At 37.2% G+C, this 60,948-nt stretch overlaps 4 protein-coding genes across 6 annotated transcripts; 1 reads left to right on the top strand and 3 right to left on the bottom strand.

Moving 5' to 3' along the window:
• The first annotated feature begins 6,223 nt into the window (after positions 1-6,223).
• Positions 6,224-7,849, top strand: PNSL1 (PsbP-like protein 2). Of its 2 annotated transcripts, none has more exons than XM_079026785.1 (7): positions 6,224-6,400; positions 6,474-6,561; positions 6,734-6,811; positions 6,997-7,070; positions 7,149-7,343; positions 7,426-7,522; positions 7,629-7,849. In XM_079026785.1, exons 1-7 carry the CDS (start codon positions 6,353-6,355, stop codon positions 7,730-7,732), a joined length of 684 nt encoding a protein of 227 aa, XP_078882911.1. In that variant the 5' UTR covers positions 6,224-6,352; the 3' UTR covers positions 7,733-7,849. The 2 variants fall into 2 exon arrangements, with proteins under 2 accessions (XP_078882911.1, XP_078882910.1); XM_079026784.1 differs by having other exon boundaries at positions 6,225-6,400; positions 6,728-6,811.
• On the bottom strand, positions 7,845-14,596 carry ABCB6 (P-glycoprotein 6). The gene is made up of 11 exons (XM_079026783.1): positions 13,939-14,596; positions 12,852-12,906; positions 12,575-12,750; positions 12,299-12,499; positions 11,951-12,210; positions 11,567-11,877; positions 11,249-11,469; positions 10,829-11,169; positions 9,949-10,730; positions 9,628-9,869; positions 7,845-9,545 (listed from the first exon to the last, which is right to left on the bottom strand). Exons 1-11 carry the CDS (start codon positions 14,308-14,310, stop codon positions 8,316-8,318), a joined length of 4,191 nt encoding a protein of 1,396 aa, XP_078882909.1. The 5' UTR covers positions 14,311-14,596; the 3' UTR covers positions 7,845-8,315.
• Positions 14,597-19,750: 5,154 nt separating this feature from the next.
• On the bottom strand, positions 19,751-21,214 carry RPL23AA (ribosomal protein L23AA). Its single transcript, XM_079026782.1, has 4 exons — positions 21,106-21,214; positions 20,898-20,942; positions 20,077-20,440; positions 19,751-19,998 (listed from the first exon to the last, which is right to left on the bottom strand). Exons 2-4 carry the CDS (start codon positions 20,908-20,910, stop codon positions 19,914-19,916), a joined length of 462 nt encoding a protein of 153 aa, XP_078882908.1. The 5' UTR covers positions 20,911-20,942; positions 21,106-21,214; the 3' UTR covers positions 19,751-19,913.
• Positions 21,215-21,836: 622 nt separating this feature from the next.
• LOC145088425 (uncharacterized) lies at positions 21,837-23,502 on the bottom strand. 2 transcript variants are annotated; one of them, XM_079026780.1, is made up of 5 exons: positions 23,354-23,502; positions 22,963-23,185; positions 22,654-22,742; positions 22,372-22,479; positions 21,837-22,254 (listed from the first exon to the last, which is right to left on the bottom strand). In XM_079026780.1, exons 2-5 carry the CDS (start codon positions 23,144-23,146, stop codon positions 22,057-22,059), a joined length of 579 nt encoding a protein of 192 aa, XP_078882906.1. In that variant the 5' UTR covers positions 23,147-23,185; positions 23,354-23,502; the 3' UTR covers positions 21,837-22,056. The 2 variants fall into 2 exon arrangements, with proteins under 2 accessions (XP_078882906.1, XP_078882905.1); XM_079026779.1 differs by having other exon boundaries at positions 22,963-23,157.
• Between the last annotated feature and the right edge of the window lie 37,446 nt (positions 23,503-60,948).

Genomic DNA, 60,948 nt, shown 5'->3' with positions numbered 1-60,948 from the left:
ACCAATCAACAATTACACACTCAATTAATTAGGATTGAGCTATCTTTTTTACAAGCAAATAGCCCAATTGCTAATTTATCTAATTAAGTTTTATTTTGGGCTTTAGGCAATTGGACTATTAGACAATAATTGATTAAAACATTGGGCTCGTTATTATTTTTTTTCGTTTGGTAATTCCCGATAGAGTGACAATTTTTTTTATGTAGTTGCACAATTTTTTTAGTAGTTGCACGATTTTTTTTACGTAGTGGCACAATAGGTAAAAATTAAAAAAAAAAAAAACGAATTTTTTTCTACTACGTGCGTGGAAGCTAGGTGTTGTCGGTGCCACAGGGCACCTAGCTAGGACTGCCACTGTGTACAAGGTACTGCACACTCTGGTTGTGTGAACCGCATCCAGGAACACCACACCCTAGGTGTTGTTTGTGGTGCGGTTTAACAAGGGGCGCTTCCCCTTTCCCGTTGCTTCTCTCTTCTCTTTGATTGGTCGTGTATTATATATATTTTTAAGAATCAGGGACCGACAATTTTATTAAATCTCTTATTCAGAATACACAAACTCAACAACCTCAACTTTGGAAATCCTATGCATGATATCAGTCTTGAGCATTCTCAAGTAATTGGACATCTAAACCTACTCTGAGGCAAGATACTCGGGGCAAAAAATAGCTCTCTCAGTAAGCATCTTGGTGATCTCTGTCACGGACTTTGTCGTCTGCTTCAGTCACAGATACTCTTTGGCTAACATCTCCCTCTCAACCAAAGGAACATCCTCAAGACGCAACATATCAAGGAATTGATCCCAAGGCAATGCGGCACTCTCCGTAGGAGTATAAGCACTGGTCACCAGCTTCCACCAGTCCTTCGCCCCCAAGCAAAGAAGGTTCAAGGCAAACTTAACTTACTGGTCCTTCGGGCACGAACATGTGAAGAAACAACCCTCCACATCAGATATCCACCTCATGGAGGCGATCGGGTCCTTGACCCCGTCGACTCTAGGGGCTTCATGTTGCCGAATTCCTAGTACTTAATCATTCCTCTCCCATGGAGTCATGCAGCAACAACAGCTGCAGTGGTTGCGGCAGTTGTAGCCTTGGTGACGGAAACATAGCGCTCGTCAAATAACTCAATCATAGCAGTCTTAATAAACCCAAATACCTTCGGGATCGCCTCCCTAACTATCATGGTCACCTGGGTGGTGATCATCTCATGAATGTCATCATCAGTAAATCTTGGTCTCTTCGGGCCGCCAGCTCCTGATCCCGAACCTCTAGTGATTGTCATATTGAAAACAAACTGAAATACATCAAAAAAAAGCCAAAATTTATATTATTACATCATTACGGGATCAATAAGCCCTCGGGGTTTGTGACTTCCTTGATACCCGTACGTGTCATGTGCTTCTAATAGTACGGGCCCACACTACCTTCCACACCTACCCGTATTTGTCTTAGAGGATTTCCACGGACCTCCCGGCCACAAAGCCCAACAACTAGGATACACATACATCCTATACGAACGCTCTTGAGAGTAGCTAATCATTCCTTATGTTGGCCTTCTACAAACTACACTAACTCATGAAACTTCCACTAACCCTGTAGTCGCCTTGTGTATGCTAATCATACATAACATTGGATTCGACAGACAATCGAATAATTGATTTTACCCTAAATCCACAATCAAACATGGAATAGGAAATAAGGCTAAATTAAGCACTCTAAGGCTATAAAATCTTAGTTATGTACAACTATGATGCACACACTAAGAAACCAATAATGATATCAGTTCCATATAACATGTCAAGAAATTATCCTAGGCTATTAGGCATCATAAACCATTCAATTCATGAATATCCCTAGCCTACAAACTAGCATGCATTTCTATCATATCATCAGTACACAAAACAAAGTGTGGGTATCTTGAGGAATACTTTCCTTGGCTCCATATGATTGTTCACATCGCATCTTATCTATCGATCATTTTAGAGTTAATTTTGAAAAATATTTTGCAGATCCATAGTTTGAGTCTGGAATCATACAAGCGTTTATCCAATTCTCTCAAACCAGGGCTCTGATACCAACTTATAACATCCCAAAAATCATGATAAAATTGTTTCACTTTTGAAAAACATTTCCACAAACCATAATATAATAAACCATCGCTTTCAAGAGAAATCCATAAAATTATAGTATCAAAATCTGTCAAAACATATATCAGCAGGAGGATGTGTACGATCATGCATTCGCCTTGTCCCGATCATTTGTAACTAAAACCATGAAACCAACAACTGTAAGCCAAAGCTTAGTGAGTTCCCCCAAAATTCCCAACACAACAAAACATATGCAAACATGCACATTGGGTCCTAAGTGGTTTTGCGATTTTCTTCTTTCTTCAAAAGTGAACACAAAACATTCTCAAGGCTCAAAACTCTCAAAAGGGGATTAAGGTTTCAAAGGGGGCCACTTGGGATGATGGAGGTTAAGGATGGAAGGGCCTCAAAGGAGTTAGAGCAACTGATATGTGCATAGTTAGATATATATTTCGATTAGAATTTTATTACTTTTTGGCTAATTTATTGCAATTTATGGACAAAAGGTACTTAATTATGTTTAAATTGTATTTTTAGTCTAAAAAATGAGCTCGGAAGCAAAAGGAAGCGGGAAATGCGATCGGGAACTCGGGAATTGAAGAAAGAAGAAAAAAAGAAGAAAAAAAGAAGAAAATAGTCAAAATCCTGAAGGACTCGGCGAGTTGCATCGACGACTCAACGAGTCCCCATGAATGTTCGTGAAGCAAAATACAAAGTCTTTGCCGTATACAAATTCTTAAAGGGGACTCAGCGAGTAGCCCCTGTTTTCTGAATACTATAAATAGAAGCCAATTGCCGAATTAAAACCTCTCTCTGGAACACCAAGTTTAGTGGTCCTAATGGCAAACACCATTTCAAAATACTATGTAAAAATCCAAATGTTTAGAAATAGGTACACTAAAGTGTTTTACATGAAACATCTATGCTTGGTTCATACATCAAAGTTCTTACTACATAGTTACAATCTTAACAAATACATCACTAACATGATACACCTTATTAATATATTAACATACCTTATTATACATTCAAGGACATACAAAGTAGGATGTTAAAAATCACCATCATTAAGCCTCATCGTTGGAGTTGCATCTAGCTTGACAAGATATTGATAACGCCTTTTCATTCCCTATATTTTTCCTAAGAGTGGTTGGAGTTCGTGACTATCTTTTCACCAAACCAAAACTAGCGTAAGATTTGATTCTCAATTTTTTATTTTGTGTTTCTTATATGGCCTTAGGTTCTTCTATCATGCAATTTAGGGCATCAACTTTTATATCATTCAATGATATCATTTCTTCCTTATAAATCTAGTAATTTGTTAAGGGATCATATGTGGAAATTGCTATGAATACTTTCCATTCCTTCATGGAACTCTATCGGCCTATGTTTTATGTATGCATACCTCTTTTCTCTACCTTGAGCTAGGGGTGTTCATAACCGGGATATCCGAAATTTCGGATAGTTGATTTTTGGTATCCGATTCCGTATCCGAAATTTCGGATAGTTGATTTTTGGTATCCGATTCCGTATCCGAAATTTCGGATACAGAATCGGATACCAAATCGGATATCCGAAAATTTGAAATTTTGTTAAAATTTGAAAAACATATGAAGTTTTTAAGTTAAAAATACATAATTTGAAATTAGAAAGGAATATGAAGTAATATACGTATTTAATTAAGGGTATTATCAACATGTTTTAGTTACTAAAGTTCATATCATAAGGCATATGTGACTAAAATAACAAATAATGTATAAAATAAAATCAAAATTTTCGGAGATCGGATATCCGAATTATCCGAAAAATCTGAAAAGCACTATCCAATTCCGATTCCGAAACATCGGATATTCGAAATTTCAGATATCCGATTTTTCGGATAATTCGGATTCGGAATTTCGGAATTTCGGATACGGATATTTTTGAACACACCTACCTTGAGCATCATTGTAAACTTCTTCAAATCATTTTTACTTTTTTCATGGTTCTTGTATGGTTTGTGGGCCATAAAAATGTTTCACACCGGCTTGAAGCTAGGGTTGACAATTCTCGACACGACACGCGACACGACCCGCGACACGACACGAAATAAATGGGTTTGGGTTGAGTTTTTCAACCCGCCAACCCGCCAACCTGTTTATTAAACGGGTCATATATGGGTTTCTCAAAAAATAAACGGGTTGACCCGCCAACCCGTTTATATTCTTAATAAAAAAATTATTTTATTTTTAAATGTATTTATGTATCAAATATGAATATTTAATAAGTATTATATAATATATATATATATATATATATATATATATATATATATATCATTGATTCATAGACCATTTGACTGTTTTGACATTTTGAGTCGTGGTGAATGGTCTAAGGTCGTAAGTCGTAACCTATAAGGCTAAGTCTGTAACATGTTTCTATGAATATTTATAATTTTCATTTGGATGTTTAAGACTTAAATGTCTAAAATTCGGACCCACGAACCCAAATCTGACCCACAAACCAACCAACCTATGAACTCGTATAAATAAATGGGTTGGCGGGTCATATATGGGTTTATGTTCCAACCCCGTCAACACGTGACCCGTCAACCCGTGACCTGTATATTTAAATGGGTCGTGTTTGGGTTGGCATATTTTGACCCGCCAACCCGCGACACGCCAACCCGAACACGACACGATTGTCAGGCCTACTTGAAGCCAACAAGAAGGAGCCTTACACTTTCTTACACTTTCTTCCATACATGAATTCGCATGGTGGTAAATAAATGCATGAGTGATAGCTAGGGCACAACGTGGTAAATTTCGTATATGTAAATTTATAAGCATGTGGTTCCTAAGTAATTCCATATAAGGGGGCAGTGTCTATTAAGATCAATAACCACAAACAAATTAAAAAATCTAAATTTATAGATTATTGGACTATTAATCACAACAAGTAATTAAACTAAAACTATAAACTAATGTTGTATTAAAAATGAATATTGCCACACAACCAATAGTGAAAGGACTCAAATTGATCAAAGCCATCTTTTTTATATGGAAATTGTTTTGCTACATATAAACTACATCAAAAGTGCTTAAAATAAGATTGTCAAAATCTCAAGTCCACAACCCACATAAAAGGTGCACAAATTTGTGCACTCTAAAGTTTGAGACCAAATTATGTGTTCGAAATGAATCATTTCAGATAAAGCACGCCCATGTTTTTGGAAAAGTATATAGTCCAAAGAGTTAAGAGTTTGGAACACTTTATGCCCCATTGCAATATGTTTCTTTATAGCATTTTTATAGCATCTTGAGTTCAATAAAAGAGTTGAATGAAATTACAAGTTTATTTATCATTTAATAAATTAAACTTTAACATAGTGAGATGTCATATTGGTATTCAATGGATTTGGAGTTAATGGTCATTGAACTATTCAATGGAATAAATGAAAGTTTTTAATTCTTAAATATATATTATAAATTAGTTTTTTTTTCTATTGAACTTTGTAGAGTTTAATGCATTATAGAAAAAAAAATTGATAGCGTTGTATGGAATGTAAAAAAAAAAATAATACCCAAATCTATTAAACTCTATGAAGTTCAATGTATTGTGGATATCTTTAATCGTGAAGATGCTATTTCAACCGTGATGGTCAGCAAATGCCCAAAACTTGGATATTTTCCAATATTTCACAAAATCATACAAAATGTTTACAATTTTGCAACCGTTGTAAATAATTCTTTTATGGTCATAATTTTCCATGCCAAATGGACGAATAATATAATTTACTATAAATTAAGGTTTGATGGTTTTCTTATGTATATTTGAACAACGGAAGAAGAAAAAAAAATAAACAAACAAACAAACGGAAGCTTAATGATTCTTTTATTGTTTTTTAGTGATTAATAGGAGAAAAAAATATAAGCTTAATGATTCTTTTATTGTTTTTTAGTGATTAATAGGAGAAAAAAATATATATGAGAATTTAGGAAAAAACAAGAAAATGAAAAAATGAAAACTTGGACCACATATCACATTTGTTACTCGGTGTCGCAATTTACCCTACAAATTACCAACCATTACACACATACAAATAATAATAAAAAATTAAAAAAAAATAATAAATACAAGTCTAATCCAAAAGACCCCCAACCAGACACAAACTGGACTCAGTATCCACACATGTAATATCCATTCATCAACTCGAATAAATTAAGTAACTGCTGCCTGCTGCCATGGAGATGTAACAAACGCCTTCTTCCAAACAGCACAACAATGGCGGTTTCATCACTTCCATTCTCATCGCCTACCTTATCCACAAGGGTCCGTTTCCATTTATTATTTTTCTTTTTAGTGTTTTGAATATAATTTCAATCAGTTTATTTTTGTTTTGCAGTTGAATCTACCATTGAAGCCTTCTTGTTCTTCATGTTCTTGGCCAACCATCATTGCATCCTCAAAAAATTCATCTCTTGATCAACAAAGTAAGCTTTTTATGGTTCTTTGAAATGTTTATTCTCTGTGAAACAACACTTATCGTATTATCTCTCTTTTTATAATGTATTCATCTGCCATTTTTTTTTAAACAAGTTGAGCTTTTGTGAACTGAAAATTTTAGAGTCGTTTAAGCATGAAAATTTTGTGAAACAGCATCAGGAAATTGCAAGAGAAGATCACTACTAATAGGAGTTGGAGCTTCAAGTTTATTGCCTACAAAACTTCTATTGGCTCAAGGTTTATCATTTTTCATATATACCCCAATCAATTTCATATAACTTTGTATGAAAATAAAAATGCTAAACAATGCAACTTTGGAAATGGAAATGAAAAGTTTATATAATGTATCATTCATTCTATTGTGATTCCATTCTTTTATTAGTCTTACACAGACAAAACTATTGCATTGTTGATGTTCACAGAGAAACCAGCAAACTATGATGAATTTGTTGACTTACAAGATGGTTACTCCTATTATTATCCCTCAGATTGGAGGGTGAGTTATACTATAAGCCTTGCGACCTTGATGTTTATCTTTTTCAGAAGTCGAGATATTTATGATCCAATTTTTCAGGAATTTGATTTTAGAGGACATGATTCAGCATTCAAAGATCGATATTTGCAACTACAAAATGTGAGGCTTAGTTTCATACCAACCGATAAAACAGACATCCAGGATATGGGCCCCATCGAGAAGGTTGTAGCCAATTTGGTGAAGCATGTTTACTCCACACCAACTCAAGTCCCGGATGTATTTGATATGCAAGAGGTCTGAATCTTTTTTCTCAAATCATGACACATGTACATTATTAGTACATATGCTTATTCTAATCTATCGCCTATAAGTGCAGAGGACCACAGATGGTAAAAGATATTACACGTTTGAGTACACGCTAACATCTCCAAACTTCTCCCGTGCAGCCTTTGCAACCATAGCAGTCGGCAATGGTAAGACAACACCCAACATGACATGATATAACGGAAGAGATTGTAAATTATTGTATTTGACATGCATTGAACTTAAACTCACACAAACAATGATTCGTGCAAACAGGGAGATACTACACGCTAATTGTTGGAGCAAATGAGCGAAGATGGAGAAGAGTGAGAAACCAGCTTAAAGTGGTGGCGGACTCATTCAAGGTGCTCGATATCTGATATTGAGTGATATCGTCTGTATATTTAGTTTTCCAAAGTACAATCCACAAAGCCTAATGTACTCTTAAAGCAGCATACAAGCAGTAACAGAAAAAAAAAATTAAAATTAAAATTCAATCAATCTAAACCTCTTTATATACAGAAGGATTACAATAAATACGTTTACTTAATCCTTTGTAAGCCTCATCAAATTCGAAAAAATATACAAATGTACAAAAAAAGTCCGACCATAGAAACAGAATCACACTGACAAAAATAGAAAAGAAAAACAAAAGCAAACAAACACCTCGACACTAAATTCTATCATCAACACAAATCAATATATCATGGAGAGACAGCAAGATTCTAACCTGCCTCCGAACGAATATGCAATCTGACCTGTCCTAACAAACTACCCCAACTGTAAATGCTATATCCACCACCACCGCCGCCAACTCCCGCCACCTGCCACCACTCTTCACGTTCCATCTGTAAGCTCTTTCAGAACCGAAGACGGATGACATTACAAATAATAAATTTAACAATGTGCATGTATATATCCATATCCATTTTGTTGAATTCATCAATCACGAAGCCCACACATCTACACAAGTCTATGCTGACGAATCCCCTTTCCAAAATGCGGTTGCATTAACCGAACATACAAACCATTTTTCCCCATTAAAGAGTCATGGGACCCTTCCTCAACAATCCTACCACCATTAAGAACCACAATGTTGTCCACATGTTTCATCATAACAGCTCTATGAGCTATCAAAATAGTGGTTTTGTTCCCCATGACTAAAGTATCAAGAGCCTCCTGAACCACACGACTCGATTCCGATTCAATTGACGAGCTCGCCTCGTCCAGTAACAAAATCGGTGCATTCTTTAAAATAACCCGGGCGATCGCGATTCTCTGCTTCTGGCCCGGGGTTAGATCCACGCCCCTCATCCCAACATGTGTGTCGTACCCGTGTGGCTGGTTGCTGATGAAATGGTGCGCGTTTGCTATTCTTGCAGCTTCTTTGATTTCGGCTTCACTCGCGTTGTGTCTCGCGTATATTATATTTTCACGAATTGTTGTTGAGAAAATGATCGGTTCTTGTTGGACTACACCAAGGTGGTTTCTCAACCATCTTACATTAAACTGTTTCAAATCGCGTCCATCCAGCATAATCTGTCCGGCAACCGGGTCGTAAAATCTCTCGATCAGTGAAATTATCGTGCTTTTTCCGGATCCCGAAACGCCAACCACCGCCACTGTCTGCCCGCCGGTCACCTTCAGACTGAAGTTACTCAGTACGAGAATCTCCGGGCGGGTCGGGTAGGAAAAGTCAACGCTTTTCAACTCGATGGATCCGTATACATTTGGTGGTTTCAAAGCGGAAGTATCGTCGGGATCAATTTTGGGTACTCTATCGATGATTTCAAATACGGATATCAAAGACTTTCTTCTTTTGAGAATGTAAGGAGCCAAGCCGAAAGGCTCCACAAGGGCAAAAGTGGCAAAAGAGAAAACCATGTACTCTTTGAGAGCGGTTGGGAGATCCATGTAATTGTTCTTCACACAGATTGCAGTGTACCAGAGAAGAAGGGCATTGCATGCGAAAAGAAGAAACTGAGAAAACCCAAAAGCAAAACCGATGGCCATGCCATGAAAGAAGCTCTGATAGAATATCTTGCGTAGTTGTAATCTGTAAAGCTCCATAACTTTGTTGCCAGCACAGAATGCTACCACAGTGTATATATTTCTGACAGCATCTTCAAGAACCAATGACGCTTTCCTGTGCATCTCCTGTATCCCCTTTGAAAATCCCGCTAACCATAGTTTCTGTAATTCAATTAACATATAAAGTATAAATATACGCGTGTTATTTTTTGATAATTTGACAAGGAAAAGATTAAGCAAAAACCTGAGCAATGGCGGATAGGGTAAGAACAGGCAATGTGGCTAATGCTACAAGTGCTAATCGCCAATGGAGAAGCATTCCGATTAATATTGCAACCATAACAGCTGCACTATCTTGTATGAGTATAGAAAGTCGGTTGCTAAAAGCTGCTCTCACAAATGTTGCATCGTTTGCTAATCGCATGGACAACGTGTCTGCACTGTTCTCTTCTTCATCAAACCATCCAACTTCATTTCGAAGCATTGCTGAAAATTATAAAAGAAACAAATTATTTATAATTCGCACTCATTAGTCAAAAACTACTTGCTAAAAAAAGTTACTAACCAGAAAACATCATTCTCCTAACTCGTTCAGTCATTTTCTCCCCCATGATACCGAAGTAAAAGTGTTGTAAGAAGTTTGCGATTACAGTGACAACACCCATGCAGGCAATGATTAAGCACCACTTGTCAACTTCATCGTGTATTTTGTGTCTTCTGTCGTTTTCGTTACGATAATAAGCTGTAACAATTAGTGCAATGACATAAGCGAGAAGAGGGTTGAAAGAACCGAATATAGCAGCACCCGTGCTTCCTAAAACAGCATAAAGCCATTCAGCCAAACTTAATTCCACAAGTCTCCAAATTGATGGTTCTTTCTTTTTTTGTTTTTCTTTTACTGCTTGTTGTACTCTAATTGGCTTTTCAAGAGCATTATTAGGTCGACTGAAGGTTTGTGAATGTGAGCGTTCGCTTTGCGGGTCGGAGGTCAACAATGGTGAAATGGGGGATTCCGGGTTTGACCCGTTTGATGGTTGTCTACGGATAGCATGAACATCGATTTTTGGTAATTCGGGTAATCTTTTTTCGAAACTGTCTTGTCTTTTGATTGATGGTTCTTTGTTTGTTCCATCCATGGATAATCCGTTTTCTTTTTCTGCAGGGCTCGGGTTTCTTGGTGATTCGTGTGACCCGTAAGCTGAATCGGGTCTTGTTCCGTGTAAGTTTGAAGCTCGTTGAAGTGATGGCGATTTTGCAAATTTTGGAGATGATGATTCTTGATAGTTATCTGTAGAATCTTTTTCGATTTGGAATGCTTGAGTCTCATTGTATGTTCTCACTGGCATCCTATAAACAAATATTCAAAGCATTGAAAATCAATCACAAAATAACAGAAGAATATTGTTAATTTGTTATTGGAGACTTGGGGTGGGAGTGGGGTCTACCTTCTTGGGAGTTTAGCTGCTTCTTCACATCTTAGAAGCTCTGCATATAACCCATCTGAGGCGATTAGTTCATCGTGGGTCCCGACCTCCATTAACTGACCATCTTCCATTACAGCTATGAAGTCAGAGTTTCTTATTAGACAAAGTCTACGAGCAATGATGATGGTTGATCGGCCTAACATAAGAAGATCAAGAGCCTCTTGAACAGATCTTTCAGCTTCAAAGTCAAGTCCACCAGTGACTTCATCAAGAAGAAGAATAGAAGGATTTGAAAGAACTGCCCTTGCAACAGAAAGTCTTATTTTCTGTTCTTCTGTTAATGATAAACCAGCCCTACCTACCTGAAAGTATACAAATGTTCTTTTAAGGAATTTTAAGTGATAGAATTACGTTTTTAATCCTTAGACTTTAGAATTCTACCTGTGTGTCATATCCTTTCTCTAGTGAGGTGATAAACGTATGTGCATGCGCGATTTTAGCAGCATCTTCTATTTGAAGTGTTGTGGCATCTCTACCATAAGCAATATTGTCTCTTATACTCAAGCTTAACAAAGCAGGTTCTTGAGTGACTAAGCCAATTTGACTTCTTAGCCATTCCAATTTCAGATTCTTGATATTCTCACCATCCAAAAGAACTTCACCTGAACAACAGTAGATAAAAGAAATCAAGGGTGGGGTTTTGTTATATATGCAAAAAAGATTAATATCATAATTTAGAAATTATGCAAAGTTTGATACCTAAAGTAGGATCATAGAACCGTTCCATGAGGGGTATAATACTACTTTTACCAGACCCATTTCTTCCCACAAGTGCCACTGTTTTTTTGGCAGGGACAGTTAGGTAAAATCCACTTAAGATAGGAATTTCGGGACGCGACAAGTAACTGAAATACACATTCCGGAATTCGATATTCCCTTGAACAGAAGAAAGAGTGTTTCCATCATGATCAACAGAAGAAGATGATCGGCTAATCATTTCAAAAAGCCGATATGCAGCGATTCTTCCTTGCTCAAATGAATAGAAATTGGTTGCAGCTTGATTCAGCCCACTGTGGAAACCAAATGTCAGAATGAAAGTAAGAAAAAAAGGGGGAAACAAAAAAAGATTTTCAAGAAACTTACAGGCCACTTAAAATGATAGCAAAGAGAGCAGTTACAATTTCTCCACCATGAGCATGTCTATGTGTAACCAAAAACCTTCCAACATAAAGTTGCAAAGCACAAGAGCAAATTGCAAGCCCATATGTGAAGCCAAGTCCAAGTCCTTGTACAAGACTAATCAATATACCATATCTTAAAGTAGCTTGTAGTGAAGCTGCATAGGAATATTTTGCTAAGGTTTCGTTTGTAAAAGCATACAATGTCCTAACATATGAAACAGCCTGCAAATTTCAACAAAAAAAATGTTATAATATTACAACTAACAATTTTTAAGTTAATTTTAGTTGACCAAAGGGGAAATGAAGAAACCTGTTCAGCAACACTTGCTGCTTCAGCATATGCATCTTGAATATTCTCAGCAAGTCTATGGAGAAATATATTTGATATTCCTCCTGCAGCCACAATAAAGGGTCCAGTTAATAAAGTGAGGCCTGCAATTTGCCAACAGTTGAGGAATCCAATTGCAAGGCCACTGAAGAATGTAGCCATGTTATGAATGTAATTTCCAACCTGCAACAATAAAATTAATCAGATAAATCAAGGGACTATGTACTAATCGCAATAAGAAAATAATTGTGGACCTACTTTTTCACTAAGGGCAGATTGGATAAGTAATACATCACTTAACACTTGGCTCACAATGTCTCCATTGTTTCCATAAGTATCAAAGAAACTCATATCTTGATTAAGTAGTACTTGCACGTATCTTGACCTGATAACAGCTGTCTGCCTTTCTCCCGTAAGAATCCAACATGAAACCTCTGAATGCAAAAGTAATTAGAAACAACAGCTGATAATGAGAATCATTTAAGTAAAAGTGAAAGAGAAATGGAACTATCTGATTAGAATTTAGAGTATTTACCTATCCAACCAGCAGCAAAAACACCACCAGCAATATAAACAAGGGTGAGGGCAAGCTGCAAATATTGTGAAAGAATGTCATTTGTGGCAAAAAAAAAAAAGAATCCAATTGTGTCATAAATATATGAATTAACTAATTCTTTAACTATGCTTTTCTTCTTCTCTTCTATCTAAAATCTAAATTGTATCCATTTACTATCAACCCCTCCTCATCATTCACAAAATAACTAATATGAAAGCTTAAATTCTCTTCTACCACTAAGCAAAGGTTGCCATATGCTAGCCTCTAGGATGCACTGCTAAACACCATTCCCTAGCTTTCAATATACCTAGATCTTGAACTTCAAATGCACCATTAACTACCTAATTCTACAGAATGTAAAGATACTATTAGCAAATAACATCTAATCTACTTTTTGTTATAGTCCACATTGTCTTTAATCCCCAATATAAAGCTTTCCATGACTAAAATAACCAGTGGTACTATCAATCTCCTAAGAGAACCATCATAGACAAATCATGACAGTATTACCTTCTAATACTACATTCCTACAATGAATATAAAACTAAAGTTTATGGTAATTCCGTATGGATTTCTTATCTATAACGATATCAGTTTGTAAGGAGGTAGTAGCTTGATGATCCCTTCACCATGCATATTTGATCACTAAACCTCATAAAAGCCACATTAAACTTCTCTCATTCTAAAAAAAATAACATTATTGGCATCACTAGTTACTCAATTTTCCCTGGAGAAGTCAATTACTTACTGCTTCAGAATATATTTCTTAATGCTGAACCAAAATGAGCACTAAAAATGACATGGTGCTACTTTTTCCATTATCATTTGCCGTTTTTAATGACAGCTTACCATCATGACAACCACTATTAGAGGTCACAAGATTTTTAGGAAGTTTAGAAGAAGAACTTCTTCTATGTTATTTTACTTCTTTACTATTGTGAGAATAAAACGGATTACAAATTAAAAAACAGCAGCAACAGCAGAATCAGTACTTCTAAGTTATAACTCAGGTATAAAAACTAGCCAAGTAAAATGGTTAATAACTTTCAAATTAAAATCAACTTGCCTCTTTGAACCTATCAAAAAGCAAATCCGGGTTCTCCTCGCCGTGACCTAACAACTGAACAATTTTGGCAAAGTAATGCAAGTAAACAACCAGTGCTGTCCCATGCGCCGCCGCAGCAATCGATCCAACCACCATAAGCACCCAATCTAACCTATCAGCACACACAAACAGCTTGGAGAACGGTACAGCAGCTGGAGGCGGCTCGATCTCCTCTGACTCCTCCATTTCCTCTTCAGCTTCAACAGGTAAAGCATCGTTACTTATGTCCATGTAAGGCGACGGTGACTCTGGCGGCTCTGAGACCTCCGATACCGGCGTTAAAGGCTGTATGTGTGGTGGGGACCACCCAAACAACCCTCTCGATATCATCATCTTGTTGAATTTTCACAAACCCTCGAACCAAAACCCAAAATTAAAACTCTCTCAAAACCCTAAAAATAACCATCAAAATGAAAATTGAGATGAAATCGATGAGCCGAATTGTGAAGAGATTATTCGGCTACTGAAATTGTGATGAAGATTTACACTTTCCTTCTCTCCAACTTTCTCTCGCACACACGATTTGGGGTGTGTGAAAGAAAGCATAAAAGAGAGAATCGGCGTCGTCCGATTTTGTGACTCGGTCAAATAAGGCGTGAAAGGAGAGAGAGTTGACTCGGGAACCGAAGTTTCTTTTGGGTTTTTTCTGTTAGTTGTACACCTTCGTACGTCGTCGTTTGTTTTAGTATGAAAATTGGATGTGTCCAAAAATGACCTCTAAGTTTGGGATCTCTTACATATTGGTCAATGTCACTTTATTACACCAAGAAATGACAATTTATTGATTGTAAGTTTGGGGCCTCTAAGCTTTGAGTTTTTTAACATCTATAAAACCACATAAGGTATGATAATTTTTTTGTCTTCTTACTCCATGACATAGTTAAGCTGGCTCGATGTGACAAGATAACATATCTATATTTGAGTATATCATTGGCTACATCAAGTTTTATCTAAGAGAAATCAAATATATTTTTATTTTTTCTTTCTATTGTGTGCATATATATTTAAGATTTTGATACTTATCGTACTTAATAAAATTAATAAATTTTTTATTACTTTTATCATCATCTAAAAATGGTATGACGATGGGTATGAATAAAAAAATAGGAAGATATTTAATTTTTCTTTATTTAATTGTAGTTTTACTCATCTATGGTGTCTTTTTTGCTAAGTAATTAATTTCTGAATCTACAAACTATTCAATACATATTTACCAGCCACGTGATATTTTTTTTTGCGGTCAATATGATATGATTTGGTTTGTATTACTGGAAATAAATCTTTGAGGTTTGAATAAATTTATATCTTATGTCAATTTGCACATTCATATAATATATCTAAATTTAAAACATTTAAGTTACATGAAAATGTTTATATAAGTTACTTTACTTGGTCCTTTGATGATGTCAAAAGGTGGTGGCGTGGTGTATGTGTTTCCTTTATAAAATTGCTTATGCAATACAAGTAAATTATTTTGAATCCAACCTCATCTATTGTGACAAACAAAATGTGAGAAATGATTAAATCAGAAGGGTTCTTTTAGGCAAAATAAAAAAAATAAAACAAGTGCCAATTAATTAAAAAATATTCATTTTATCAAATGTCTACTTCTTCATCATAATAACATTAGGTATCTAATAAATCACTCGGTTGAGTTGGTTGACCTACATTAGGTTTCTTGTAGAAACAGAGATTATTTCGTTGCAAGTTGTTTTCAGATATGTATATTTTTGTTAGGAATAACAACTCATAAAAACAAAAAACACATTTGCACCAATAAATACAAGGTTTGAATGGTGAATGATTGAAAGTGGAGGGCGTATAATGCAACTTTTTATTTTGTAGTGAAAAGAGGTTCGTGAAGGCAGTTTTGGTGATCCCAGTCCTCGAGGACAGCTGTCCGGTGAACAGTGGATGACGGAATTAGCAAAAAGCGGTGTAGGTAACAGGGAAGTTTTCCCGTATTTTTGGTTTTAAATTTAATTATGTTCAAAAATAATAATTAAAAAAGGTGGGGGCATGATGATTGAAGGCTGCCAGTCCATTTTATCTGTTGCATTTGCTCTTTTATGGAACTTTTATTTGATGACATATCATTCATCCCCTATTAAAAAAAAAAAAACCCCATAATTTCTATTTTTCTTTTATTTTCATCCACATCTTTGCAAAAGTTTTAATACTAGCTTTTTTAATTTAGTATTCTGATTTTAATACACTAATATATTAAGAATTACCCGTTCAAAAACAAATTTGATTGATTTACCATCAAATAAAATATTGATTAACAAAATTCAGAATGTGTTTTTTTAGTAACCGGATTTTTCAATTGATTAAAAACGTAGAACATAATGTAGCTAAACATTTTATTATGAAATTATAATTTCTTAGATGATAAAAGGGAGGTACCTTCACATATAATTTATTTATTATTTTATAAGCAAAAGGGATAATGATTTTTGAAAAGAAATGATTTTTTAATATGGAATGTATAATTTTTATATTGAAGCCATTCATACCACGCATATCTCTATATATCTCTATTCTCTCACGTTCTCAATTTTCTAAACAACTTCTTAATTTATTTACAATATTTTTGTAATTTATTTTTATAATCCCACACAAAATTGCAACCACTTGGACCCAATTAATTATTCAACTTTAATGATATTTTACTTATTAATGTTATATATGTATCTATATATTTATAAACACTGGATATGCTTTTTAACTAAAAAGCTAACATTTTGATGTACATGCATTTAATAATCATTGACATTAGAATAAACAATTTAGCCAAAATTATTGATTTGTTTTCATCATTAAGATTCATCTATCATGTTTACCAAGTTGTTCTGTAATTTTATTAACCTAAAAAGTAGTCAAAATCAATAATACTATAACTAAGTAAACAATTAAATAAAAATCGTATTAGATTAAATACACGCAACCATTAAATATTAATCTTTTTAGTTGTACAAGTGGCAATTGTAATCCCTAATATTTAACTTAAGTGTGAGTTGTAGTTTTGTAAGCATTCGATTCTATATGCCGGGAGCGACAACTTTTGTTGGGAATGCACAAAAGGATCCTTGTGGTATGGTTGCTTTGAGACGAGATCAATAATTTGCTTTCTTGGGATATAGACAGATTAGGTGCTAGCTGGTGGTTTCAGACAATCAGGAAAAGAAAGCGAGAGCAACAACTTTTGTTGTCTCTGATGTATCCCAACTAGGAAAATGATGGATTTTGTATTTATGAACGATTTTTGCGATGAATTGACTGTTGGGGTTTACAGACGAGAAGTGTAGTAATCCATTTGTTTCTAGATAGGAAGTTGGTGTTTTTGCTTATGCATCTGCATGAAATTCTTATTAATGATGGATTAGTTTCGAGTTTTTGTTATGTTTTGTATGTGTTACTTTATCCTACATATTGTAGGATATTAGAACCATACATAAATTGCATAAACTTTCCCAATCTATTACATCAAAACATAATGTAAAACTTGTTGGTCACATGTTGCATATGGGCTAAAATCGGGACAAAGCTAAAATACAATATCACCCATAAATAGAAGGGTTATTGTCACTGTAGCCCAACAATGTTTAGTATATTTGTTTAAAAGGTCCCTCGTGACTTTTTTTTGCCTTTTAGGGGTACGAACTTATGTTTTACCGTTTTAAAAGGTACCTTTACCCGTTTTAGAAGGTAACCCTACCTTGTCATCTGCCAACTAAGTTGGTGAGTCAACACAGACTCGCTACTGATTTGACTCGATGCCACATGTGCAATGATTAATGATCATGTATTAATGACCGTCATTTATTTCCACCAACACCCCTAAACAACCTGTTTCATCACCATCACCATGATACCACTGCTTTTTAAGATCAGATCAAGAATAAATTGCAGTTGGACTTCAATAAGAATCAATTAGTTGAGAAGCTCCAAAGATTGAAAAAGAAGTGCCAAAATGTTCTCAGTAACATCAGTTCTGACAAAGAATATGTCTTCAAGAGCGCCCATATCACTTTTGAGATATCATCTAAGATATGGAGCTCTGAAGTTGCTCTCGTATCCACTCCTGCAACTACAGATGTTGCCAGATTCGAAGACTTGGAACCCAAATACATACCCGTTTATCAATACCTCACATAGCTTGACTAGCAATTTACAAAAATACCTTTCATTTCTATCATCTACTACAGGAAACGGGTGTTACGGGGACCAGTTTCTTCACAGGTCCTCATCTGGGTCAAAAGAAGTATTTGATTATCGAAACTGCAAAAAGATTGATGATGGGTCCCAAAAGAAAATTAAAGGTTCAAACTTTATGGATTTAACAAATACTACTACTAAGGGTATGGGCTTGAATACTATTCAGATTTTGTCTGATAATGAAGACGATTCAAGAAAATGCGATCAAACTGTGTTTCCATGGCTTAAATCTGAACAGGGTATCTTTAAAAATGGTGATGTAGCAAAGGAGAAAGATAATAAAAAGTCATTAGGGTTTTCAGTTTTTGGGAACTTTTGTAAAAATGATGCTTCTTCTTATGTTTCGACCTCTGCATCAATTAAAAAAGAGGGATCAACATCAATGTAGATTGGGGTGATGTGATTGATGAGAAACATATTGACGGGGAAAAACAGATGCAGGAATCAAGAATTTCAAGAATCATTTTGATTTGAATTCGTCTGTGACAGAAGATGATGATATGTTAGTTATAGTTACAACAGATTGAAGGAGTTTGCTCGATGGATTGCAAGAAGAAATGAACTCCCAAATGGAGATATGATGAATGATGATGTAGATGGTGTTCTTCAATCTGTCAAGCCAATTTACCAGGTGGATATCCATATATTTAACATGTTTCAAGTTAACCAATTATTCAGGTCAATCAATTACACCTATGTGGCAACCGACTTGGACTATTTTTAATATACGTGGCATTTTACAACTAATGATTAAGAAGGGGTTAACCTGGTGACCCCTTCACATTTTTTATAATAACCTTTTAAAACGGTAAAGTACAAGTTCGTACCCCTAAAAGGTAAAAAAAAAAAAGTCACGGGAGACCTTTTAAACCAATATACTAAACATTGTTGTGCTATAATGACAATAACCCTAAATAGAATGGCAAGGTAACTAATTAATGTTTGAGAAATTTGCTACGTACTCCAATAGAAGATCCTAAAGCCACCCCTGCAATAGAGCCTACATCATTAAGCGCCCCAATACAAATTCATCTCTCATTCATCACCTCACACATAAATATGGAGCATACAAGTTGGTGATGTCGAAGATGTTTGAGGTCAAAGGAGAACTATAGACCAAGCTTATTATTGTTTGCGCATTTGAAAAACTACATTAAGCTTGTTGTATCTGAAGGTTTTTTGTCATGCAACAGATTGACTAAAAAGGAAACACACGCATTAGAAACGGGTTATTGTCACTCGAGAAAATGACTAGATGTATGGTATCTTATTCTCTTTATTCCATTTAATTAAATTTTCATCTATAGAAAGGTGGTTTTAAAGTAGCTCAATGGACCCAAATTCATTGGAAATCTAACCATATGGGTGATGCAGCTCACCTCCCTCAACTTGTATCATCAATTGTATCTTTCACATCCACATCACCTAAATTTTATTTTAACCCAAAAACAGATTTCCAATAACATACATTTCTTCAACCACAAAACTAGTCTCAACTAAAAGCTCAAGATTGAATGAAACTAATAAGATCAAAGGAAAGAAAGTAACAAGGAAATCAACATAACAAAATAACTCCAACCATAAAAGTATGATCCATTAACAAAATTGAATCCAGAATTAAAAGCAAACAAAAATAAATTTAGTTCACCTATTCAAGACAATAAAACTAACAATAGAGTTGATACGACAATCCCCTTTTTGACTTTAAAACAACTTACTTAGATGATTCCAATCTTGTTTGCAACATCCAAGGCATCATAATCTGGAGTTAACCGAACATATGCCTTCTTTGTTCCATCAGGTCTGTGTTTCAACAAACAAACATTAAAAATATGCAAAACCAAGCGTTTAAAAATTTGTTTCATTTAAAAAAAAACATACCTGATCAAGGTGTTGACTTTCTTGGTCTGGATGTCATACATCTTCTTGACTGCATCTTTGATTTTCTTCTTGTCAGCACGGATGTCAACAATGAAGACAAGGGTATTATTGTCTTCAATTTTCTTCATTGCAGATTCTGTGGTCAAAGGGTATTTCAAGATCTGGTAGTGGTCTAATTTGTTTCTTGGTGGAGCACTGATGCGTGGGTACTTGGGATTTCTGTCTGTCTTTAGTGTCCTTGGGCGGTGAAAGGTAACCTTGGTTCTGATCTTCTTGGCTTTCTTTTTGAATGTTGAGCCAGTCTTTACAGCCTTGGCTGTCTTCAAAGCTTGTGACTTTGCATCACCTTTCTTTGTTGCATCACCTGTGAATAAGATATCCACACATCAGCTAATTTGCAAACTTATTGCTGTATAACTAAAATTTATTGTGTAGAAAACGTAACATTCGGTGTATACAATATGGAATTTACAGTTTCATGTAATGAGAAGTTCCAATTCAGACAAAAACAGTAGCTGATTTTTAAATATGAAGTAACCAGCTTTGACCTATATCTAAAACAAGGGGAAATTATCATTACCACTATTGCTATAAATCTAAGTTTGTTTCCAAAAATCTACAGGTCTTGTAGCTTAACAATGCCGTATTAACAGCAAAGAAAGCTTTAACGGAAAATGTGTTTGCTAGAGGTGAATCTATGGATGTTGATATACCAGATAAGCGTTAACTACAGTAAACCTTTGTTCCGATTTCTATTACTCAAAAACTAAACTTATCGACAAAAACATAAAATGGAATAAAAAAAAAAAGCTAACACGAACCTTTAGGCGCCATTGCTAACAGAAGCTACTCCAATAAGCTATCAACTGAAAATCAGAGAAACGGATAGGTTAGGCCTAGAAAAATATGATGATGAAAAGCAAACAAAATAGAAGACAGATCTGGATGTCATTAACATTGAGACTCCGGATGTAATTTAGAACCCTAGAAACCAAATCGAAACGAGAAACAGAAGGAGCAAACGCATACCCTGCAAAACGGTGACGAACAGAGTTACGCGCGGCAGCAACTAGGGTTTTGGTTTATGATGAGATGAGATTTATAGTAAACGAAAAGAATGTCATATAAATGGGCCAAACATTTTCCATATGTCTTCTTTCATAATTCATATAGCGCTAAGCCCAACTATCTAGCCCAATAAACCCTTGCTATTTTTTCTCCTTTTTATGGTTTTTTAGCTTGTTCTTTTTCTTTCCTTTTTAAAAATATCTGATGATATATTATAATATAATAAATAATAGTTACTTCTAATATAAAAAATAATGCACAAATGCTTTTAAGCAGTAACATAGTCAAAACATATAAAAGAGGCGAAAAAAGGATCATTAAGATTAAAATCTGAGATGTATTGGATGATAATTTTTCCACAAATTTTGCGAGGTGGTCTGCATGATTTATTTATTTTATTTTTAAATTTTAAGAAAGTACTTTTCAACTATTTAAGTGAAGTAAATTTATTATTGTGTAAAACAACTACCAAGTGAAATGTATTTGACAAAAATCATTTTGCACAATTGGTGATTATTGAATGATAATTGCTAAAAAAATGTTCAATTGGTGATATTATAACACGGATTTGTCATATTTTAGTAATTTCCCCCATGAAAGTTATACATTAGCAATCATGTACTTAGGACAAACATTACATCAAATTTACTTGGTAACTTTTTTGCTAAACATTGAACGAGTAGAAAATGACATTAACTAAACAGCACATATTAACTGCATAACAAATAACTGTCATACAAAACCCAACACATGGTAAAACTAAACCACAAACTCTTATAATACCTAAAAAAAAAAAAAAAAAAAAAAAAAATCTATCCCCACTAACAAAGAACAAAATCAAGACTTTGTATATGAACCACTCTTTTCCAAAAATGACTTCTGTAAATATATATTTATTAAATAAACACAAGCTTAGCGCGTCCCTCCTCTATTTCTTCTAGAAGAGACCACAGTCCAGCCATCAGCATCAACCATTGGTGTGGGTCCCCTCCCTGGTTCACCAACAGTCAAATGGTCAACTCCATCTTCCATATCCATTGGCTCATCCCCTGAACTTGAGCCTGAATCAGATTCATCATCATCATCATCATCATCATCACCAGTCACAACCTAACATATTACAAGAGCAAATGAGATACATAACGAAAAACAGATTTAAATAATCAGATAACTTATGAAATATTTTGAAAAAAGGGAAGAGTAATGATAAAACGAACAAAAGAGTACCTGCATGGGATGATTAGCAGTTTGAGAAGCAGATTGCCTTAGTCTTTCGATTGAGGCAAAATTACCTTCCAAACATTCTTCATGTATGATCATTAGATTCTCTGATATCTAATTACAAGAAAAAAAAATAGAAATATGATAAGAGGAAAATTGCTAAATAACTGTTAAAGAGGCCTGAAAAAGATTGTTAAAAGGATGTTCTTTCTTGCCTACAGTTTTTTCAACCATCAAAATATAACATCAATGAAAAAGAAATGGAAAAAAAAAAAAAAAAAGGATTACCTCCTCAATGCTACCATCATCGATCTCTGTATTAAGAGAGAGCATAAAATCATCAAGTAAATTCTCCAAATCATCTACATATAATGCCTCTGAAAACAGACGAAAGAAAGTATGTTAAATGAACATTGAATCACCTCTAACAAAAAAACAGGTGACCTCACTGACTTTGTATTAGATAAAGCTTAATTAAGGAAATAGAAACCAATTAATCCTCAAGAAATTACCAAATGTGAATAATTCAGAATAATACCAATTACATACATCAGAACAGAAATAAATTTTGAAGCAAAACAGAAATGTAGTAGATACCAGCAGGTCTGATTAGCCAGTGATAGATATCAAGTGCAAGTTGTTGGGCTTTCTGTCGAGTGTCACGTCCACCCCATTCGTTCTGAATAGCCATCTGAAGTGCACTCCATCGACCAAGAAGCAGATCGATACCTTCTCGAAGCTCATTAACAGCCTCAGCTGTGAGATGAGTAGGCACCACCATTGCAAATTCCCCTACAAAACCCCAACCGCCGTTATGCTCCTGATATTTTCAAGTAAAATCCGTATTCGAATTAAAAGAAAACGAAGGAATTATAGCACGAAATAGCTTGAACTACCATAACAATTTATTCCTCGAGAAATAAATGCAATGTTTTGAAATTTTAGCTAGAATATACGAACAAATTTGACAAAATAGATGATGATTTACCGATCACTAGCAAGCGGATATTAAGTTCTTCACTAGAGGAATGATGCAGGAAGAAGATGGCACCAGCGGCAGCTATGGCGTTTGTAGCGAAAGGGGGGTTTTCAAGAATTATTTTGTAAAGGGAAATAAAAAGCAAGCGTAACCAAAGTCCAAAGGGGAAAAGAAAGAAGCACCGAGCGAGCCCGTTGGCAGTTTAGCCCAATATACTAAATTAGATGGTCCCGGACGGTTTTTTTTTTTTTTTTAAGGGATAATGACTTAAATAGGTGATCTATTATTCGTTTTGTATATATTTAGTCACTGACTTATTTTTTTGTCTATATTTTTTCATTGAACTTGTTAAACCATTTAAAAAGCATCCTTATAACCTGTAATAGTAGGTTTAGCCGGTTTCCGGTATATTTGACTGCTCCGGTCATATTCTCCGGTGAGCATGATTTTACTGTCGAACTCGAGTTTGTTCTCTCCTTATGTCTCTTTGTTAGATCTAAACAAATTTTGAACATAAACCCATGTGGGTGTTCAATTTAGAAACTGAAGAACACAAACCCGGAAATCAATTCTTCATCTTCATCTTCTTGTGTTCAAACTCAAGAACACACATCACAATTTCTCACTTAAAAAGCGATTTTTGAAATGTGTGTGTATGTTAGATCAGAACACAAACCAATATCTTCAAAAATCAAACATGAAATTGCTTATGGGGTATTAACACAAATCATATATATTCCAGATTCAAGTTCATCTTCAAACTCGATTTTTGGGTTTGAAAACCCTAACTCGAGTTCGTCTTTAAGCTCGTCTAACCTTCAAGAACTCTTCAGATCTTCAAGCTCGATTTTGAAAAAACCTCCACATGTGAGTGTGTTCATCTTCAAGGTACCTAAAACACACAAACTCAATTTCTTCTTTGTTCTTGGAAATCGATTTTTGGGTTTGAAAACCCTAACTCGACTTAGGGTTGTTCTTGAGTTTGATTTTTCGTCTTTATGTACTGGAATACCAAACCAATCCTCGAGTTTGTAAGCTTCAAACAAATCGAAGGTGTGTGTATGTGTGCTCATCACGTGTGTGTATTCATCTTCATATGTGTTCAATTTCTGAAAAAAATAACTTACCCCAAGTCTGAGTTTGTGAGCATAATGTGGAAAGAATTCGAATTGTAGATGGATTCTTCTAAAATAAACTCGAGATCTAGAGTTTTTTGGATGGATTTGTTCATATGTGTTTCAGATCTTTATCTAGTTCATCAGGGTTGTTCATCGTGTTCTTGAGAGATTCTTCATATTTGAGTGTGTGTTTGTTCATAACACGAACCAGATCTAAATATGTGTATGATTTCATTTTTTGACAGATTTTCCATAAATGATTTATCAGATTTGAGTGTGTGTATACGTGGGTTAGATCAGAACATGATCCTAGGCTCAAGAAATTGTTTCAGGTTTGCTTAAGAACACTATGGCCGAAGGTTGAAGACGATGAACAGTGATCTGATGGAAAATCATGAATGTCGGAGTTTTTTAGGTCGCCGGAAAAATCAGGAACGCCGAAGAAAATGACCGGAGCTGTCAAATACGCCGGAAACCGGCTAAACCTCCAATAGCAGGTCAAAAGGGTGTTTTTTGAAGAGTTCAACAAGTTAAATGGGATAATGTAGACAAAAAAAAAACTCAATGACTTAATATGTACAAATCAAAGAATATGTTACCCTTTTAAGTCATTATCCTTTTTTTTAATATAACACATTTGGTCCAATGTTTCGGATTGTTACAGAAATGGTTTTTATGTACTGGAATACCAAACCAATCCTCGAGTTTGTAAGCTTCAAACAAATCGAAGGTGTGTGTATGTGTGCTCATCACGTGTGTGTATTCATCTTCATATGTGTTCAATTTCTGAAAAAATAACTTACCCCAAGTTTGAGTTTGTGAGCATAATGTGGAAAGAATTCGAATTGTAGATAGATTCTTCTAAAATAAACTCGAAATCTAGAGTTTTTTGGATGGATTTCTTCATATGTGTTTCAGATCTTTATCTAGTTCATTAGGGGTGTTCATCGTGTTCTTGAGAGATTCTTCATATTTGAGTGTGTGTTTGTTCATAACACGAACCAGATCTGGATATGTGTATGATTTCGTTTTTTGACAGATTTTCCATAAATGATTTATCAGATTTGAGTGTGTGTATATGTGGGTTAGATCAGAACACGATCCTAGGCTCAAGAAATTGTTTCAGGTTTGCTTAAGAACACTATGGCCGAAGGTTGAAGACGATGAACAATGATCTGATGGAAAATCATGAATGTCGGAGTTTTTGAGGTCGCCGGAAAAATCAGGAACGCCGGAGAAAATGACCGGAGCTGTCAAATACGTCGGAAACCGGCTAAACCTCCAATAGCAGGTCAAAATGATTTTTTTGAACAGTTCAACAAGTTAAATGGGAAAATGTGGACAAAAAAAACTCAATGACTTAATATGTACAAATCAAAGAATATGTTACCATTTTAAGTCATTATCCTTTTTTTTAATATAACACATTTGGTCCAATGTTTCAGATTGTTACAGAAATGGTTTTTATTTCAAACTAAATAAATAATAGGCTTTATCCCTCACACTAACACATGGTTATTTCTTACCACCAAGAACCCTCATGTGCCATGTATATCATGGTAGTTTCCTTTTTGCCACTTACATGTCATTTTCCTCTCCAAAATTGAAAACATGAATGTCCCGTACAACCACATATGTTCAAATCTAAAAACTCATGCAAAACCAAAATCACATACAAACCTTCATTTTGAACATAAATCCCAATTGAAATCTATAAAAGAAGACAAACATGATTACAATGTTCTTGAATCTTGACTAAAACCAACAAATTGAAACTTCATGATACCAAACCTACAAATTCAAACTTGGTTAACAAGATGAACCCAAACCATACATACAACTGTTTATAACAAAAAAAAAAGCACATAATGATACACTTATGTTATTTTAAACATGGTTTCGTATAGAAAATTGTTTTTGTACTGTATGCTAAATTGTCTATACGAAACCATGTTTAAAATAACATAAGTGAATCATACACACAATTTCTATAAACGAGCCTTCAATACAAAAACAATTTTTTTGAACCTCCTATTATGTATTACCAAAAATAGTTGTTGTACATTCATAAGTCATAAACATCATCAAAGCACAGATGATATTATTCATTACAACCAAACGATGACCCTTGGTCTACCATTCCTAAGATAAACATCCTTGTTTGAAATTACATTGTCGTGTCTTACAAGAAAACATTAACAACTCATTACAACAACTATGATTATTTACCATTCATAAGAAACACTAAAACAACCAAAACATAAGATAAACCTATGAAAATACATAAACCAAAAAGTAAATCCTCCAAAAGCTCTCTTAGTTGATCAAGTTTCTTTTCGTCACAACTTTTCACCTTTTGTAGCCTTACCGCCTTCACAATGACCATCACACCAGACTATCCTTCACCATCATACTACTCTTCTCCACGATAATGCACTTCTCCACTAGGAATATATAGGTGCTTCTTAGACGATGCCGACACATGTAAAAGATTAGCCTTTGATACATTTTCACCCTAGTTGTCATCAAACTAAGAAGTATAAACAAATTACTAACTTTGTGTTAACATTGCTATCTTCTCCACCACCCACCTTAATTCAACCACTTTTTACCAATTGTTTTTTTTTCATTTTTAAGCCATATTCCAAATTGTGGTCATATCATATGTAAGAATCAAGCCATGAAACTTGATTCCGTACAACCTAATCTTTTAGATTGAATTTATGTAGTTCAAGATTTCAACATTATAGACTGGATGTTGTATATTATTGGCCTGCAACTGCTTTTTGAATCTCTTGACTAGATGGATTCTCTTGTTTTGATAATCCCTTAGTCAGAAATTTCGAAAAAACAATTGTCTTTCCTTTTCATTGTATTTGTACTTCTCATTTGATAATAATATGAAACCCTAACCGCTCTATATTTTGTTAGTTTGTACTTTCGCTTATAAGGTATCAGAGCTCGGTTGATCGTCTGTACTTTCGTTTTGGGGGTGAGTTATTGTGCATCGATACTATTCACGACACTGTTCAATGGTACTATTCACGACACTGCTCATCATTATGTTTATTGTATTGTTCATCAACAATTTTCATCGTTACTGTTCATCGCATTGTTCACGTTATTGTTCATCACATTGTTCATGTTACTGTTTATTGCAATTTTGGGTATGGTTTCTTGCTCGTTTATGTATTCAGTTTGATTTGATTTGTTTGTTTCGTTGGTTTCGAGGGTTTCGTTTCTTCTGTTGGTTTTGTTGATTTCAAGATCTTGATTATTTTTGTTGCTATTCGTATTTATTGTTTAACTGATATTGAAATATGGACCCAAGAGATGATTCTCTTCAATCCATTAGTATTCAACTCGATGGCAAAAGTTATGCCTATTGGAGTTATGTTATGAAAAAATTCTTACGAGGCAAGACTGTATGGGGGATTGTTACAAGTGACAAGAAGAAACCAACATACGAGAAGGCTAATAATTATGCAACCTTACTGGATTCATGGGAGACTGATAACTCCAAGATCGTTACTTGGATTAATAATTTTGTTATCCGGTCTATTGGTAGTCAATTGGATATGACACAACAAAGGAGGTTTGGGATCACTTGGCTAGGCTGTATACTCAGTCTAACTTTACAAAGCAGTATTAGTTAGAGTTTGGTATTCGAGCCCTCCAACATAACAATCTCGGTATTCAGGAATTTTATGCAGCTATGTCGGATTTGTGGGATGAGTTGGCTCTTACAGAACCTGATGTGTTGAAGGCTTTTAAGCTTTATATTGATAGATGATATGTTCACCTTTCTAGGAAGACGATTCAAACGACATTGCCAATAAAATATATTCACCTTTCTAGGAAGATATGTTTTCCACCTAGTCTCGATCATACCATTAGGAGCAGAATTGTCTTCAATTAGTCTTTTAGTATCTGAAACACAAAACTCATCACCATTACCAATATTTCAAACCAACTGACCACTCGATATTGATGTGATAAACTCATGGATCAAGTCCGAGAGCTGATGTAATTGAGAAAACAAAGTCCCTCCAAGAATCGGCATGCACCAAGACCAAGTACAAGTAAGCTCGTTCCACATTTGATTAATTCTACAATCTTTATCAATCTCCAAAATGAATAAACGTGGGTATCTCACCATGAGAGGTGAATTCCCAAGCCAAATATCTTTCTAAAAATACGTGGAAGCCCCATCCCCCACCTTTCGCTAAATAGTGTCCCTGGTAATAGTACCAAAGTCATGTAACTGATTAATGGTACTAAGAATATGCAACCATACACCTGTTTTCTAACATGAATCAACACACCACCCTAAATCACCATCTCTACCATGTACACCTTTCAACACCTTGCACCATAAGGCTTTATTTTTAAGGAACTCCCATTTCCATTTAAACAAAAAAGCTTTATTAAAAGCATCTAAGGATCCAATGTCTAATCCCCCTTTCTCTTTACTTGCCATGACACAATCCCACTTCACCCAATGTAATTCTCTAATATCTTCCTCTTGGCCCCAAAAAAATCGGGCCCTCAATTTCTCCAAATAATTATTCACCACACCTGGTGTTCGAAACAACACATATAATAGATCCCAAGAGACGCCAACATTGCTTTCAAAAGCGAAGATCTGCCACCAATTGAGAGCATTTTTACTTTCCAGGAATTAGGTTTCTTATGAAACTTATCAAGAATAGGTTTCCATCATGATAATCTAGACATCATTGCCCCCACATGAAGGTAAGATAAAAAAAAAAAAACAGAAGCTTAGCAGCCTTGCAACCTATTAAACTCACAAATTGGTCCACCTCTAAATGATTAACATTAACTCCATAAATATTAGCGTAACATTCAAAAATCCAGGTATTCCATTTAACCCCTTGAAGTATGTAATTTGTGGCTTTGAGAACCCTTCGTACGTTGGGCGTACATATGAGTACGCTTAGCATACGCGAGCGGATGCATCGAGTGACTTAGGCTCGTATGCGGGTGATAGGTGCATTTTATGCACCTATTTTGCATGTTTAATTTTGTCCTTTCATAGCATTCTACTTCATAATTCTTGCATTTAGTTAATTATGGGAAACCAGCAACAACAATAAACGAGATCACCATCACAGTCTTAGGCTTCACAACAGAACAAGTCTTCGGGACAGTCATGTCCCTCGTTTCCATATTTTAGGCCACCACAGTACGTTGTTGTTGCACCTTCGGTTGAGAATGAAACAGATTTCACACAACCATCAACCTTAGATCCACGGATTGTTGAGCAGTTCAGACAATTCTTAGTTGCCAATCCAACTTCCATGTCAGCTTCCATGTCTCATTCAGGCCTGTCTTCATCCAACACATCATGTATTCCTTCATCCTTGTGGATATTGGATTCTAGTGCATCTCATCACATGTCACCACATTTGTCATCTTTTCCTTCATTATCTTCTCGTACAACTGTCTCTGTTATGTCTGCTAGTGCTACACCCATGTCAGTAGATGATGTTAGTTCTATTGTCACTCTTTATATATCTTTAGTAGATTTGTATTACATTCCCACACTTGCTTTGAATCTTGAATCGGTGAGTCAGTTGTGTAAATCTGGTTGTTGGGTCTTCTTTTCTGATTCACTATGTTGTGTACAGGACATTCGGTCTCAGGGGGTGATTGGGATATGTCGTAGACTTGGGGAGCTCTATGTTTTGGAGCAGCTACATGTTGTTGATGTTGTTGCATCTAGTGTCAATTTGTTGTCTTTTCGTTTAAACCCTTCGTCGTCTGTTTTATATCTATGGCATTCTCATTTGGGACATGTGTCAGCGCCTCGTTTTACATTTTTTGGTTTCCACTGGTGTGTTAGGCTCTTTGAAAACTGATGATATTTCTGATTGTTGTGGTTGAAAACTGGGAAAATTTTCTGATTTACCATTTAATAAAAGTGTCACTCGTTCTGTTGCCCCCTTTGAAATTGTGCATTCTGATATGTGGGGTCCCTCTTCGATCACCTCTAAATCTGGAGCTAACTATTATGTTTCATTCATTGATGATTACACTCGTTATACGTGGGTTTATTTTATGAAGCACAAGTATGATTTTTTCACCATATATAGTGATTTTAGAGCTCTTGTAAGACTCAACACTCTACTGTCATAAAATGTTTTCAGTGTGATTTGGGATGAGAATTTACCTCCAATGATTTTAAAAAAAATTGGCATCTGATGGCACTATACATCAATCATCTTGTACAGACACTCCTCAGCAAAATGGTGTTACAGAAAGAAAACATCAACATCTCCTAGAAACTATTAGATCCTTACTACTTTCTGCTCAAGTTCCCAATATGTTTTGGGGAGAAGTTGTTCATACTGCCACTTATGTTATTAATCGCATTCCTAATGCGTACACTTTGGGGAAGTCTCCTTATGAAATGTTGTTTGGACAACTTCCAAATTATTCTTCATTAAGTGTAACATCCCAAAATCCAAGGCCAAAAATTTCATTTTTAAATAAGTTATTACATAAACCATCAGTATAATAACATTCATAATAATATCTCGTGTCAAACCATAGTATCAGTAATCGAAACATATTATCATAAAACCATATCAGAGTGTAATCCCACGGATCTGATGTGCGGAAAACATAGTGTGATGCGCTGCGATCGAGCCGGCTCCTTTCCTTGAAAACAAAGTACCTGAAACCAAAACTGAAAACCGTAAGCACGAAGCTTAGTGAGTTCCCCAGATACCACATACCATACAATCCAACTGATCCATACATGCCATACATAGCCAAGAGCCATAGATAACCAACATATCCATAATCAAGTAAGGTGCTATGTGCCAAACATAGTCTTGCTAAAGTGTTATGTGCCAAACATAGTCTTGCTAAGGTGCTATGTGCCAAGCATAGTCTTGCGGTTATGCCACGGGCCGCACATGGTCTTCCTGGTCAAGCCTGGGGCCATTCCTTGGGTCTTACAAACAAGTGCCAAGGGCCACCCCCTGGTCTTTCATGCAAGTATCACAAAGACAACTATACATACTACTCTACTAGGCTACTCTGCATATAGTGTGCCAGGAGCCACCTCTTGGTCTTTCTTACATATTGCCTGGGGCTAACCCCCAGGTCTTCCTATCATACATTATAACATACTGTGTGCCAGGAGCCGCCTCATGGTATTTCTTGCATAATGCTTAGGGCTAACCCCTGGGTCTTCCTATCATACATAACATACTGTGTGCCAGGAGCCACTTCCTGGTCTTTCATTCATAATGTCTAGGGCTAACCCCCGAGTCTTCCTATCATACATAACTACATGGGCAGGCATTGTGGTGGTAGACCCATACAAACAGTGAGGAGACTCACCTCGCACTACTGAACTTTGCTGATAATCCTCTGGCTGCTGACCGACAACTCTATAAATCGCGGCTCCAGTAGCTCCACTAGCTACTAGCATCAACATAACACTTAGTTCCAAACTGAACTCTAAAAGTCAAACTAAGCCAACTCTGGTCAAAGTCAAAGTCTTGGTCAAAGTCAACCTTCTAGTTGACTCGACTCGCCGAGTCAACCCATAGACTCGTCGAGTCCTTAAACTCAAAAGCTCTCAAAATACGACCCAACTCGTCGAGTTCAACGATCTCTGAGTCCTATCTTGCCCAACTCACTGAGTCACCACTCAACTCACTGATCTGCGTCTTAACCAGAAGGGGTTGGGGTTCTGCGATCTGACTCGTCGAGTCTAAGAACAGACTCGTCGAGTACTGGGCAATCTTCAACATACTCTCCGAGTTGTTCTTCCAACTCGCCGAGTCCATGCACATATTCATACAACTCGTCGAGTACACCCATGTGACACGCCGAGTCTTTCCAGTTCTCAACACATGCAGTGGCTTTTCGAGCCATGCAGGGGCTCCAATCCATAGATCCCCTCTTCTACAGTCTAACCCTCATATAAAGTTGCGAACTTTACGTGAAACCAAGGAGATATAGGCCCAAAACACTCTAGGGCTAGGGTTTAAGACAAAGGGGCTTCACCAATGACTCACTTACTGCTGCTTTAAGACATTATGGACCATCACAACCCTAGATCTGAAGTAGCAACCTCATATCTAAGCCCCAAACCTGAATAAGACCTCAATCTTGCACAAATAGCCCCAAATCTCATTCAAGAATAGATCTAGATGCAAAAAGGGTGAAGGTAACAGTTTATTACCTCCAAGATGACCTCCCACTGAAGAATAATCCAAATCTCTGTAAACCCCTGTAACGACCGAAAAATTCCAACCAATTTAAAATTTTCAAAAACAACCCGATTTCATTAAATTATTACAAAAAGGTTTTCAATACAATTTATTTAGAGTATTCCCAGAATCACATCACAACATAAACATGAGGAGCGGTACGATCACGCCTCCTCCTTGCCACGGTCTCCTGAAGAACCTGAAAAACATTAAACCACAACTGTAAGCCCGAAAGTTTAGTGAGATATCCCCAAAATACCAACCACACATACGCCCTTCCAGGCTACGACCTTCCGGTCCAAATCACAATGCCTTCTAGCCCATAACATAGTGCCTTCCGGCCCATATCATACATAGCATACATAACATAACAGAACACATAACAACCATGCACTTCGGGTCTACTGTGAGACTGGTCCGCCGCACCGGCCAACAGTCCACCTGGTCCACCCTCCGAATCTAGCCATATACATCGAGTCTGCACTGTGATTGGTCCGCCCGCACCGGGCCTTCAATCCACCTGGTCCACTCTCTGAGTCTACAGTATGACTGGTCCGCCCGCACCGGGCCTTCAGTCGGCCTGGTCCACTCTCCGAGCCTCGGCACGTCTGGTCCGCCCTCTTGGGGCCTACAGCCTATCCGGACCGCTCGCTGGGCCTTCGTGACAACCGGTCCGCCCTGGGTATCTTGGCCTACAGCACAAAGCAGGACCCGCCTCAACCCAACTCCAGTCCAAACAACCATGTGCACATAAACATACAATCATATAAGCATTCATAGTCAACAAGCCGATCAAACAGATCACATAACATATCATCATCCTAACCAGGGTACCGACCTAACCGGTCACTAGCATAGCATCACCCTACATATCAGGGAACCGACCTTAACCAGGTCTCTAACATATACCATCCTAGCTACCAGGATGCAAACATATCAAAGCAATAACATAACAACAAATACCCATATCTCAATCCGATAAAGGGCCGGCCTTGGTGCCTTAGACCCTGTCGATATAATGAGGATAACTCACCTCGCACTACCGAAACTCTGAACTGGGAAAGCAGATTCTTGAATCACCGACTCACCGAAAATCCCGAACTAGCCAACATAGCACAAATAAACATTAGGCTAAGCACAATACTCTTCTAAGGGTAAATTGACCATTTTACCCCTAACTTAATCCGACCCAACACTAGGTAAGCTCCCAAGCCCACCAATGGCCCAAAGTCCAGAAGTCCAAAACAAAGCCCATTATTGGCCCAATTTACTAAATTGGGCCCACCTCACCAAATGGGCTTAAACTCATGATCCATAACAACCAATGGGCCCAAAAGACTCTATCCATAATGTCCAGTCACAGCCCAAAATCCAGCAACTCAAATAACAGCCCAAACCCTAAGGCCCAAAATGAAAACCCAACAGAGGGAGTACGCTGGGCGTACCCTCCTTGGTACGCTGGGCGTACACGCTGATTTGCAACAGGGGATCGGGGCACTGACTCGCTACGCAAGGCGTAACTTTGTTACTCAATAAGTCCTTATAACTTCTTAATGGCTTAAGCTCTTAAGCCCAAACTTCAGATCCCTAGGCCAAACATGCCTAAGATTCATAAAGTCTCAAACTTTATCACTTGGGGCATCCAAAAGCTCTTAATCTAAGGTCTTAATCCATTAAGACCTATATATCTCACACATGGAACAACTACAACCCTTGGGACCTCATTTTTCTTACTCAAGACCTCTCCAAAGGTCTGAAAGGACATATAATCTCGGCTAACACAAAGCATGAATCAAGATGAGAACTTTGGGACAAGAAAGATGCTAAAACTTCACAATACTTAGATCCATGCAAAATAAATGGCAAGCAAGAAGCTTTATACCTCAAATAAGCTCCAAAGGATGATATCTCTTAAGATCTACAAGCTCCAATCGTTCCTTTCCTTCTTTGACAACTTCTCCTTTCTTCTTCTAGCTTTTCTTTAGCCAAAATGAGCTTTCCAAGGCCAAACACACCCAACAATGGAGGGAATATGGGTTTCTAGGGATTCTGAGGTTAAGGGTGAGCTTAAGGAGGCTAGGGTATGCACCAACATGTTCCTTATATAGTGGCTGACCCTAAATTTAGGGTTTTAGAACTCTGAGAGTACGCTGGGCGTACCTCTAGTACGCCGGGTGTACTCAGCCTTGCACCCACGTCCATGCACGCCTTACGCTGGGCGTAATCCCAACTTACGCTGGGCGTACTCGGTGAGTTCCCAATTTCATACTTTCCCCTCATTTTCCACTTTTCCCACAAGATGACCAAAATATCATTTCTCTTAAATCTCGGGGATTCACAATTAGGTACTCTTAGGAACGGGGCGTTACAATTCTCCCCCACTTAAATTAGGCTTCGCCCTCGAAGCCTTCGGCACCTCTACTCTAGAACTTCTCCCGCCACGCACCACCTGGCATTAACCCAACCAGGTTCCTCAAGACGCAAGCATCGAAACCCGAAACTCACTTGGCTCTTACGAGCTAGATATAACCCTAAACCACCGGGTTCCCGATCCGGGTCCAACTCTAACCATCCCATGCTGACAGAACAACACATTCTTCAGCCTCGGAGCAACTCCTATGAGTTCTCCTCTTGCAATCGCATGCACATGCTGCACTAGCTCTAACACCCTTGGGTTAGGAAAACCCGTCCCACTGACGACACCTCCAAACATCCCCCAGGATGAATCGCCACTACATACACAATTCCTTGATCAGAATCAAACTGGGAATCTAAGACCCCATCCCTGCACCCCCTCCGAGCCTCTCGGCTCTACTCCCGCGGAATTCCTCTCGCAACCTCAGCAGACATCCCATCCGGATGTGTTTCCATACCACTGCCGCAATCATGTTGCTCAAAGACCCTAATTGGATCACTCCAATCACAACTTTGCGTTGTTGCTTTCACTTCCGTGAACTTACACTCCCTCTCAGAACTACATTCCTCTCTCTCTCTCTTTCCCTACCAAGGGAATCCACTTGGCCGCCTTGTCACTGCGACAAGTGCCACGGTGCTCGCCCGATGCTACACCACTCCCTTATAACATAACCGCTATTCATGCAACACACATGCTCTGAATCTGCTTGCAAGGACTCTCGAGTCCATGCACCATATCCACTGATCGAGATCAATACCCGGGGCCAGACCTTCCAATGCTAACATATCGCGACATACTCAATCCATTTCCTCGAACCGATCTAACAATACCTGCAGAGTCTTCAGCATGACTGGACCGCCTTACCAGGCCTTCAGCCAATCTGGACCACTCTCAGAACATTCAGCCAATCTGTACCACTCTCAGAACCTTCAGCCAATCTGGACCGCCCTCCAGGGCCTTCAGCCTGGCCGGACCGTTCTCCGAGCCTTCGGCCTGACTGGTATGCCTACCGGCCTTCAGTCTATCCGGACCGCTCAACTAGCATTCGTAATTCCGCATTATCTCTCCGGGAAACCCTCCTATGTATACTGTTCTAGCCCTCTAGGGGTTCCGAACTCTATTTCCATCATACATACTCAATCTCGGCCTGATCCCAGGCCCTCCATAATCAAATGCCCTAGGTCTGTATCCCGCCCCGTATGCCTGTCACTTACTCTTACCAGCCTACGCTCTAGGCTGACAGAACACTGCTGAATCCCAAACAGCTAAACAACCTCACATGCTCATCGATCTTCCGGAGAATTTTCCAATCCTCCCCCACTTGTAGCACTGACTAACAATCACCGGTCGTCAACATCGACCTACCTCAATAACCTTACACAACACAATCACTTACACGCAAACCGCGTCCCGCAAGCCCAAACAACCTTCACAAAACACGTATCAACGCTGATCGACCCGAGCTCAAAAGAACTTCAATCTGCAGCTAACCACTCCTCAGAATGCAGATGCTACCCGACATTCAGACCAACGCCAGATTTCCACTAATTGCCCTCATGAAAGATAACCAATGAAATTCCTAACACTGATCCATTACCAAACCATAACCCTCGAAGAACAAAAAATACCACACCGAAAACCACACAATGAGACTAGCAGATAAACACTACTCCACAATAATCACAGGATAAACAAGACATCAAGAAAGAAACATACCCACGGCTGCATCCGGCACTGCTCTGACCTCCTCTGCTGCAAGCTGAAAAGCACAACCTTGAGCCCTTGGGGGCTCCCCTCCACCCGTGATCCTCAAAGTGGCCGGTGCTGGAGCCTGCATCGGTCCTGCAGCAAGCTGTGAACAGTTGACCCTCAAATGTCCAACCTGATGACAATGATAACAAATCCTCAAATCCCGAACCGGCGCTAACTGCCGACAATCCCTCGCATAGTGCCCCTCCTTTCCGCACTTGCGGCATGCACCACCGGACTTACAAACTCCGGTGTGACCCTTCCCACACTTCCCACAAGCATGGCTGCTCTGAACTCCCACCCTAGAATCAACGGTCTTGGACCGTTTCGGCGCCGGCTGCGACTGCACCGGAGCCTGCCTCAGCTCACGCAACTGCAACTCAATCTCCAGCTCACGCCGCCTGGCAGCCTCCTGCAACTCCAACAAAGTCTCGCACCTCTGTGTAGACACAAACTGTCTGATATCCCTCTTGAGCATGCTCAGATATCGAGACATCTGAGCCTGCTCCGAAGCGAACTCAGGGCAGAACATCGCCCTCTCAGTGAACATCCTGGTGATCTCAGTCACCGACTCCGAACCCTGATTCAGCTCAAGGAACTCCTGAGCCAATCTCTCTCTCTCAACTCGCGGAACATAACGAGTGCTGAACATCTTACTGAACTGATCCCATGAAACCGCAGCCCTCTGCGCATCCGAATATGACCCCGTGGTCAATCTCCACTAATCCTTCGCCCCGAGCCTCAACAGGTTCAGAGCACACTTCACCCTCTGATCAGCAGGGCATGAACACGTGAAGAAACACCCCTCCACGTCCGATAACCATCTCATAGCAAAAATCGGGTCCTGAACTCCATCAAAGGTGGGAAGCTTCGTGTTATCAAAGTCCCGATACTGAAAACCCCGACCAGCTCCTCCTCCTGCCGCTGTAGCCGCCGCGGCAGGCGTCTCTGTGAGAGCTGCATAACGCTCATCAAAATACTCAACCATGGCGGTCTTGATCGACCCAAACAGTTCCGGCAACTCAGCCCGGAACAACGCAACAATCTCATCATGCAGGATCTCACGAATCCTCGCATCCAACTCGCATGTGCTCATCTGACCAATAACCTCGGGCGGTACTGACCCGCCCGGAACTCCCTCTCCTGACCCGGATCCACTTCCAGCATGCCTCGGAATCTCCATACTGAAAACACCACAAAATCTCAGACACTTCCCACTAACCCGGGAACCAACTCTCAACCCAACCCTAGAGGTCATGGTTTCCCTGATACGCGTATGGGTCCTGTGCTTTCAGTAGTACGGGCCCATACTACCTTCCACACCTAACCATATTTGTATGAAGTACTACCACAACACCCTAGTGAAAACATGCATAACAAACGCTCAACCCTCACTACTAGAGGAACACTGGAAATCTCCCACAAGGAAACCCTAGGCTAACAGGCATAAAAAATTAGGCAACATTATCATGAAATCCTGAAGATCCCTAGCCTAGCACTAGCATGCTGTTCTATCAAAGCTCAAAAACAAATATCATGTATGGTATTTTGGGGTTACTTACTGGCTCCGGCTGATCGTACCTCCGCGTCCTCCTTTACTCATTTTGAAAACCATTTTAAATTCTCTTTTGAAAACTCTCCTCGATTTGAGACTGGAGTCACACGAGTGTTCCTCCAATTCACTCAAACCAAGGCTCTGATACCAACTTGTAACGACCGAAAAATTCCAACCAATTTAAAATTTTCAAAAACAACCCGATTTCATTAAATTATTACAAAAAGGTTTTCAATACAATTTATTTAGAGTATTCCCAGAATCACATCACAACATAAACAAGAGGAGCGGTACGATCACGCCTCCTCCTTGCCACGGTCTCCTGAAGAACCTGAAAAACATTAAACCACAATTGTAAGCCCGAAAGCTTAGTGAGATATCCCTAAAATACCAACCACACATACGCCCTTCTAGGCTACGACCTTCCGGTCCAAATCACAATGCCTTCTGGCCCATAACATAGTGCCTTCCGGCCCATATCATACATAGCATACATAACATAACAGAACACATAACAACCATGCACTTCGGGTCTACTGTGAGACTGGTCCGCCGCACCGGCCAACAGTCCACCTGGTCCACCCTCCGAATCTAGCCATATACATCGAGTCTGCACTGTGATTGGTCCGCCCGCACCGGGCCTTCAATCCACCTGGTCCACTCTCTGAGTCTACAGTATGATTGATCCGCCCGCACCGGGCCTTCAGTCGGCCTGGTCCACTCTCCGAGCCTCGGCACGTCTGGTCCGCCCTCTTGGGGCCTACAGCCTATCTGGACCGCTCGCTGGGCCTTCGGGACAACCGGTCCGCCCTAGTTATCTTGGCCTACAGCACAAAGCAGGACCCGCCTCAACCCAACTCCAGTCCAAACAACCATGTGCACATAAACATACAATCATATAAGCATTCATAGTCAACAAGCCGATCAAACAGATCACATAACATATCATCATCCTAACCAGGGTACCGACCTAACCGGTCACTAGCATAGCATCACCCTACATATCAGGGAACCGACCTTAACCAGGTCTCTAACATATACCATCCTAGCTATCAGGATGCAAACATATCAAAGCAATAACATAACAACAAATACCCAGATCTCAATCCGATAAAGGGCCGGCCTTGGTGCCTTAGACCCTGTCGATATAGTGAGGATAACTCACCTCGCACTACCAAAACTCTGAACTGGGAAAGCAGATTCTCGAATCACCGACTCACCGAAAATCCCGAACTAGCCAACATAGCACAAATAAACATTAGGCCAAGCACAATACTCTTCTAAGGGTAAATTGACCATTTTACCCCTAACTTAATCCGACCCAACACTAGGTAAGCTCCCAAGCCCACCAATGGCCCAAAGTCCAGAAGTCCAAAACAAAGCCCATTATTGGCCCAATTTACTAAATTGGGCCCACCTCACCAAATGGGATTAAACTCATGATCCATAACAACCAATGGGCCCAAAAGACTCTATCCATAATGTCCAGTCACGGCCCAAAATCCAGCAACTCAAATAACAGCCCAAACCCTAAGGCCCAAAATGAAAACCCAATAGAGGGAGTACGCTGGGCGTACCCTCCTTGGTACGCTGGGCATACACGCTGATTCGCAACAGGGGATCGGGGCACTGACTCGCTACGCGAGGCGTACTCACATGTTACGCGGGGCGTAACTTCGATACTCAATAAGTCCTTATAACTTCTTAATGGCTTAAGCTCTTAAGCCCAAACTTCAGATCCCTGGGCCAAATATGCCTAAGATTCATAAAGTCTCAAACTTTATCACTTGTGGCATCCAAAAGCTCTTAATCTAAGGTCTTAATCCATTAAGACCTATATATCTCACACATGGAACAACTACAGCCCTTGGGACCTCATTTTTCTTACTCAAGACCTCTCCAAAGGTCTGAAAGGACAGATAATCTCGGCTAACACAAAGCATGAATCAAGATGAGAACTTTGGGACAAGAAAGATGCTAAAACTTCACAATACTTAGATCCATGCAAAATAAATGGCAAGCAAGAAGCTTTATACCTCAAATAAGCTCCAAAGGATGATATCTCTTAAGATCTACAAGCTCCAATCGTTCCTTTCCTTCTTTGACAACTTCTCCTTTCTTCTTCTAGCTTTTCTTTAGCCAAAATGAGCTTTCCAAGGCCAAACACACCCAACAATGGAGGGAATACGGGTTTCTAGGGTTTCTGAGGTTAAGGGTGAGCTTAAGAAGGCTAGGGTATGCACCAACATGTTCCTTATATAGTGGCTGACCCTAAATTTAGGGTTTTAGAACTCTGAGAGTACGCTGGGCGTACCTCTAGTATGCCGAGCGTACTCAGCCTTGCACTCGCGTCCATGCACGCCTTACGCTGGGCGTAATCCCAACTTATGCTGGGCGTACTCGGCGAGTTCCCAATTTCATACTTGCCCCTCATTTTCCACTTTTCCCACAAGATGACCAAAATATCATTTCTCTTAAATCTCGAGGACTCACAATTAGGTACTCTTAGGAACGGGGGGTTACAACCCCCTTGATCCAAGCTTCTTGATCTTCAAGATCTCTTCACAAAACCACTTATCTAAGCTCCAAATTGATTCCAAGGACTCTCACTCACGATTTAGGGTTTCTGGATCTCAAAAGGGTAGCAAATAGGATGGGGAAGGGATGTGATGTTCTTTAAATAGGGCACAACCCCCGGGATTAGGGTTTTCCTCATCCAGACTAGACTCGACGAGTCCACTAGCCGACTCGCCGAGTCGGTCACTTACTTTATGCCCTGGATCCCGCTCCAACTCGTCGAGTTCCTCCATAGACTCGACGAGTTGACTATTGACTTAGAGCCTTTCCTTTCATTTCTTGGTCTTTCTGATTATGGGTGTTACATTAACAGTGTTTGGGTATAAATGTTTTGTCTTGAAGCCTCATGTAGATAGAGATAAGTTGTCTTCAAAATCAGCTCTTTGTATTTTTCTGGGATATGGTATTGGTCAGAAGGGTTATTGATGCTATGATCCTTCAAATCAGAAATTGTATGTCTCTCACAATGTCACTTTTTTTGGAGCATATTCCATTCTATAGCATTCATGTTCAATCACATGATGCAACTCGAGAGGAGCTTCATACTATTGATCCATTTAACATTGACATTGATGATCCACCACATGTCATTGATCCACCACCTATCGCTGATCCACCAGCTGATGCAGATCATTAAGACCCCCCTCCATCGAGGCCTTATCATAATAAGAAGTCAACAAAGCTTCCTGAATTTGTCTATCTCTCTTACTCACTGATGTTTGCCTCATTTATTGCTAATGTACATCGTCTGTCTGAGCCAACATCCTACAAAGAGGTTGTTTCTGATCCCCTTTGGCAGACCGCTATGGTTGAGGAACTTGCAGCTCTTTATCAGACTCTTACATGGGATATGGTTCCGCTTCCGCCCGGAAAGCACACGATCGGTTGTCGTTGGGTATATAAAATCAAAAGAAAGTCGGATGGATCCATTGAGCGTTATAAAGCCAGACTTGTTGCGAAAGGGTACGCATAAAAGTATGGCATGGATTATGAGGAGACGTTTGCTCCTGTTGCAAAAATGACAATTATTCACACATTGATTGTAGTTTCTTCCATTGCCAATTAAAGATTTATCAAATGGATGTCAAGAATGATTTCTTGAATGGTGATCTTCATGAGGAAGTATACATGTCTCCTCCCCCTGGTATTGCTCACAAACCAGGTGAAGTTTGTCGACTTCAAAAGGCACTATATGGCCTCAAACAAGCTCTTCGTGCTTGGTTTGAGAAATTTTCTACGGTGATTACTTCGCTTGGTTTTCAACCAAGTAACCATGACTCGACTCTATTTATTTGATGTACAAATGCAGGTCGGATTATTCTTTCCATATATGTTGATGACATGATTATTACCGGTGATGGTCATTATGGTATATAGTCTTTAAAGCGTGATTTTGCTCACCGTTTTCCTATGAAAGAATTGAGTTTGCTACATTATTTCTTGGGGATTGAAGTTGCTCAGTCTCCAAAGGGTTATCTTTTATCTCAAACAAAGTATATTTCAAATTTGTTTGAATGTGCACGACTCACTGATAATCGGACAATTAATACGTCTATAGAGAGTAATGCAAAGTACTCTCCAACTGATGGTGTCCTATTATCAGATACAAGCCTTTATCGTACCATTGTAGGGAGTTTGGTTTACCTAACTGTCACTAGACCAGATATTGCTCATGCAGTTCATATGGTTAGCCAGTTTTTCACTACTCCTACTACTGTTCATCGGGGAGTTGTTCTTTGTATTTTGAGATATATATATATATATATATATATATATATATATATATATATATATATATATATGGTACTCAGTTCCGCACAATTATGTTTCCGTCTACATCCTCTCTTGATTTGTGTGCCTGCAATGATGCAAATTGGGATAGTGATATTTATGATCGTAAGTCCACTACTGGGTATTATGTTTTTCTTGGGATAGTGATATTTATGATCATAAGTCCTCTACTCTGAATCAGCTCCACTCAAACTCCTACACATACAAGATTTCCTTTAATTACCCCTTTCATACTAATAACTCCGTTGGGGGTCAACTTTGGTCAAAGTCAAAGTTAAGGTCAACACCCTGGTCAAAGTTAACATTATGGTCAAAGTCACCATCTTATGTTGACTCAACTCGCCGAGTTGGTCCATCAACTTATCGAGTTTCATGAATCATGAACCCTGAAATCGCAATCCAACTCGTCGAGCTCTTTCATAACTCGTCAAGTTCCTCATATCCATAGAATCGACACTTCTCCAATCAACTCGTTGAGTCATCCTTGAACTCGTCGAGTTTTTCCCTTTATAGACTCGGGACACTTCGACCCAACTCGTCGAGTTCCTTTATAGACTCGATGAGTTCTTCAGTCTGTTGAGCCATCTTAATAAATTAAGCTCTTATCCTTCAAATCTAAGCCCATACTTCATCTACATACTGAAAACGTCCTTTTAAGGGTAAACTTTCCAACTTTACCCGTTAATAGCCCTACTTAATGAGTTTAGCTCAAACCCTAATTCTTTAAAACCTAGATCTTGATCCAAAATCCATAATACTTCAAACTAAAGCATAAAAAGTGATTTCTATACTCTAGACATCATATGAACACATAAAGTCTCTGACTTTCCCTCCATGCATGGCCCTTTGGGGCTTAAAAGGCCAAAATGACACCTTAAAGTTTGCAAGGGGCGTTAATGGCCATAAAGTTTGCACCTTTATGCCATGAAGGCCCTCCACGATCCTAGATATGGAAGTATACTCACTTGGGACATCCATTTCCCAAGAACCATGCTACTTGGACCAAAAACACAATAAAAGTGGAGATGAAGAGATATAAGCATACTATAGACAAGATAGAAGCTTTATACCTCTGATGAACTAGAAATGAAGCTAGACTTCTGGATCTACTCTTCTCCAACACTTCCTTGCTCCTTCTTCAAGTCTCCTTTTCTTCGAAACTCTCAAAAGTGTATTAGGGTTTGGTCATAGGCCTATTAGTGAAGGAAAGACCTTTGGGCCATCATGGAGGGACTTGGACTTAGGATTTTGGGCTCTTTGACTAGGCTGAGTTATAATCCTAATTAGGGTTATTTGTATATCTATTTAGGGTGAGATTTTGGAATGGTAGTCGAGCAACTATTATTTTTAGCAGACTGAGGTGAGTCTTCTCACTATACCAATGAGTCGAAGGCATCAATGCCGACCTATTACTTGATATGAGATTTCAATAGTTGAGTATGCAATGGTTTTGTTATTTGGTATGTGTTGACTTATGTGAAGACCATGGGGGATCCCATGGCACTTGATAAGACCATGGAGGGAACCCATGTCCCTTGGATATAAGACGATGGGGGTAGCCCATGGCATTCTAGATGCAGACCATAGAGGGAGTCCATGGCAAACCTATGTATATGTGTGTATGGCATTATATGGTTATATGTTTTGTGTATTTTGGTAAACTCACTAAGCGAGTGCTTACAATTTTGTTGGGTGTTTCAGATACTTTTGGTTCTAAGGGCAAGGGTCCGGCTTGATGGCGCAACATGCATTCTCCAGTATCTTCGCCCTTATCGATTTAGATACTTTGATCTTTTGGACAATGAACTTGTGTAATGGAATTTTGAAAAAACAAATATGGTTGAAATTTCTAATTATTAAATGAAAATTTTTATCTGAATTTTTGGGCTGTTACAATTAGACTTTTGTAACATAACCCGAAGTCCAAAACCATGTCAAAGTAATGTAGAATGTCAATTAAATTAACAATGTTCTCCCGCTTCCTATCCCCAAGAAATATAGCATCATTAACACACATCAACTTTAATAGGGAACCCTTGTAAAGATCCGCATCAACTGCATCCTCTACGGCGACATGAAGTCCTTCCATAGCCAATAAAAAAAGGAGACAATGGGTCACCTTTGTCTTAGACCACGTCTAATATGAAATTCTTCTGTGTGGCTATCATTCAACATGATAGAAGAACGAACATTTCCAAGATAACCTCGAATCATATCACACCAGTTCTTAGAGAATCCCATGCAACTCATGATATGAAATTAATAGTCCCAAGAAAGCGAAATCAACTTTAAAAATCATGAGTTTCTTTTTTCTCGTCTTACACCATTCCACCATCTCATTGACCATTAATGGACCATCGAGGATTTGTTTGCCTTTAATAAAAGCAAATTATTCTAAACTCACCACCAAATCCACCACTTTAGCTAACCGAAGGGAAAGTAACTTGACAATTACCTTGTATTGAATTCCGATCAAAGTGATATGACGGTAATCCTTAATAAACAAAGGATTTTTCATTTTAGGAATCAAAGTAACAAAAGAATAATTGCATCGCAAAGGGATATGTTTGGAGTCAAAGAATTGTAAAACAAACGCAAGGATGTCCGGTTGAAGAGTATTCCAGAAACATTTTACAAAAAAGGTAAAACCATTAGGAATATGGCGCCTTGTCACTCCCACACGCCCATACAGCCTTCAGGACCATCATATTGTCAGAAATCAAATTTCAGAAATTGTATTTTTTTTTCTCGAAAATCACGATATATTTGGAAACGAGGAGAACACACCAAATGAAACTAGCTTGTTTAAGGTCTTTTACGGTTAGTATATTAAACAAACAAAAGAGCACAAAATAGTCTAGCCGTATTCTAGTGAGAATCAACAACCATATGCTGATACATCACATTAGATAAGTTGGAATCAAGAACATAATATATTAATTATATAAAAAGAAATAAAATATTTCCAAAGATTTAAAACGCAAACATGCATGCTCAAACAGTTTACTAATTTTTATTTAGGCAACACAGGAGCCACCATTCTTAAGCCAAGAACACACTCGTAAGAACATTCTTGCACTGCAGTGAGGCCTTCAGCAACAACAAACCCTAGAAAGTATAAACATTACATATTAGCGATTATACATAGAGTGTTTGACTTTTTATTCAACGCAATTTTTTTACCATGAATTTCTTATAAATTTATACAAGTCATATTTTTTTATTTTGATATTAATTGGAGAAAAAATTTATGCATTTATTTACCAAAATGAATAAATGATTATACATATTGGTAAAGTTTAAATTAAATTAATCACGAACGCATGTACTGAGTTTTTGCATTAACAGACAATTAGCCGATAAACAAATTGAGTATCATTTCATTATATACTTATAAATCTTGCATTTATTTTCTTGAATCACATTCATTTAAACTCCCATGCATTTTTTTCCTTCACCACATTCATTTGAAACTCCTATGACTTTTCAATTTCTTTCTAATAATTTTTATTAGTTGGTTGTGTAATCATATATAAATTAAATTTCAGTATTAAAAAATATATTTTCTTCTACTTATAAAATTTGTTTTTTTAACTTTAAAGATATTATACTTAATTTATTAGGTCTAATATGTTGTATGTAAACCATTATCAGTTTAAAGCTACAACTTTTGATCAATTTGTATATAATACTTAAATTGTTAATTTAAATATAACCTTACAGAATCAACTTAAATATAAAATTTAGTTCAACTTAAACAACCCAAAGATTATTTGGTAAATAGTTAAAAGTGATAAATTGTAGTGTCTTTCTAAAAATGATTATAAATTGATTAATAAGGATAAATAAGTATCAAACCTAAAATGTAATAAAAAAATAAACTACATTTCAATATTAAAATAATATTTTTACTTCTACTAATAAAAGTATGTCTTTAACTTTTAACATATTATACTTAATTTATAAGATTTAATATGTTGTAAAGATAATAAATATAAATCCTAAAGTGTAATCAAATATAAACACAATTTCAATATCAAAAGAATATATTTTCTTCTACTTATAAAGTTATGTTTTTAACTTTTAACATATTATACTTAATTTATTAGGTCTAATATGTTGTTGTATGTAAACCATTATCATTTTAAAGCTACAACTTTTGAAGAATTTGTATAAAATACTTAAATTGTTAATTTAAATATAACATTATTAGATCAACTTAAATATAAACTTTAGTTAAACTTAAATAACCTAAAGAATATTTTGTAAATAGTTAAAAGTGATAAATTGTAGTGTCTATCTAATAATGATTATAAGTTGGTTAATAAGGTTAAATAAATATCAAACCGAAATAATATTTTCAGAATAGTTAAAAGTGATAAATTTTAGTGCTAAATGCAAAAACTAAATTGTAATATCAATTTAACTAAAATATTTCCTAAAAATATTTTATAATCATTAAAAGTTTTCAAATAAGTAGTTAAAACAACTTACAATAAAAATAGTTAAAAATAACTCTATATAAATAATTACATTGTTACCTTTAAAATAAAAAAAATTGTTTGATGTTTTAAATAATTACAATCATAGAAATTAAAAAGGTAAGCAAATAAATTTTTAAAAATTAATTAACAATAACAACAACTATAAATAACATTAAACCATATATTAGATTTACTTTTATTCATGAGTAACCCGCGAATAGATGTCATTCAAAAGATTGAGATTAAAAAAACATATATTTGTAAAGATTTCAACTATATAGATGCTTCTGCACAACGCGCAGACATTCGCCTAATCATATCATACTATATTATAAAGGAAACGTTTTTTTCTTTCACCACATTCATTTGAAACTCCCATACATTTTTCCTTTCACCATATTCATTTGAAACTTCCATAACTTTTCAATTTATTTATAATAATGATTATATGTTGGTTAATAATATTAAATAAATATCAAACCTAAAGTATAATCATATATAAAATAAATTTCAATATTAAAAGAATATCTTTATTTTTCCTTATAAAGTTATGTTTTTTAACCTTTTACATATTACACTTAATTTATTAGTTTTAATATACTGTCAGATGTAAACCATTATCATTTTAAAGCTACAATTTTAGAACAATTTGTTTAAAATATTTAAATTATAAACTTAAATATAACTTTACGGGACCAACTTAAATATAAATTTTAGTTTAACTTAAACAACTCAAATAATATTTTGTAAATAGTTAAAAGTGATAAATTATAGTATCTTTCTAATAATGATTATAATTTGGTTATATAAGATTAAATAAATATTACACCTAAAGTGTAATCTTAAATAAACTAAATTTCAATATTAAAATAATATCTTTACTTCTACTTATAAAGTTATGTCTTTAACATTTAACATATTATACTTAATTTATTAGATTTAATATGTTGTTGTATATAAACCATTATCAATTTAAAGCTACAACTTTGGAACAGTTTGGACAAAATACTTAAACTGTTAATTTAAATATAATATTATAGTGCCAACTTGAATACAAATTTCAGTTCCACTTAAAAAATCCAATGAATATTTTTTGAATAGCTAAAAGTGATAAATTGTAGTGCTAAATGCAAAAATTAAATTATAATATCAATTTAACTAAAATATTTCCTAAAGATATTTGTTGAATCGTTAAAAAAATTCAAATAAGTAGCTTAAAATAACTTACAAAACAATATTTAAAAATAACTCTATATAAATGATTATATTGTTACCTTTAAAATCAAAAAACAATGTTTGATATTTTAAATAATTATAATGATAGAAATTAAAACGTTAAGAAAATAAATTTTAAAAAATTAATTATCAATAACCAAAACTATAAATAACATTAAGCCATATATTATATTTAATTTTATTCATGAGTAACTCGCAGGTAGAAGTCATTCAAATGGTTGAGATTATACAGTTATAATAGATGTGTATATTATCATATAATTCAAAATAATCAATATCTTATATCAATTTAGTATACAAATTATTATATCAAATTTAACAACAACGTTATTGTTATATTTTAAAAAACATATATTTGTAAAGATTTCAACTATATAGGTGTTTCTGCGCAACGCGCGGACATTCGCCTAGTCGCATCTATAAAAGTAGCGGATTAAAACAAGCCAAAGCATATACCTCTTTCATTTCCAATGAAACCACCTTTTCCTCAAGACCACCAACTTCCTTGACGTTAAACTTGTTCAACATAGTAATGCTAGATATGGTGGACATTGGCTTCACCTCCAGATCATCCATTACCATGTAAGTCACCACCCCCTTCACAAAACCACTAGTCTCCACAGTCTCCTTCACCGAATCACTACCTTTCACATAGGCCACCTCAGTGCTCATTTTACTATTGCAGCTAGGATACACGACTATAGTATTATTAGTTACATAGGTATTATGACTAGGACATTTGTGAAACTTCCGAGCCTTAGGAACGACATCATTAGGTGGCAATAGTGCCACATTGGCCCCATAATTCACAATATTGGGATTCAAAACACAATCTTTACTTTGGTTTGGTCGCATATACATATCCACTACAAGAAACCTTGGCACTACTGGCGACGCCTTTAGCGGCGACACCTAGCAATAGCGGCGACATGTAATTGACGCGTTACATGTTGCCGCTATTGCTTGGTGTCGTCGCTAAAGGCGTCGCCGCTAATGCTCTGTTACAGCGATCCGCGTCATTTTGACCCCAACCGTCCGATTTCTTTTCAATCCAACAGTTGTAGAGGAAAGCTAAAAGACGCGCTGACTTTTCCCTCCATTTGTCGCCGCTATTGCCCTACTGTCGCCGCTATTGCCCTAGCGTCGCCGCTATTGCCCGTTGCCGCTAATGCTTTACACAGATATCCCTTTCCAGATTACCTTTCTGCCATTTTTTTCTGCACTTTCTTTCTCTCGTTTTTCTCTCTGTGTTTGTTCAATCTCGCGAATTTTTTCCAACTTGGTGGACTAGGAATTGCTTGTTGGACCGGTGCTAGCCCCTCCTTCCCCTAAGACCGCCACAAGGCCGCCACAACCCCAAAAACCGGCGATATTTAGCTACATTCCAAAATTGCCCCCAATCAAGGTCGAATTCCTCCTCTTTTTTATGATTTTTCTGTTTTTGTGCTCATTCAGATGATAAATTGTGAGTAATTTTCAATTTTGTTGAGTGATGATGTTATTATTTTGAGATATGAAGTGGTTGTGCATTTTGTTGGATTGTATGCATTTTGTTGGATTGTGTGTTTTTTCAAATTTGTGGGAATTTTATTATGTATCTTGTGTATGTTTTGTAATTTATGTTTAGATTACATTGGTTTAAAAATGAAATTTGGCATGAATATATACATTTGTTGGATTGTAATTTATGTTTATACCACATTGCCTTACAATGGAATTTAGATGTATAAATTTGTATGAAATTGGAATATGCAAATTGGATGTATACATTTGGCTTAATTGTATGAAATTGGAATATGTAAAGTGGATGAAATTGGAATATGCAAATTGTTTGAAATTGGATGTATACATTTGGCTTAATTGTATGAAATTGGAATATGCAAATTGGATGTATACATTTGGCTTAATTGTATGAAATTGGAATATGCAAATTGGATGTATACATTTGGCTTAATTAAGTTATTAATAGCAACTTACTTCTAGTAATGTATTATATATGGTTTCAAAGTGCTTAATTTTGTTAGTGACTTAATGTTTGGCTTTAGTTGGATGAAATTGGCTTAATTGTAATTTATGTATACATTTGGCTTAATTTATGTATACATGGCCGATGTTATGGGGCTTGGACATGGAGGTGATGGAGTCGGGGATCCACCACCTCCAGGAGGCTTTGGTCGTGGTCAACACGAACAGGATGGTGAGTTTTATTATGATATATTTATTAACTATTTTTATTATTTTATAATAAGTTATCGTGACTAGTATTTTTAATTGTATTTTTTCAGCCGAGCTTCAAAAAAAAAAAAAAGGGGCATGTCAAAAAATATCGAGTTGGGAAAGTTGATAAGGGCAAATAAGGGAAAGCCCGTAGATTTGGATTTCGACAGGGAGATCACATATTCCCCTGTCGGGAAGCGTGGTAATTGGTTCACACATGAAATTGGGAGGTATTTGGGGAACAATGTCCCTTTCAACGTATCTGATTGGGAAAATGTTTCCCCCGCCTTAAGGAACGTAGCAGTTGTACATCTAAAGGTAACTTGGATATAATTTTAAGTTTAGTTGTGATTGTTATTTAATTAACTAATTTTTTGTGTTTTGCAGAATAAATTTGATTTGGATAAGGTTAACATGGATCCGGAGCGTGTTCAATTGTTGCAGAGCATTGATTCGAGTCTTGCAAAAGTTTACAGAGGCCGAAAAAGTAAAGCTCATTCTCATTTTAAGGAAATCAGGGGGGCTGCAGATATCCAAGCCGCATTAAACAACCCCCCTAACGGTATGTCACATGAAAATTGGGCGAAGGCAGTCGAACATTTTCAAACGCCAGAATTTATAAGGCGTTCGGCGTCAAACAAAGAATGTCGTGCAATACAAGTAGTTGTAAACAGAGGGGGGTCGAGCTCATACAAAAATGCATGTTTCAAAGAAGTAAGTTATGATATATTTAAATATTTATTTAAAGTATAAGTAATCTAAATTTTAAGGTTAAATAGGATATCAGTCGAATTGAAGCTTTTCGTAAGGCTAATTCCAATCGCCAAGGGGTATTTTATAGTCCTGCAGCTGAGCAACAATACCTAAGTGCTTAATTTGTATTTTTCATATAAGTGTTTATATCGTCAAAGGTATTTAGTAATCTAATTTTTATGATTTTTATTATTTTTAAAAAATACAGAATGCTTTACTCGAGGAGATAAACCAACGAACCCAAGCTAGTTCTGAGGCAAGCGGTCTAGCACCAACTAATATAAAAAATTGTTTTGAAAGAATATTGGGTGTTCGACGCGGACATATCAGAGGCATTGGGCGTAAATCCCCTACCGTTGTGTCCATGTACGACCAGGAACAACCAATGACACAAGAACAACCACAATCACAGGTAATTGTTAGTAAATGTTATAATGGAAAGTAGATGTATGTTTAAGTGTATTTGATATGTTGATATTTTGATATTTTGTACAATGGTATAATTAATTATAATGTTATTATGATATGTTGTTAATATATTTTGTTTTCTTTATAGTTGCAAATGTTGCAAACAATACTACGGGACCCGGCCTGTTCTGCAGCATTGGAAGAGTGGTTTCGCTCGTTGCCGCCACCAAATAATGAAGGAGATGGTGATAATCAGGATGAGTAGTTACTTTAGGATTTTATGAAACGTTTTGTAATTTGGAAAAATACTTAATGTAGTATGGATTAATATTTTGGATTGATTGTATAATATGAATTAATATGGTATGGATTTATAAAAACTTATCAGATTTTTCAAATGCTATATGGATTAATATTGGGATTGATTATAAATTTAATGTTAAATAAATAAACTAAAAAAATTAAATAAAAAAATCAAAAGAGTATTAGCGGCGACAATGTATTAGCGGTGACACGTGGCATTAGCGACGACGCATAGTATTAGCGACGAAGTGGATATTAGCGGCGACAAAAAGAGTATTAGCGACCAGACAATACCGGCGACGCATTTGCAGCGACCCGTCGCCGCTAAAGGTATTAGCGGCGACACGCCTAACCTTTAGCGGCGACACGTGTCGCCGCTGTTGCCCAAACTTCTTGTAGTGATCGCTCAAGTTTTCAATGCTGTCGTAGAGATTTCCAAGTGAACCCACCATCGAGTTCTTGCTGAGAAGCCTGATCACAATACCAACAGGGAGAGAAAGGATGTAGAAGAGGAAATCCACGAATTCTTTGTTGGCTTCTGCAAATAAAACTTTCTTTGTTTTGAAGTCGATCAGAAGCTTCAAGCTTACTTTTGATGATGATGAATCGTCTGCCATTTTTGTTTATTTCAAGGGGATTTGCTTGTTAATTATGTGAACATGTACAGATTAAATCTTTGCTTATAAACTTGTTTGGTGAGTTATTAGGAATATGAAAAGCAATCGTTTGATGTCCAAATTTATTGATCGTGTGTATGAGATCTTTAGGAATATGAAAAGTGATCGTTTGATGTCAAAACTCATCTAGGTGATACAAGGAATATGAAAAGATCTCGTAAGTTTATTTATAATAAAATGAAATGAAGTTACTTATAACATTTTTTCCAACATATTTGCTAAACATCTACCATTTTCTTAAAAAGTCTAGGAATTGATATCTACCACTTTAGTCGATAACAACTTAGACTATTTCCAACTCATTTTCATTTTTTCCCTAAAAATAGGGTAAATAGTGTTTCATCTCTAATCTTACTTCATTTTTTACCCAAAAAAGTATATTCTTATTATATTTAATTCTTCCAATTTATATAAATTGTCAAACACACATCTTCTACTAATTTGCTTTTAACAAATATATAATCTATATTTTTTTCATTACAATAATAATAAATAAATAAGATTATATTTATAACAAATTTATAAGCTTTTGTAAAATACGTTATCGTTTTTTTTTAAATTTCAATATGTATTTAACTTTTTATATGAATTTGATGAAAAAAAACAAACTTTATATTTATAGTTAGTTAATTTAATTTAATATATAGCAAAATATAATAAGTATTAAATATTACATTTAAATTATAATCGGTAGGTAAAAACAAATTAGAAATGTATAAATATATAAACAGAGAGACTAAAACCGACAATGCAAAGTTCATTCTCATTTTAGGAGAAATGAATAGTATAACACCATATTTGATGTAATACTATTCATATCCCCAAAAATGGGGGAAGAAATGGGAGAGGGTTGGAGAAGAACGGGGAAAAATGGAAAATGAGAGTGGATTGGAACAAACGGAGGAAAAATGAAGGATTAGTTTTCTACACATTTCTACCTGATTTGCTATTAAACCAAGTGCATATACCCATTTTTGGATGTTTGGAACGAATGGGCCCTTCAACAACCATATTATACCCGGTTTCAAGAACTTTCTTTTGCCTTACTTCTCCAGTCATATTCTACGGTCTTTAAGGGAAACATGTCTCCAAATTCAACTCATGTCTTTTTTTAGGATTTATAGTTGTGGTCATCTTCAATCAACTGCACCGCAGATGCCTTGTCTAATGATTTTCTTTTATGATCATTCCTTACCGACCAAATGGACATGAATACAAAAATTGTAGGAAAGTTTCATGCCGTTGTTGTGTGTACTCACATGTTGCAGAACAAGTATACCCTGTAAATCTTTATTAATTGTTTGTGTGTTCTTCTTCTTCTTAGTTTGCTGGTAAACGCAAACACAAACAACCTGAAAGTTTTTATGCACACAACATCCAAAAACACAAGGTCATACCAACATCCAAAAGTTTAATTATATATGAGTTTCCAAATTTTTTATACCAGTTTCGAAGTTGTTACATGTTATAGCAAAAGTTACTAATCGGGTTATCAACATATATACGCATCTTAGGACCACTATACGCCCCATTGACCTACCAACTGGGGATGACCTTACACCCTATATATACAATATTTATACACAAAATTAAAATTAAGAGAAATAATACTTTTGAAATTCTAATACACCAGTTTAAAAATTTACAAGCTTTCAAAACTTTAAAGATAAAAAAGAGTGAAGATCCTACTTCGTCTGTGCTAATTTTTGGAAAAAAAAAACTATCAACCGTATAAGACGTAGTTTCAAGATGTATATGGAGATTACTAGGCATAAGAGCCTCAAAACGAGTAATATTAGGAATTAATGTGAACAAATCACATACAAAGACACAAATTTAGCGTGGTTCCATTGACCTATGTTCAAACAAGAGGGATCATTCTTATTCACGAACTTGAAAACGATAATGAGGTTAAAACCCTAGTTATCAGCCATATTTTATAGGCAAACTAAAAAACAAAACCCAAGCTAGAACAGAGTTAGGCACAACTACACACTTATCCCATTAGTATTGGATGTCGTGTTTCTTTGCTTTGCTCAAACACACGTCGATATCAGGGGCGTGACTAGCCATGTGCAAGGTGGGACCCATCTAAATTTATATATATATATATATATATATATATATATATATATATATATATATGAGATTTCTATAGAAATTTTAGGGACCTACCTATAGTGCTATACCTTACCCATAGAGTTTTTGAATTTGAATAGTAATTTTTCTATAGAAAAATTACAGAACCATATGGTTTTCTACTCTTGACTCGACTCGCCACCGGTCAATATCTGTTTGGGCTGTCAATTTTTAAGTCGCATTTAACAAGTGAAAAGGTTAACACTTTAGAGAAGAGAATTCAAAATATTGGATATCAATACTTGTAATATATTTTGAAACTAATTATGAAGGATAATTGAAAGTTGGTAATTTCCTTCTATCCGACATTGTTGGGAGGAAGAAACATTGGTGGGAGGAAGAAACTTTTGTAGGTTTATAAGCTTATTCACTTGATAGGCTTTTAAAGGCTTCAGTGGATCAAAAAGATGGGCCAAACCCACGTGTGCGCCTAGCCTAGCCTAGCCGATATCACGAGTGCACGAAATGACACGATTTAGGCGCATTGGCACTTCGTTGAGAGCCAATGAGCTTTTTATTTTGACGAGTTAGGGTCAAGATGGGTTGACCGTTGTTGATTTCGTGAAAAATGCAACAAAACCTTCTAGAATCCTCTAAAGAGATAAGATAGACTTCGAGTTAGAAATCGGATAAGAGCAGATAACGATATTTGGTTCAAATTTAAACTGCCATGTGTCAGCCTATGAGTGGGCCGACTTAGTCACCAAGTCTGATTTTTTTTGGAATCTCTAGGGTTTCCATCCACTATAAATAGGACCTCCCAGGTCCCATTTATACCACCCCGAAATTTGTAGCTTTCTCCCCTCTCAAGCAGTCGCATTTTTTTCTGTTTCTGAGTATTCGATTTGTGTTTATCGTTTTCCATTGTTATTGGAAAACACATAAATTTGCATTAAATCCTGAGGTTTTACTTTGTTGTTTATAGCCGATAGAAGCGAAGACAAAAAAACATTTAAAAATAGGAGTCAGATCCGTGCAATTTCTATAATCTCGATCAACTGCAAAAAATATCAGTTTTACTCTATTATTTCGCATTTAAATTCGTCCAATAACACGACAGTTTGCTTTTACTCATTTCTTATAGTTAGATCTGATCGGAAATGATCAATCTGATTTTTAGACGAAATTTGGTAACAATATTAATGATAATTGGATTTATTATTTCCGCAACATATCAACGTTTAATCATCTATATTAATCGTTGGTTGTTTGTGAAAACGTTTGGATATTTAATCATAAATTCATCTATATTAATTGTTGGTTGTGTGTGAAAACGTTTGGATATTTAATTATAAATACTCCATTATATATCCATTCATTTGTTTGTATATTCTAAATAATTTGTGATTTGTTCATAACACTAATTATTAGATTATTTAATATCAAGTCTGAAGTACAACTAGCCAAGTTCCGAACTTGTTCGTTTTGACATTTTTAAAATACTAGTCAAATGATTATGCACAGATATGTACCGGTCAAATGATTATACATAATTGATTAGTAAAAAGATTATTTTTTAAATACCCTTTATATAAATGTTTTTACTTAGTATTTTAAAATATAACTGTATATAATGTTCTAAGTGTTTATCATTTACGTTTGACAAAATTGCAAAAATGGTCCATGTGGTATGCAAAATTTTGGGGTTTTAGTCCAAACCCCGAGTTTTTTGGATTCATTGTCCTTTTGAGCTAGTTTGGTTGCATATTTGGTCCCTCGGTAAACTAAAATTACTGTAATACCCTTGGGGTATTTATTTTCCATTTTTCTTTCATTTTTTTAATAAAATACTTATTTATTTATTTAAATAATTAAAAAGTATGAAAAGCCCTGTGACATCCCCATTTTCACGGCCAGAAAAGACCGATTTGTTTATGCTTTGTTTTATAAAATCAGAGTAATCTTTTAAATAAAACGGTTGCGGAATTTGTTCCAAAAACAAGATATGATAATAACTTATCAAAACATTTCTCAAAGAGAATGTATTTTCATTTAATAATAAAACCTCGGGATGTCATGTTCCGATACAGACATATAAGCATAAACAGAACTTACATTCAATTACACTAATGATCTATATCTCATTTGAATCTCTCTGTGAAATATGTCTTCGTATCGATACCTGTGATACAAAGAAAACTGAGTGGGTCAGGCTTGGGAGCCTGGTGAGCATATAGGGTTTTCATCCCACAATGTTATATCATATATTTATAAATATAGAACATTCAAACTTGTACAATTTCACCATATAAAGGCAACCCTTATCCCACCCCATCGATCCTCACAACGACACGATCTAAACTCTCGTATCTAAAGTTTTCCTCTTTACCTGATCCCTACTCACGGATCTAAAACTATCCTCTTCACCCGATCCATACTCACGGATCTAAAACTAACCTTTTCACCTGATCCATATTCACAGATCTAAAACTAACCTTTTCCCCTGATCCATACTCACGGATCTAAAACTACCTGACCCATACTCATGGATCTAAAACTAACCTCCTGATCTGATCCATACTCCCGGATCAATAATTGTACCCATTCCATACTCCCGAAATAGGGACAATTAACTATACCCTAATCCTGATCTGATCCATACTCCCGGATCAATAACTGTGCCCAATCCATACTCCCGGACTAGGGACAATTAACTTAGTCTTAATCCATATCTGATCCATACTCCCGGATCTATAACTGTGCCCAATCCATACTCCCGGACTAGGGACAATTAACTTAGTCTTAATCCATACTCCCGGACTAATAGCAAGTTTATCTCTTTACTTGATCCAAACTCTCGGATCTAAAACTAACCTCTTGGTCTAATCCATACTCACGGATCTAAAACTAGCCTCTTGATCTGATTCATACTCACGGATCTCATCTACCCATGTCCTACCCAACATATTCGTATATACAAAATACATATACAGTTTAACTCATTAAAACCTATATAGTTCATCCATTCCACCAACATCTCAAATAAACAACAATATATAAACACATAGCACGTATTTCATAGCAAATACTTAATATTTATGTGTTAGAAGAAAGTAACCACACACTCGCACATATAAACAACAATATACTTAATACATTCAAACAATACTTGTATTATTATCGTGTTTATGAAAGGGACTATACACTCACTTGATTAGAAGATGATCGGACAACACTACGACTTGTAGAAGTAGTATACTTCGGTAGATCTGGAAGATATTTACAAAAATTGGCTTCTCGCGGGCAGAGCTTCGGCTCGGGAATCGCACTTCTCGGGATCTTCGGGACTTGCTTCGGGCGTACAAGTCCCGATTCTCTATTCATCCCGGGGCGACGAAGATGTATAGGGATCTTCGTCCAGATTATTGGTGGCCCTGCATGAAGTGGGATGTGGGTTGGTACATCGAGCGGTGCTTGACCTGCAGGAAGGTCAAGGCCGAACATCAGAGGCCGCATGGCAAGATGCAGCCATTGGATATTCCACTGTGGAAATGGGAAGATATCACGATGGATTTTATCACGAAGCTTCCCAGGACCGCGCGTGGAGTGGATTCGATTTGGGTCATCGTGGATCGATTGACCAAGAGTGCTCACTTTATCCCGATTCAGGAGAGCATATCAGCTGAGAAATTGGCCAACATCTATATCAGGGAGATCGTGGCGCGGCACGGGGTGCCAGTATCGGTTATCTTAGACAGGGATGTGCGTTTTACTTCCATATTTTGGAAGAAATTTCATGACGAGTTGGGCACTCGTTTGTATTTTAGCATCGCCTTTCACCCGCAGACGGATAGTCAGAGCGAGCGGACCATCCAGACTCTGGAGGATATGTTGCGGGCGTGCGTGCTAGACTTCGGTGGTAGTTGGGATACTTATCTTCCCTTAGCCGAGTTCTCCTACAACAACAACTACCACGCGAGTATTGACCGTCCCCCATCGAGATGTTGTACAGTCGGAGGTGCAGGACCCCGATATGCTGGGGTGAAGTAGGCCAGAGAGTCATGGGGAGCACCGAAGTGGTGCTCAAAACGACCAAGAGGATCCAGCAGGTTCGGAGCAGGCTTCAGACTGCTCAGAGTCGGCAGAAAAGTTACGCCGACAAGCGCCGATCCGACCTGGAGTTCCAGGTTGGGGATATGGTTCTCCTGAAGGTGTCGCCTTGGAAGGGCGTCATTCGATTCAGGAAGAGGGGCAAGTTGGGCCCGAGGTTTATTGGGCCGTTCAGGGTTGTAGCCTGGGTGGGCAAGGTGGCGTATAGGCTGGATCTGTCAGCCGAGCTCAGCCAGATCCACAGCACTTTCCATGTTTCTCAGCTGCGGAAGTGCCTAGTGGACGACTCAGCAGTAGTGCCGTTAGGTGATATTCAGGTTGATGACAGCCTGAATTACATTGAGCGCCCAGTCGCAATCCTCGACAGGAAGTCGAAGGATTTAAGGAACAAGAGGGTGGAGCTAGTGAAAGTGCAATGGCAGCACCGCAAGGGTTCGGAATGGACTTGGGAGCCGGTGGACGAGATGATGGAGCATTACCCCGAGCTGTTTCAGGATCGAGCAGCAGACTTCGAGGACGAAGTCTAAAATAAGTGGGGGAGATTTGTAGCACCTGGTTCCTGGTACGTAAATCTTATTTGTGTATTTTCAATTTTTAGCCTTGGACTCGACGAGTCATAGGTCCGACTCGTCGAGTAGAGACGGGACCCCGAGACACGTTTAAGTTGGTGACTCGGCGAGTCCATATTCCGGACTCGACGAGTCACCGCTGTTGGATGAAACCCTAAGTTTCAGGGGTTTTCACCCTATTTAAACAACATATCCGCCCCAAGCCAGCCCCCATTCACCCCCCAGAGCTTACAACCCTCGTTCTAAGCTGTTCATTGAGAGTTTGAAGCAATTGTTGTGTGTTCTTGAAGGTTTTGAGGCAAAAGGGAAGTAGATCAAGAGGAAGGGAAGGAATCCAAGCATCTTTGTGCTCTCTCAACAGTTCCTTTGAGGTATAACCCGTTTTCCCCCTGTTTCTATGCTTATTACTTCATTTAAGTCATTCTTGAGCCAATCCCCAAGCTTGTATGTGCAAATTATTTCGTAATAAGCTAATTGGCCCTTAGATCTAGGCATGGTTGAGCTCCAGGAGCTCAGATCTGTTACCTTTATGGACCCTCATTGCATGAAGACCCTAGATCTACCCTTTTGGGTGCATTTTGAACCCTAAAACCCTTATTGGTGAATATCTACATGTAAAGTTGGAAACTTTACATGTGATTCATGCTCTAGGAACACAGATTTGTGAATGACATGGGCTGGAATCGAGAAAATCCGTGTAGTTAATGGTTGCATGGCAACGACTCGGCGAGTCGTTCATCTAACTCGGCGAGTCGGTTCGCGAGTCTCCGAGTTTGTCCCCTTTTTGTAGTGTCGAGTGAGCAGTGAGTCACGGGGTGTGACTCAGTGAGTCGGATGCTGAACTCATCTATGGAGGAACTCGGCGAGTCAATGCCCTGACTCGGCGAGTTCAAGGCAATCTCCTTAGATCAAGAACGGACTCGGCGAGCTGTTCATACAACTCGGCGAGTCGCAGCATAAGTGTTCTTCGGATGAAGATGGACTCGGCGAGCTGTTCATACAACTCGGCGAGTCGTAGCATAAGTGTTCATCGGATGGAGATGAACTCGACGAGTTGTTCATACAACTCGGCGAGTAGAATGAAAGACTTTAATATCAGTTTAGAAGGAGAACTCGTCGAGTCATCGCCTAACTTGACGAGTAGAAACGGGTTTCAGGACAATCGTCTGGGTAGGGACACGGCGAGTTGGAAAGCCAACTCGGCGAGTTGGGTCAACTGAAAGTTGACTCTGACTTTGACTTAGGGCATGATCAGGGGTAAAATGGTCATTTTACCCAAAGGACAGTTAGCAGTGTTTGATTGAGTATGT

The sequence above is a fragment of the Lactuca serriola genome, chromosome 2, assembly GCF_051521515.1.
Source record: "Lactuca serriola cultivar US96UC23 chromosome 2, Lser_US96UC23_V15, whole genome shotgun sequence".
In the NCBI taxonomy this organism is placed as follows: domain Eukaryota; kingdom Viridiplantae; phylum Streptophyta; class Magnoliopsida; order Asterales; family Asteraceae; genus Lactuca; species Lactuca serriola.
The sequence above is the reverse complement of the archived record's forward strand: the minus strand, read 5'-3'. Positions and strand labels throughout refer to the sequence as shown.

Coding starts and splice junctions, on each gene's coding strand:
- PNSL1 (XM_079026784.1), top strand. CDS start 6,353: ATGGCGGTTTCATCACTTCCATTCTCATCGCCTACCTTATCCACAAGG. Junction 6,812..6,996: donor AAAACTTCTATTGGCTCAAG/GTTTATCATTTT, acceptor TGATGTTCACAG/AGAAACCAGCAAACTATGAT. Junction 7,523..7,628: donor AACCATAGCAGTCGGCAATG/GTAAGACAACAC, acceptor TCGTGCAAACAG/GGAGATACTACACGCTAATT.
- ABCB6 (XM_079026783.1), bottom strand. CDS start 14,310: ATGATGATATCGAGAGGGTTGTTTGGGTGGTCCCCACCACACATACAG. Junction 12,751..12,851: donor TTTTGCTGCTGGTTGGATAG/GTAAATACTCTA, acceptor TTTTGCATTCAG/AGGTTTCATGTTGGATTCTT. Junction 10,731..10,828: donor GCAGCTAAACTCCCAAGAAG/GTAGACCCCACT, acceptor ATTTGTTTATAG/GATGCCAGTGAGAACATACA.
- RPL23AA (XM_079026782.1), bottom strand. Junction 19,999..20,076: donor AAAGTCAACACCTTGATCAG/GTATGTTTTTTT, acceptor GTTGAAACACAG/ACCTGATGGAACAAAGAAGG.
- LOC145088425 (XM_079026780.1), bottom strand. CDS start 23,146: ATGGTGGTGCCTACTCATCTCACAGCTGAGGCTGTTAATGAGCTTCGA. Junction 22,743..22,962: donor CTGGCTAATCAGACCTGCTG/GTATCTACTACA, acceptor GTCTGTTTTCAG/AGGCATTATATGTAGATGAT. Junction 22,255..22,371: donor CTGCTAATCATCCCATGCAG/GTACTCTTTTGT, acceptor GTAATATGTTAG/GTTGTGACTGGTGATGATGA.